The 70,772-nt window shown below is 48.8% G+C and overlaps 3 protein-coding genes and 1 pseudogene across 3 annotated transcripts; 3 read left to right on the top strand and 1 right to left on the bottom strand.

Moving 5' to 3' along the window:
- Positions 1-8,251: 8,251 nt before the first annotated feature.
- Positions 8,252-10,465, top strand: LOC141478495 (mast cell protease 1A-like). The gene is made up of 5 exons (XM_074167540.1): positions 8,252-8,309; positions 8,715-8,868; positions 9,259-9,400; positions 9,518-9,775; positions 10,286-10,465. Exons 1-5 carry the CDS (start codon positions 8,252-8,254, stop codon positions 10,463-10,465), a joined length of 792 nt encoding a protein of 263 aa, XP_074023641.1.
- A 20,286-nt stretch (positions 10,466-30,751) lies between these two features.
- Positions 30,752-31,324, top strand: LOC141478469 (olfactory receptor 14J1-like). Its single transcript, XM_074167513.1, has one exon. It carries the CDS (start codon positions 30,752-30,754, stop codon positions 31,322-31,324), a length of 573 nt encoding a protein of 190 aa, XP_074023614.1.
- Positions 31,325-34,383: 3,059 nt separating this feature from the next.
- On the bottom strand, positions 34,384-39,568 carry LOC141478488 (olfactory receptor 14J1-like; annotated as a pseudogene).
- A 28,319-nt stretch (positions 39,569-67,887) lies between these two features.
- On the top strand, positions 67,888-70,160 carry LOC141478487 (olfactory receptor 14J1-like). Its single transcript, XM_074167530.1, has 2 exons — positions 67,888-68,470; positions 70,135-70,160. The coding sequence occupies exons 1-2, from the start codon at positions 67,888-67,890 to the stop codon at positions 70,158-70,160; spliced, it is 609 nt and encodes a 202-aa protein (XP_074023631.1).
- The last annotated feature ends 612 nt before the right edge of the window (positions 70,161-70,772 follow it).

Below are 70,772 nucleotides of genomic sequence, written 5' to 3'. Positions count from 1 at the left end.
TTCAGGGACAGCCTGCTCCTGCGCTTTTAAGACTTCCTCCTTGAAAAATGTCCAGCCTTCCTGGACTCCTTTGCTCTTCAGGGCTGCCTCCCAAGGGACTCTGTCAAGCAGACTTTTGAAAAGACCAAAGTCTGCCCTCCGGAAGTCCATGATGGCAGTCCTGCTGGTTCCCCTTCTCGCTTCCCTGAGAATCAGAAACTCTATCATTTCATGATCACTGTACCCCAGACGGCCTCCAACTGTTACATTTCCCACAAGTTCCTCTCTGTTTACAAACAGCAGATCAAGTAGTGCTCCTTCCCTAGTTGGCTCACTCACCAGCTGTGTCAGGAAGTTATCCCCGACACACTCCAGGAATCTCCTAGACTGTTCCCTCTCAGCTGTATGGAGTGCCCAGCTGATATCTGGTAGGTTGAAGTCACCCACCAGGACAAGTGCAAGTGATCTCGAGACACCTGCTAGCTGCTTATAGAACATTTCATCAACCTCTGCATTCTGGTTGGGTGGTCTGTAATAGACTCCCACCACAATATCAGCCTTGCTGGTCCTCCCCTTGATTCATACCCACAGGCACTCAACTCTACTATTACCCTCATTTATCTCCACACATTCATATTCCTCCCTAACATACAGGGCCACTCCTCCTCCTCTCCTTCCTTGCCTGTCCCTTCTGAAGAGCTTGTAGCCATCCATTGCAGCACTCCAGTCATTCGATTCATCCCACCACGTTTCCGTGATGGCAACTACATCATAGCTTTCATGCCGTACAATGGCTTCCAGCTCCTCCTGTTTGTTGCCCATACTACGTGCATTTGTGTAAATGCACTTTAGCTGGGCTAGTTTTCTTGCCATTTTTATGGGGGGGTGAGGCCCAACACCTCCCTGACCATGCTCAGACCCTTCTGTGGTTGCCAGCCTATCACTGTCCCTCATGTCATTACCACATGGGTTACGATCCTCCACCTCTGCTGAGGCAACAGGCCACAAGACCTTGCTAGCACTTTTACCCATCGGCACTGGTAATCTGCTCCCAGGCTCCTCTTTAGTAATCCTGCTTTCATCCCCATCCCCCTTCAACCCTAGTTTAAAGCCCTTTCAATGAGCCCTGCTAATTCTTGTCATAGTATTCCTCTTTCCCTTTGGGTAAGGCTTGCCCTACCAGTTGCCACCAGGTCTAATGTCCTATAGATCATCCCATGATGAAAGAAACCAAAGTTCTGACGGTGACACCAGCCTTGGAGCCAAGAGTTAATCTGCTGGCTCTTCCTGTTTATACCCTCATCAAGTATGCAAGTAATGGGATGGAGGAGAATACAATTTGTGCTCCTGATCCCTTAACCAGCTGTCCAAGGGCCCTAAAGTCTTTCTCCAGGGCCCTTGGACTACTGTTAGCTACCTGATCCCTGCCTACTTGAAATACCAATAATGGATAGTAATCTGAGGGGCGGACCAGGGTAGGGAGATTTTTCTTTATATCCTTAATCCTGGCCCCAGGGAGGCAGCAGACTTCTCTGTGGGAAGGATCCGGTCTGCAAATGGGGCCTTCTGTTCCCCGCAAAAGAGAGTCACCCACCACAATTACCTTCCTCTTTTTTTTTGTTGCTGAAGTCCGAAGGCGTGGGGGTGGCTGGCTGACTCTGGGTAGTTCACTGTCTAAATCCTTGTCCCTATCCTCATATGCCTGGCCCTCGATTTCCAAAGCACCGTACCTATTTTGTAAGTGCAACTGGGAAGGTGAGGGGGGCTGGCAGGAGTTTTGCTTGCCCTTCCGAGGAGGGACCTGCCTCCATTCCTCACTGTCCCTTAGGTTCCTTTCTTCTGCCTGGTGACAAGCAGAAGGGAGATCATCCACATCCTGCAGAGCCTCTGCCCCACTCCTACGCCTCAGTGTACGGCTCCACCAATCTATTTCGCTTTCACTGTCTCTAATACTTCTAAGTCTATCCACCTCTTCCTTCAGTTCAACCACCTGCCTGAGCAGGTGGTTTATTTGATCACACCGCGCACATGTGGTGTCTCTGGCTCCATTAGGAACACATGCCAGGCTGAGGCATTCACTGCAGCCGGAGACCTGCACAGACACGTGTTTTTGAGGGAGCTCCATCTGAGTTTCCACATTCTTCCTTGTGGGGTATTTTGCACGTGTTGGGGCCATGTTCTTGTCTACAGCCACGAGGGGATCGACAACTGATGGCTGCTCCCACCCGCTGTGCGCTCGTGCGCTAATATACTCGCCCTTGCTCTCACGCCCACCCGGCACGCGCTCTGACCCTGCTGCGGCTAGCTGCCGCTGTCGCTGTCCACGTGGTCTGGGCGAAGCTCGCGCTATGGCCGCTTTTAAATTTGCCGCGGCTCGCCCGGCCCGCCCCCAGGCACGTCAGCCTCTCGCTCCCTCTCGCGATTCCCGAGTCCTTTCGGGCCTCTCCACCTTCCCTCGGCCTCTCTGTCTCCGGGAAGCCCCCTCTAGCTCGAGTTTAAAGCTGCAGCACTCACCGCTGTCGCTGTCCGCATGGTCTGAAAGAAACACTCTGTGAATGATGATGGCACCAGCAGCCTTATCCTGTTCACCTCTGGCTGATCAGGATTAGGGTCTGTCAATGGGGCATACATACATGTGTAAACATACATACATGTACAAATACAAAACAGGTCTCCAAGCGATTGCCTTAGACACTCAGTGTGTGCAGTGCCTGCCCCTACGTCCCCAGTTTCTGGCACCTGGGCATGTGAGCCGTGAGGTCCAACACCACTATGACATCTAGTACAGACCCTCTTGGTTCACACACAACAACCTACCACCCTTACAGTTGCTGATACCTGTGTAGGCAAGCCCCTCAGACCCCCAACCCTACTCCAGCTGTTGGGACACAGACCCACTTGCACACACAAACATATGCACAGACACATTATCCGTGATGTATCCCCCAGTAACCAGTCTTGGACACTCCGTAGCTGGCCCTTGGATCCCCCCATCTCCACTTACCTCTCGCACACAGCCACACACATGCAAACGGGTCTCCCTGGTGATGTCCAGACCTCATGGCCTCTGCAGTGTTTGACTTGGTCCTGCTGGTCCCTCCAGTAGCCAGCTCTTGGACCTTGGAATAGGTCTGGTACCCAGCCCAAACTTATGGCCATTTCAGTACGTGGTTTACAAGTCTCTTGCCCTACTCAGGCAGGCTGGCTGGCCTCTCCGGCTCCTGGCACACAAGTCACATGGAAATGAAGTTGGAAATGGAAAGTCACTAGGAAATCAAGTTGTCAAACAACGCTTGTGTTTCCCTTAGAAGCAGCCCTAGATTGTAGGAACAGTGACACAAGTCTAAACTAAGGGAAAAGGAGTTTCTCCCACCCTCTGCAGGTTGATCCAGCCCTTCCATGTCTTTTTTATCCTTTCAACCTGCTTTTGGTTCATCAGTAGATTCTTCCCCTTGTGCCCTGTAGGAAGGATCATGCTTCAGGTTTCACACTAAATTTGTGTCTCCTTGGTTTCACACCCAGGCGGGAAACACACAAACTTTAAAATCAACATAAAGCTTGATCTCCCACTTTGGGTACAAACACCAACGGAATGTGAACACCTGCAGAACCATAGCAAATCCTGAAAAGAAGAGGGCGACAGGAAAAGTAAGTACGTCTGAGGTAAGGATGGTGACTGTCTGAATGAGCCTTGCAGCCTAGGGCTGGGGGAGGGAGGGGTGGAAGCAAGTCTCACGCACCGTGTACGTGTGCTCTGTCAGTTCCCACAGCCCTGAGACAGAAGAACGGTTCCTGCTCTTCTCATGGGCTTGGGACTTAAGAGAACACATTCTCAAAATCATTACAGAGGTGGAGTTTCATGAGAAGACAAGATGACACTGTGGTGATCACCAATGAGCTGCCGGGTTATAACCAAGCAGCCACTTTTATCCCCTCATTTCCCCTTTCCCACACACATAACACCTGGGAGGCCACCTGGCTGAGCTTTCACATTTTAGGGGGAATGAGAGCCAAACACATTGGTCCTGATTTTCCAGCTCCTATGATTTCCTTCAATTAAGGTATCACTGCAGCTCCTTGACTATGAAGTTTGAATCCAATGCTTCGGTGAGGGGCCTCCTTTAGGCACGACTGGACGCACGTCTCAGTAGGGGAGCCAGACCCCTTGCAGTCCCTGGAAAGGCAGACACCTGCACTACTATCCCTTCTGATCGCAACCAGGGGAGGAAGGCTCTGCCCCTGCTGTGGATCAGCTGCAGTGCTTTAAAGGGGTCTTGTCCTCAGTCAGTACTTCTAATGACCTTTCAATTCATCTGCCGCAGTGGAAGGATGTGTCTGGATTGACTTTGCTGAAGTTCAGACTTTGAAAGGCCATTTACTTCTGGTGCACTCTACTCTGCTCGTGGCAAGGGACAGATGATGTGTCTTCACTTTCATGACAGTTAACCTCCAGTTCGTGGCAAGGGACAGATGATGTGTATTCACTTTCATGACAGTTAACCTCCAGTTCGTGCCCAGGTTCTGGTCTGCTGAGCACACCCAAAGCATGTCTGTACACTCAGCTTGTGCTTTACGGCAAATCAACCAGGTACCTCCAAGCTGAGCTTTCCCAGTGAGACTCAGAGCCTCAAGGCGGAGTTCCAGGGATGCCTTCAGCTGGTTGGTGTGAATGGGAAGGCTCGGGTTTGTCTCTGCTTTTCACAATTCTTTGTGATTGCCTGAGTGGGTCTTGAGGCCTTAATCACTTCCCACATATCTCCTGACACATCCCAAGAGAGGCAGTACACGTTCTCAGTGCTCACCTACAAAAACATTGCTCTGGGAAGCGGCAACACAAGCAGGTCCACTCTGACTTTTGCGCTATTTTGAACAGAAAAATATATGGGTGCACAGAACAAGAATTCTATAATGGCATCATCAAGCAGGGCCCGGACGTGCCCCCATCCCACATACTCAATAGTGCGGCACAGGGCCGTCCAAGAGGTCACAAGCCCCTTGCAGCGTGTCCTCTCACTTGGGAAGACACAGTTGTTCGGGCCACATGACCTGGCCAGGAGGAGAGTTAGAAACCAGTTCCAGAGCCAGCCCAGCCAGTCCCCACCTGGGCAGGGACCTACTGGTGCCCCCGGGAATCTATGCATTGGTGGGGCCATGCAGAACATTTGGAAGATCGATTAAGACTGATTTTAGAAACCTTCTGAGCATGTCGCAGGAGCAAGCCAAACTTGATCAGAAATAAGATTATATTGCTTTAAGAACAAGATTGTTTCGAGGTGGCCAGACAGGAGAGAAAACCATTGTGTGTGTCTGTGAAGGTCAGGCTGGAAAACTGCCTGGAGGAGTGTGTGTAGAGAGATGTGGCTGAAGACAGTCACACACCGTGAGAATGAGAGTGCTCACCCTGCTTGGCAAAACAGGTCAGAAACTAGCTCTATATATAGAACTTTGTGTACGTGAATAAAGTGGGGTGCTGCTTGTGCTCCTTGTGGTGCTGGTGTTTGTGTGGTGCTCGTGCTTCTGCTTTTGCTGCTTCTGCCTCTGCTTCTGCGTCTGCTTACTGCATACAATTGCATCCTGACCAACCACCGCAGCACCCAGTCTCTTTAGAGTTGCTTGTGTTACCAGACAGGAGAGGAATTGTTGAGAACACCAGCACTTTGCTGGACACATCAGAATACTGGAGAGGGCTGTGGCTTTGCTCAAGCGTTTATTATCATTCAGTGACGCAGCTTGGTGTGGTCAGAAATGTCTCCTCAGCTTGTGTCTGTGCTCCCCCAGTAACAAAATCTCACACATCACAGAAAGCTATGTGGTTTGCAGTTTTCTGCTTTATCTCTTGGTGGGATAGAAATTGTGTGGTTAAAAAGCTTCCAGGAAGCAGATTAACTCTGATTAGATGTCGTGCTGGCAGGCTCTAGAAGAATGAAAAGGTGAAAGGTGAAAGCTAGCAATCAGAAGAAGGAGACATTTTCTAGGAAATCTGGAAAACTCACGGAGCAAATCCTCGCATGATGAAGGAGAGGAAAGAGGTTGGAACAGTCCGCATGCATTTACCAAGGGTAGAACAGGCCTCATCTACGTGACTGCCTTCTCTAATTATAGTATTATGCATGGGGGTGATCAGTGAGTGTCTTGACCTCAACTTTAGCAAGGCTTTTGACCTTGTCTCCAAGGATAGTCTTCTGTCTAGGTGAGGATGATCTGAGTGAGCAGACAACTGGATGGAAATAACAAATTGGATGATCAGACTCAGAGAGTGGTGGTGGTGCTTAATAGCTCGTACTCTACCTGGAGACCTGTAACAGGCAGAGTACCATAGTTGTCTACAATGAGAAGAAGTTGAGGGAACTGGACTACTTCAAGCAGGAGAAGAGGAGGGCTTGGGGACGGCTAAGAGCAGCTTTCCAATACCTGCAAGGAACCACCAGGAAGATGGAACCAGGCTTGTCACAGCAGCAGCTGGTGGGAGCATGAGAGATAAAGATAATGATTAGACATTCATAAATACAGAATGAAATAAAAGAGGTTCAGGCTATGTGTAAGAAAAGACCTTTTCACCCTGAGAACGACAAAGCTGTTCTGGAGTCACAGCCCGGAGTTGCTCCATTCTCAGTGTCAGCGCCTTAAGTGCCTTCCTGGACCTGGAGGTTTGTCTCGCTAAGCTCATGGCCAAATTAGGGCCGGGGCAACTGATGGCTGTGTCCCTTCCCTCTAGTAACACAGGAGCCAGTGCTCCCAGGGAGGACTTCAGAGAGGCCTCAGTCAGGGATGCTCCCCTTCTCATGGGAGCTGCTTTGAAGAGGACACTGACTCTTGTCCCCACCTGAGCTCCAGCTGTTCCTCAGCCAAGCTTGTGCCTGGACATGTAACCTGATGATGATGGCCTGGGACTGTGGACTGACTTCCCAGCTTGACCTCAGACTTTCCTCATCATTATGGACTTGTCTGACCATCTAGAACACTAGTGCTTGACGTGTTGACTGTCCGGTAAGTCCTGGGCCTTAGCTGCTCTGCCAGGTGATTTCTGATACCTCAAGCCTGGTAATCCCAGGGACAAATACAGGTTGGGCGGAGAATGGTGGAGAGCAGCCCTGAGGAGAAGGACTTGGGGGTGTTGGTGGATGAGAAGCTTAACATGAGCCAGCAATGCGCACTGGCAGCCCAGAAAGCCAACTGCATCCTGGGCTACATCAAGAGAAGTGTGGCCAGCAGGTCAAGGGAGGTGATTCTACCCCTCTACTCTGCGCTTGTGAGACCCCACCTGAAGTACTGTGTCCAGCTTTGGAGTCCTCAACACAGGAAGGACACGGACCTGTTGGAACAGGTCCAGCGGAGGGCCACAAAGATGATCAGAGGGATGGAGCACCTCCCATATGAAGACAGGCTGAGAGAGCTGGGGTTGTTCAGCAGGGAGAAGAGAAGGCTCCGGGGAGACCTCATAGCAGCCTTCCAATATCTGAAGGGTGCCTACAGGAGAGCCGGAGAGGGACTCTTTGTCAGGAAGTGTAGTGACAGGACAAGGGGTAATGGTTTTAAATTGGAAGAGGGAAGATTTAGATTAGATATTAGGAGGAAATTCTTTCCTGTGAGGGTGGTGAAGCACTGGAACAGGTTGCCCAGAGAAGTTGTGGCTGCCCCATCCCTGGAAGTGTTTAAGGCCGGGCTGGATGCGGCTTTGAGCGACCTGCTCTAGTGGAGGTGTCCCTGCCCATGGCAGGGGGGTTGGAACTCGATGATCTTTAAGGTCCCTTCCAACTCTAACCGTTCTATGATTCTATGATTCTAAGGGCACCTCTGATGGCAGTCTGCCCCTCTGATAAGAACCAGGACCTCTGTCTGGCCCGGTTCAGCTCTCAGTGTCCCTATCAGGGGTCAGGGAAAAAAAGGAGAAAAAAAAAAAAAAAACAACAAAACCATATCTAGGAGCCAAGGAAGCTCTCGCCAAGGGTCTCCAATGAGGTATGCACTCAAATGGAGATACCCCACTCCTCTCACTGCTGCCTGAGTACTGGGAACTCTGGGTACTCTGAACAAGCTCAGATCTCTCCCACCTTTTTAGGAGATGGTGATAAAACCCAGAGATTGTGACATGAACCCCTCACCAAACCACAGATCAGGGTTTGTAAGAACAAAGGCAGCAAACAACATAAGCTGAAAGCGGGCTGAGGTTTCCTGTTCCAGCTCCAAACTTCAGATATATAGGTGGCCATTCTGTACTTGTCTCCTGCCTGGCCGTAACAACTTGTTTGGCTCTTCAGGACAGTGGCAGAAGATGCTGCTTCTCCTTCTGCTCACAAGTGCTTTTCCCCTTGTCCCATGGGCTGGGGCTGGTGAGTACAGAGAGATGGGGTTTAGGGGAGGAAATGCAGGGGCAGAAATGGCCACTGAGTAGGAAATCTGTCTGGTACCTCCCTTGTCTTTTCTCATCTCTACTCTCTACACATACCTCTCAGAGGAGACTGTGCCTGAAGCCAATGATGCATTACAGGTGCTGGTGTAGTGCCCTTTGATAGCATTTTAGACATTCAGAGTCAGGTGTGGTCAGTCACCCCCAGAAAGTGTTGTTTTATTTTTCTCTCCATTGTGCACAAGCAATGCTTTGGACAGCCCCAGGAAGGAGAGTTACTGGCATCACTGGCATGACCTCAGAGGATGACCCTCTCCCCTCATCCACCTCTGAACTTGATGGGAAGTGGAGGCGTACATGATATTAACACTTCTCATCTCTCTTCCAGGAAGGATCATTGGTGGGTCGGAAGTTAAGCCCCACTCCTGGCCCTACATGGCTCATTTATCAATTCAAAATAAGTCAAATCATTTTACATGTGGAGGATTCCTGATTCGCTCAGATGCAGTGCTCTCAGCAGCTCACTGTGTGGCTGGAAAAAAGTAAGGCCCATTCTTACTTGTATGTGGAATTTTTTCAAGTCTCTCACAATCATGAAGAGCTGCAGTCCTGCTCTGGGGTGAAAGAGCACTCTGTGTCTCCTCAGGCACAGCAGGACTCTCTCTGTGAGCCAAGACAGTCCCTGTGAGTAGCAGGAACTGTCTGCCAGGGGCTGTGTACCCCTGGGAACAGGAGACCTTGGCAGTTGTCTCCTGGTTCATGCTTCCAACCATGTCCCAGAGCTACTTTTGGAGAAGAGAGATCAGCGTGTCCCATTCCCTGCTTCCCTTTTTTCTTCAGAATGGGACACCTCAGTCCTATGTCAGCATGGAGTAAGGGACCCCATGTGGCTGTGGTCAGTGCAGCTGGAACATGTTGCTGTTTTCTGGCAGAAACGTGACTGTCACTGTGACCCTGGGAGCTCACAATGTAGAAAAGAGGGAGCCGAGCCAGCAGAAGTTGCGTGTTCGCCACTGGGTGATCCACCCCAAGTATTCAAAAGATACCTCAGAAAATGACATCATGCTGCTGAAGGTAAGCCATCACACATCCTGGCTGACCAAGGAATATCCCCCTGCTCATTTCCCCAACTCCTTAAACTTTTTCCCCTTCCTTTGCCTGCTCTAACCCCATGTTCTTTCTGCTTGACAGCTGGAGCCAAAGGCCAAGCAGACGAATGAAGTCTCTTATATCTCCATGTCAAGTCAAAATGAGCGTGTGAAACCAGGAACTAAATGCAACGTGGCTGGCTGGGGCAGAACATCGATAACAGGGAGTGGGAGTAGTGTGCTGATGGAGGTGGACCTGGAAGTGCAGAGTGACGAAGTGTGTGAAGATCTTTTCAAAGACTACCTGAATGAGTCTATGATCTGCCTTGGTGACAAGAAACTCAGAAAAGCAGCTTTCCAAGTAAGTGTTGTTTTGGGCTCCAAGCTGGGGATGAGCTTGGGACTAGACAGTCAGGTTAGTGATGAAGGGGATCAAAATTAAATAGTTTCTTCAGGATGATGTGTGGAGGCTTCTCTCAGAGTTCAGAAGCCCAACTGTCAGCAGCGTGTGCCTTCTTACATGCCTGGGGATATTCTATCCAGCACAGCCACTGCTCCACCAGGCTGCAGATCTCGTGTAAATCCTTTGCTATATCCTCTTGACACACTGGGATGGCTCGGATATTTCCACATGTCTAAAGTAGGACTAGATTCTTCTTTCCAGGGATGTGAAGGCAGTTTTTCAGTCGCAGACAGAGATCATCTTAGAGGAGTAGGCAGCTACAATGGCCTACAGTGCTGGTTCTGGAGGGAAATGGCCAAACGAGAAGGTTCTTCATACAGGGCGAGGCAAGAAGGCCAGTTTCTTCCTCAGGGCAGGGGTAGCTGTGCTGTTACATGTCTGACTCCTCCCACTCCTTTTACCTCACAGGGTGATTCTGGCGGCCCATTAGTCTGCAATGGGAAGGCTCACGGCATTGTTTCTTATGGACCCCAAAATTCCATCTTCCCTGAAGTATTTACCAGAGTCTCCTATTTTGTACCATGGATACGTGAAGAGCTGAGGAAGTTTGCACTCCAAGACCTACCTGACCCTCCCTCCTCTGACTAAAATGCTCAGTGCCCTGTTTCCACAATGCATCAAGCATCTGCTGATGCTCAGTGGCTTCCAGGGGCAGATGAAATGGAGTCAGAGATGCTCTCGTGGCCTATGTACAGGCTTCTGCTCTGAGGAATATCTCCGTGGCAAGGTAAAAATGCAGGTCCCAAGTACACACAGTTCTCCATTACTCCCTTCCTCTCACTGCTGCCCAACAGTGCTACCTCCTGCTCTGCTTTGTGGCCACCAATAAAAGTATGCTGAAACTTGCCTGTGTGTGCAGCCTTCTTGGGAACAGCATTGAACACCTGAGGTCGAGAATACAGAGGCTATGGTAGAGATGGGTAACGAGCTGATACCAACAGGATATTGTGATCTTATTGTACAGGATGCCAAACAAAAGAAAGCTATTCTGTGTTATTTCTCTTAGCTGCTGTTTATGGCATAAAGCATGATTAGTAAATTTGAGGGCAAAAGTCCACTGGAAGTTACTGAACAATTAATTTCTCAAATTCTATAAGAGTTTTCTAAACTTCCTTTTGTATCATGGCAGAGATACAGACATTTCTGACATCCTGTTGGCAATTCTATGGCATGAATCCTTTCTTGCTAAGCAGACTATCTTTCAGAAGAAAATTCCCTGAGTGTGTTTACTTCTGTTACTCAAAAAGTAACTGGTGGATGACTTGTTTGAAGAGTATGTGGCAATAAGGTACCTGGGCAACTGGTACCTTTTTAGATGTCCCAGGTTATTCCATTTGTCTACAGTTGCTGCTCCAGAAGGTATATGGTACATGGGTTGGGTGGTATGTAACCCAAACCATGATAATTACTCTGACACCCTGAAACACTTCGATTTAAGTCATTTTTGAAACTCAGAAGGGCAATTCCATTCAGATGTTCCAGTACGTTCAGGTTGCCTTGCAGCTCCTACTGTAGAGGATCTGAATCTTGTGCCCCTGCACCGTATCTACTAGCCCTGTTCATGTTGTAGTCCAGAGCATCTGAAGTTGCACAAGATGCCAGTAAAAGAGAGCTCTTCACTTGGAAGTCAGAATGCCTTTCCTGTCCCCTAGGTGTTCCAGCACTAAAATTAAGGAACAGACATCAGGTCTCTCAACCATGAAGGTGTCAGACGCAAGTATGGTTATGACAGCAACATGTTTCTTCTCCTGTTCCAAAATCCATTGATCAGGAGCAGTGTTGTTTGACAGATGTACAGAACAGGCACTATCACATGAGTTGTGTCACCTGATAATCTTTTCCCCTCCCAGGTTCTTCCCCTTTATCACTGGCTGCCACTCTCAAATAAAATTCCCACCTTTGCTTACCCTTTCCTCATCAGCCTTGGTTTTTCTACATTTAAAGACTTCTTTGATATTTATGACATGGTTGCTCTGGTAATTTCTACGTTGTTGATTAGTTCTGTTAAGTTCATACTCCCATTTGTTACCAATTCCCATGTTGCTGTTTTGTTAGCGATGCCCTGAGTCAGGCCAGGCTATATACACATTATACCCCTTTTTGCTGTCTGCAATGACTTCTAATTACTCTTGTTCTTGTCTTCTTAGTGTAAGCCAGGAATGGCCATCTGTACACATATCCTAACATCTATTTTCAGATGTCTATACTGGTACTGAATCAGGTGCTGAATCCAATCACTGATGTCAGATAAGATTATTTCAATCCCAGTTTCCTAAAGCTTAAATAAGATGGGTTCCAGCAAGCATGACATGAATTGCTAAAACCTACAAATGTCACAAATTGGACACTAGTTCCCTCATTTCTTTATCGGGGAAAAAAAAAAAAAACAAACCAAAACCAAAACCATCTTATTTCAGAAAATGTCTAGCATTCTTCCCATCTTCACTTTCTGGATTATAGGAGTACCCTATGTATAACCAATACATTTTATCCATTGAGGCTTTTATGCATATGGCAGAGATTGATCTATCACACACTATGTATCACTGAGACTCGTGAGGATCATAGGATCATAGAATGGTTAGAGTTGGAAGGGACCTTAAAGATTATCGAGTTCCAAGCCAAGTTCCAAGTTCGATGAACAGGGACATCTCCCACTAGAACAGGTTGCTCAAAGCCTGGCCTTGAACCCCTCCAGGGATGGGGCATCCACAACTTCTCTGGGCAACGTGTTCCAGTGTCTCACCACCCTCACAGCAAAGAATTTCTTCCCCAGATCTCATCTCAATCTCCCCTCATCCAATTTAAAACCATTACCCCTTGTCCTGTTTCTCCACTCCCTGATCAAAAGTCCCTCCTCATCTCTCCTGTAGGCATCCTTTAGGTATTGGTTGGCCCTTATAAGGTCTTCCCAGAGCCTTCTCTTCTCCAGGCTGAACAACCTCAACTCTCTCAGCCTGTCTTCACAGAAGAGGTGCTCCAGCCCCCTGATCATCTACGTGGCCTCTTCTAGACCTGTTCCAACAGGTCCATGTCTTTCCTGTGTTGAGGACTCCAAAGCTGGACACAGTATTCCAGGTGAGGTCTCACGAGAGCAGAGTAGAGGGGCAGAATCACCTCCCTTGACCTGCTGACCATGCTACTTTTGATGCAGCCCAAGATTCAGTTGGCTTTCTGGGCTGGCAGCGCACATTGCAGGCTCATGTTGAGCTTCTCATCCACCAACACCCCCCAAGTCCTCCTCAGGGCTGCTCTCCAGCCATTCTCCGCCCAACCTGCATTTGTGCCTGGGATTTCCCTGACCCAGGTGCAGGACTCCGGTTGAACTTCATGCGTTTTGCATGGGCCCACCTCTTCAGCCTGTCCTGTCAGGCCCTGTCACCAAATCTGTCAGGAATGACTTGCGCTTGGTAAAGCCATGTTGGCTGTCACCAATCACATCCTTTTTCCTATGTGCCTTAACAGAGTTTCCAGGAGGAAATGACCCCTATTGTAACATCACCTGCCCCTACATTCCCTTTAATCTTGACCCATAAGCTCTCCATTGGCTCTTCATCCATGCCCATGTGGAGCTCCACGCACTCCAGCTGTTCATTGACATAGAGGGCAACACCCCTCCTCGTCTCCCCTGTCTGTCCTTCCTGAAGAGTCTGTATCCATCCATACCAACACTCCAGTCATAAGAGCCATCCTACCACGTATCTGTGATGCCAATAAGATCATAGCAGTGGAGGTATGCACATGTTTCTGTGAGGGATGGAAGGCTGAGGCATTTATTCACAGATAGCTGATGACATTTTTCCCTCTGTCCCATACCTTTCCATCCTCTCTGATTCTATTCCATTGAAGGAAAGAACAGGTTTGTGTGTACAGGTGGCTCCTTAAATAGTGACAAACATATATACAAACATATATACAAACATAGTGATGTTTGTATAAAGCCCTTTGTACTTCCCGTGGACTTGGACTACCCAGTAAGAGAGTGATTTGTGAACTAGCCACCACTATCCAAAATCATTCACCATGGAAAAAAACAAAATCAGAAAGCTTGTGGGAAGAAAAAGAGAGGAGAAAGAGCATAAAGTATAATTTATGTTTCAGTAATTTACAATATTATTGACAATTGTTTGAAGATGGATTGATGAATGGATGAATAGGTGGATGGATGTGTCGGAATAGATATCTGGATGGATGGATGCATGCATGCATGCATGTTTAAGGAGAGACAGGAATGTTATTTGTTTTCTTTCCCCTTCTTGATTCATACAAGAATTCATAGATTCAACATCACCTCAAATTTCTGAGTGTTTAGAAATAATTATACTCAATTTGATGCTTTCCCTAAGGACTCCTGAAACTGTGTTCCTCAAGCTATAGATGAATGGATCAAGCAGAGGACATACCGAAGTGTTCAAGATGGACACCACTTTGATAAGGTCCAGTCTGTTGGTCTAGGTGGGTGTGATGTACACGAAGATACTCCTGTCATATGCCATAGGCACCACAATAGACAGCAGGTGGCAGGTGGAAAAGGCTTTCTGTCGGCCAGCCAAAGGGGGAATTTTGACCACAGCAGTAATGGTGTTGATGTAGGATACAGCTGTAAAAGCTAGGCTACCCCGTAGGCTGAACACTGCCGAGATTAATTTTGTGCACTCTAGGACCTTGGTTTTTCCACATTTGAGTTAAATCTTTGGTGTGCTATCACAGACAAAAAAATGATAAATGATGTTTCAACCACAGAATGACATTTGGAAATATACCACTGATGGAGAAAGAACAAGGACAGCCCCACCAATCCAGGCAGTAATCACTAGCAGGCTGCAGAGTTCTGAATTCATAATGGCCACATAGTATCGAGGTTTGCAGATGGCCACAAACCTGTCAAAGAACATTACAGCTAAACACGATAAACTCAGTGGTACTTAGCATGAAGTAGAGAAAAGTTTGAGTGAGACAGACCCTTAAAGAATTTGGGGGTTTTTTTTGCCTGAAGCCAGGGTGGCTAATGCTTTGGGGATGACAGTAGTGGTGAAGCCAATGTCTAAGATGGAGAAGTTCCTGAGAAAAAAGTACATGGAAGTCTGAAGATGACGGTTTATCAGAATAATGGAGATGATGAGAATTTTACCTGTTAAATTCAAGATGTAGGTGACTAACAGGATGGTAAAGGGCACATATTGGAGTTGATCATCATCATTAACACCCAAGAGGATTAACTTCATCACTGTTGTTTGATTCTCCCTCTGTAGCTCCACTAGCAAGGTTAAACTAAACCTCCCAATAATACTCCTGACCCTTGATGTCAGATTCTTAGTTAAATTCATCTTACACTACTATACTTTCCTTAAAATAAGGTGCTAAATCTAAGTAGGCTATCATACTACTAGTATCTAGCACTTTCAGGAAGGAGTTTGTCCCCTGATGAAATGAACATGTTGATTAACCTCTGTATTTGCTGAGGAGTGATTCAAAGAACAGAGGAGTCTATCTCCAGAAACAGAGAGAAGATAGGAGTCTGATCATCCACCTTCAAGCGTCTTTCCTAGCTACATGACCAAATAATCTATGAACCTTTTTTGAACAACGGGTATAAAAGGCATTTGTAGGACTTGATTCATCTCATGTTAAGGTAGATTACATAATTGGTTTCCTGCATTGTCTGTAACTATCCCTTAACAAAAAAAAAGACAAATGTAGATTTCAGTTTAAGTGAGAAGCCCACTTATGGTAAGTAACTTACACTTGGACAAATGGGTTGGACCTCAGCTGCTTAAACATAGATGTCTAATAATATCTTAGGCACCATTGAATATCCAGGACATTGATACAGTACTGGCAGATTGTACATGTATTTATAGTTTTCTGCAACCTGGAGATTAAATGGGACATCATAAGACATACAAAATGACACTGAGTTATTCTACTGAATTTTAAACATTGACAGGAGGATCCACTTGAATTCCTAGACCAATGAGACATCTACAGAGGAGTGGCAGATGCTGTGGAGGACCATTTTCCCTAGGGGACACAATGGGAAGCTGGTCAGGTAACCCTGAGACATTTCAAACGGAACTAGACACCTGCATGTATACAACTGAATCAGATATTTAATGATGTCAAATGCCCCAAATGAGGTGCCTAATATATGTGCAAGTTTTGAGCTAGTCACAGCAGGTTTTTCTAATTAGTTGATAACAATAAGCATTGGCAGGGATAACTCATCTCCATCATAAGCAGGTAGTGAAGATAAGTCTGAAAATTGCCTTCTGGACCTCTCTTGCTCTCTCCACTCACAATACACTGAGCTGAAAGTACTTCCTCAGATTTGGATGCCTGACTTGTAGAAATGAATAGTCTCTGGACTCTTGTGCAATGATTTTAATTAAAATACTTTAATTCATGCCTATTACAATGAAAGAAATCTGAAGTGCTACTAAAAGTTAGCAAGAATCCTGACATGAATCTATCACCAAATCTTCAGTTATAGCAGAGATAATAGCAATAGGAGTATTAACATAGAATATTTAAATTTATAAAGTGACTATTTCTAATAAATTAATTGGACAGTACATTTAGAGAATATTTCAAGGGTTAGAAAACCTCTTCTTTTGGGGAGAAGACAATGCGCATTGTCTTAATGGACAGGTTTTCATACCCTTCAGGGAGTTGGATCATCCTTCAGATCATTTTTGTTATGGTACTGTTACAAAGAAAGAGAGAAGTACTCACCATGCAGACTGAGAAAATCAAATATTCCTGGGATGAAGACCTTTTGCTTTATGAACCCTTAGAAATATCTTTCAGATCACATTAGCTAGTTATTGTTCTGTCACCTAATCGCTTGACATTGTGTTTTAGCCAAAGAGCACTCCTCCTCCCTCTGAGATGCCGTCTCTTCTGAGGACACTTTCTTACGCACGGATGTCAGTGTCCTGTCTTGTAAGTGATGAAATCACATCTTATTTTGTGACATTTCAAGTATGTATCTTTTTCTTAAAATAACCTGTATCCAGGAAAAAAATCTTTTACATGTATGCTGGTTAAACGCATGCATAACCTACTCTTCCAAGTTCAGTACATATTCCTAAAAGGTTCAACACTAAATGCCTAGAAAAAGAAAATCCTTAATTCAATGCCATTAACATTGCTTCCATTTTGCAATTACTTTCAGGGATACCAGCCTAGCAGCCTAGCTTCTTCTCAGAGCTTTTAAGTCATTACATCAGTGCTATTAAATTTGGTTTGTTCTTGTTTTCTCCCTTTCCAAGATGACACATGATGATCACCCTAGAGAGGTCGATCCTTTGTGGTCTTCTGGGAGAGTAATTGTTTGTCACAGACATGAGACATGACTTCTTTCTTGTCTTATTCAATTGACTGGGTTTATGATTCATTCCAAGAGGGAAAAACTTTAGACAGCAGGGGATATGTTTCATCTTACCTGTCTTTAATATCAATACTGCAGAGCTTTGATTCAGTTCCCCACACAAAGATATATAATGGCTATTTATACATTAGGGTACCCAGGCTTGTTTTGTGGTTTCAGAAGGGTTCAAGAATGTCAGCCAAAGTCCCGAGGTATCTTCCATGTTGTCAAATCCAACACCTGCATGAACTGCAAAGGTTATGATTAAGGATAGATTCATCTCAGGTGACAGTCTAAATCCAAGATAGTGGTTCAAGGACTGACTTTATTCAAGCAAGGAATCTCTCCAAAGGGTGATTTATACAATATTTTTAGCCATCAGTGTTAAGAATAATAAATCACATTACATAGATCCATTTTGGCCATGCATGAAGCAAACAACTGAAACTTAGAAATAAAAGTGAGAGGTCACAAAAACTTAGGAAGATTTATGCCACTTCTTTTCTTGGCTCCATCTTAAGCACCTTCTTTTTTGAAAAGGATGCTGGCTTGCAATGATCAGCCAGTGGGGGTGACAGGGACATGAAACACTGATGTAAGTCATGCTAAGTTGCAGAGGGAGGAATCAGCTGCAAATGCAGACTTCCGCATTTAGTACAGTGAAGCTTTGAGTCTGTGAGGCAGGTGTCTCACCACCTGATACAGTCACTACAGATCCACTTAGCAAATTAATCTGATCAAATGCATGTCTCCTCTAAAGTGATCGGAACACTCTCTCAGCCTCACTGGCTGTGTTGACTAGCTCTCCCCTAATAGTTAAGGAATCTGAAGATCAGAACTTGGGCACTCCACAAACATGGGGACACCGACAGGGAAGACACCAGAAGTGGGAGGAGTCCAGTGGCTGAATACTGATGTGTGAATACTGACATCTAGAGACATCTTTGCACATTCAGAGACTCCACCTGCTCTCCAAATGATGTTTCAGGGGGTGAGAATCTGAGACCATCCCACAAGTCCTGTGTCAGAACCACTGGAAAGTGGAATCTCAAATACCACTAGACACCTGTGTTAAGGCAATTTAACCCTATGCTTGGAGCGTGTCTATGCTGCCAGCTTGGGTAGCAACTTTTCAGTCCGGGGTTCTGTTTCTCTGCCACATCACTTTGCAGGAAAATTAGATGATTCCCAGGATCTCTGCTGCAGAAAAACTTCAAGGCAACTCTCAAGATGAAGTCTCAGAGAGTTTTAGTAGCTTGATCAGACAAAAGACAGCTCAGAGAGGTCGAATGAATGAGACCACTCCAAGGTTCTCCAGGGTTTCCTTTATACATCGATTTTAAAAGTTTTTCAGCTCTCTCAAAGCCAAGAAAGGCCACAGAGGACCAAGAGGTAAGTTGGGCCATGCTGATAGTAACCCTGAAGCTAATCTCAGAAAATTCATACCTTCTGAAAGTTCTTGGTACTCCAGGTATATGACAGGGACCTTTATGGTGCATAACTAGCCACAGTGCTGAGCAATGCCTTTGAATGAACATCAGTAGTCTCCAAAGTGGGGTGCAAAAGACAATCCACTGGGCCATAGGAACAAACTATTTTATTGCCATTAATATTTTTAAAATAATTTTTAAAACGTGTTTATTTCATCTTCATCTAATCCTCTTTTTAATTTGTATTTTTATGTATTTTCATAATGTGTTAGTAAAGTAGAATGTGTATATAATTTATAAATAAATAAATATACATACATTGGGAGGTGTGCTCAAAAATGGAGTGTGCAGTCAAAGAAGTTTGGAGAGCACTGAACTAGATGGTGCTGTGGCCTATTATCACCATGAGCTACCAAACCTCATGGCAATCAGCCATGAGTCTCTGGATAACCCCTTTCCAATGCTTGATTGCTTTTCAAGGTGAAAGAAGTTTTCCTTTAAATACAATATGTTTTAAATTTAAGCCTCGTTTCCCATCTTCCCACCATGCACAACTATGAAGAGCCTGGCTCCTTCCTTTCATAACATTCATAACGTACTGAAGGGCTTGCTGTAAGGTTCCTCTGAAACCTTCCTTTCCCAGGATCAACAAACTGTCTTTTCTGAGCTGTTCCTCACATGACATATGCTAAGGTCACCAACCACCTTAGCGTCCTGAAATTGCTGCAGTTCATTTGCTTCTGTATCCTAAACCAGGGGGCCCAAAACTTGATGCAGTAGCCTACATGTTGTCTAATATGGAAACGCTCACTTCCCTTGACCTAGTGACTATGCTCCTGTTAATGCAGCCCAGCACACTGTTGATTTTCTTTGCTGCCAGGGCATACTGCTTGTTTTATGTTGAACTTGCTGCTCACAGCAACTCTCTGAGTACTGCAAAGCTACTATTATGCTTCTCTCCAGGCTAAACAATCCCAGCTCCCTCAATTTCTCCCCATAGCATATGTGCTCGAGCTCCCTCATCTTCTTGGTGAGACTCTGCTCAACTCAGTCTAGTTTCATGATGTCTTTACTGATTTTGGTACCCAAAACTGGATGCATTAGTCTAGAATTGGACTAATGAATGCCAACTAGAGAGAGACAATCTCTTCCTTTCATCTACTGACTATGCTCCTGTCAACACAACCCCGAATGCTTTTCACTTTCTTTGCTGCCAGAACACACTTCTGATTCATATTGAGCTTGCTGTCTGCAAGGTCTCCAGGTGCTTTTCTGCAGAGTTGCTCCCACTCCAAGACAACCAGTACCTAGTGCGTAATTTTGCGAAGGGTTATTCCTTGTTACATACTGTGCAGATTCTGTTCTCCCTATTCCTTCTGCTTTGCAAAACCATACTGAATGGCAGCCTGAGCTTCAAGGCTATAAAATGGTCTCCCTAGCTTTGTGTCATCTGCAAACTTTCCAGAAAAGTGTTCTGCAACAGGGCAACAGGGCAGATGAGGCCCTCTGTAGACAGGAGCAGCATCGCAGACTTTGGCCTCTTGAGGGACCTGCTTGGCAGGGTAACATGGGCAAAAGTACTGGAGGGGAGAGGGGCCAAAGAAAGCTGGTTAGTATTCAAGGATCACCTCCTCCAAGCTCAGGAGAGGTGCATCCCAAGAAAGAAGAATTCAGTCTAAAAAGACAGGAAGCCTACATGGATGAACAAGGAGCTGTTGTACAAAGCCAAAAGCAAAACAGAGACATACAGACGGTGGAAGCAAGGATTGTGTCCCGGTTTGAAGCAAAACCGAACCAATTTTCTGTTCTGTAACTTTACATCCTAGCTAGGCCTCCTCTAACTCTCTGAAATTAACGGCATATTGTGGAGAAAACTGCTCGTTCTCAGAATGATAAGACCAATGTTTGTGCTCCATGCCAAGGAACGGTGTGCAGGGAGGCCCTTGCTTATACTTACTGCTATAACAACCAAGGTCAGCCAATTTCATTATTTGCCCCCTTAGAGGGTCGGAAACGGAAAAAACGTAGAGGGGTCACATCGGTGGGGAGGAGCGGACAGGACAGGTGACCCAAACCTGACCAACTGGGGTATTCCATCCCATCTGCCCCACGCTCAGTATAAAGGCTGAGGGATCAAAGAGTCAGCCCCTTTCCTGCGACGGCCGACGTCCAGAGAGGACTCTGTCTGTTCATCTGCCTTTGATCCCGATCCGTGTGTTCCTGACTCCAGAGCTGGAATCCAGTTCCCATTCGTCACTGAGTCCAGTCGGGGACTTCCCCAGTGCCTGCCAGTGACGTGACTGTCATCCTGGGAGCTTGATACGGTTTTGTATATATTGTATCTATTTCATTATATTTCTTCTTTATTTTTATTTTAATATTAATTCTTCATTAAAGTAGTTTAGTTCATTCTAAACCTCTGAATCTCCTTTATCTCTTTCTCCTCCTCTCTCCTCTTTTAGAGGGGGGGAAGGCAGGGGAAGGGCCATCTGTCGGTCCGGTTTTGGTAAATTCGGCCGAAACCACGACAGATTTAGTGGCGCCCAATGTGGGGCTCGACGACTGTGGTCTGTTAAGATTGCCTGAATAGTTTGAATTCCAGTTTGCTCAGGGAGAACCGATAGCTTTCACCATGTTGTACCTACAGGATATGGTATATGATATTTTTAGAGACTTTTGTATGAAGTTGATTGATTTAGTGGTGCTTAACTGGTTGGACATATTGACTTGTTGTATTGAGATAGGTTTATATTTGTTCTGTGTTTGGATGCGGTGGTATAGGCGTGCTTTGTTGGTGTGGGCTGGTGCTCAGGTGTATAATCTGAGATTTGCAATTGGTAGGGTATCTTCATGTTTCGGGCATCGTATAATAGATCCTGCCGCTAATTACACTTTTGATTTTACCTGGGGAAAGTTTACTTTGCCTGTTCATGATTATTTAAAAATGTTACCAATTGAACTAAGGGGTGGAAAACCTACGGGCTGGACAGAGAATGGTTGTTATGATTGTCTCTGTCATGTGGGCCTGATTTTGATACTTATGACACTGAATGTGCTGCAGGCATTAGATATTATTAGATTTGAGGAGTATCATGAGCATTGTGTGATAGGCAACCTTGCTACTCAAACAACGGAGACACAAACAGTTGCTCCCCCAGCCCCAGCGACAATCGTAGCAGGGACACAAACAGTTGCTCCCCCAGCCCCAGCGACAGTCACAGCAGGGACGCAAACAGTTACTTCCCCAGCCCCAGCGACAGTCACAGCAGGGACGCAAACAGTTGCTGCCCCAGCCCCAGCGAGAGTCTCAGTGCAGACATGAACAGAACCAGCCCCAGCCCCGGCCCCGGCCCAAGCCAAGCCAGCGGCACCGGCCAAGGCCACACCGACACCGGTGCCAACAGCATCGGCTGCTCCCCCACAGCCACCGGCACAAGCCGAGGCTCCGGCCCCGGCGAAAGCCACGCCCCTGGCCCCGCCGACACCGGCCCCAGCGGCAGCGGTCGCCCCCCCACCGGCTCCGGCACCGGCTTCGGCACAAGCCGCGCCCCGGCCCGTCCCGGCCCCGGTCACTCCGCAGCCGGCGGTAAAAGTGGCTCCGCCGCCCGCACCCCCCGCATCTCCGTCGCCAGCCCCTCCCCCGCCCGCAGCTGCACCGGCTGCTCCGGCCCCGGCAGCCAGCGCTGTCACTGCTCCAGCTCCCAACCCGAGCACTGCCGCTCCCCCAGCGCCAGCAGAACCGGCACAAGTTGCTCCGGTGACGAGGAAGCAGAAAAAGAGGTCGGCTCGGTCCCCTGCCCCTTACGACAAGGACGTGCCCAAGCTAGAGAGCTCGGGAGAGAGTTCTTCTGATGAAGATGCAGGACAGGGTCCGTCTGGTGTAGATAAAGGAAAGCACCCTCTTACAACACAGTCAACAGCTCCTTCTCAGGTAGATAGGGGAGAGGGTCCTTCTCAGCCAGCCTCAATACAGGATGATGCCTCAGATGTAGACGTAATTATTAACTCTTTGTCCTTAAAGGATTTGCGAAATCTGAGGAAGGATTTTACTCGTCATGATGGGGAGCCACTTCTCTCTTGGTTGCTCCGATGCTGGGACAGTGGAGCTAATTCCATAGACTTAGATGGTAGAGAAGCCAGCCAGCTGGGAAATCTGGCCAAAGAGGGAGGTATTGATAAAGCGATTGGGAATAAGGCAGAGGTTCTCAGTCTCTGGAGGCGACTGTTATCAGCTGTAAAGAGCAGATATCCCTTTAAGGATGATATCCAAAGCCGTCCAAGGCAATGGACCAGCATGGAGAAAGGTATTAAATACCTGAGAGAACTGGCTATTCGAGAAGTGATTTATGGTGATTGGCAAGTGACTATAAATCCTGATGAAATGCCATGTCAACGACCTTTGTTGAAAAAGGTTTGTGCAGAGTGCACCATCAGTGTATTCCCACACTTTGTCAACAATGGTCTGGGGAGCATCTGATACTGATACACCAACTGTAAATGAGTTTGCTGATAGGGTGCGACAGTATGAAGATAGTCTCTCTCGTCCCATCGGTGTTGCAGCAATAGAAAACCTGACTAAGAAAGTAGCTGAACAAACTGAGAAGATGGCTGAACAAAATAAAACACAGACTGAGGCCATAGAGAATATGAATAAGACACAAACTGAAACAATGGAGAATATAGCTAAGACACAGAATGAGACAATAGAGAAAATGACCAAGGCAATAGTTGAGCAAAACGAGACAATTTTTCACAAACTGCTTGAAAAACTTGCTGAGATTGGGAGAGAATCTTACTCTTCTCCAGCTCAGGCTCAAGTTGCAGCTCAGGCTCAAGTTCCTGCTCAGATCCAAGTTGCAGCTCAGACTGAGGTGCCTGCTCAGACCCAAGCTGCAGTTAAGACCAGAGTTGCAGCCATTAAGAAAAAAACGCCCTCCTATGAGACCAACCAAAGGGAAACAGGACTCGCTTCGACGTTTCCTGTGGCTTTGCCTCTGCAATTATGGAGAGGACATGAGGAGATGGGATAAAAAACCTACTTCAGCCCTACAGTCACGAATGCTTGAGTTGCAAGGTAAAGCAAACAGAAGAAAGGATGGTTACATGAATATGGCTGCTCCAGTTCAGAATATGCACTGCCCCTGTCCAGACAGGAACTCACCTTGGAATTGGAGATGCTGTCCTCAGCATTAGGGTTGCCCTGCCTCCAGCCAGGAGGAGGAGAGGGATAACCGAGTTTATTGGACTGTGTGGATTAGATGGCCTGGCACATTAGAGCCACGAAAGTATAGAGCCCTGGTGGACACTGGTGCACAGTGTACCCTAATGCCATGGAATCATAGAGGGACAGAATCAGTCACTATTGCAGGAGTGACAGGAGGATCTCAAGAACTGACTGTACTGGAGGCCGAAGTGAGCTTGAACAAGAATAAATGGGAAAAGCATCCTATTGTGACTGGCCCAGATGCTCCGTGCATCCTTGGCATAGACTACCTCAAGAGAGGGTATTTCAAAGACCCGAAAGGGTATCGGTGGGCTTTTGGTATAGCAGCTGTAGAGACTGAGGGTGTTACACAGCTGTCTACCTTACCTGGCCTTTCAGACGACCCTTCTGTGGTAGGATTGCTGAAGGTTGAAGAACAGCAGGTACCACTTGCTACTTCCATGGTGCATCGACGACAGTATCGCACTAACCGTGATTCTTTGATTCCCATTCAGAACCTGATTCGTCGGCTGGAGACTCAAGGAGTGATCAGCAAGACTCGCTCACCCTTTAACAGCCCGATATGGCCAGTGCGCAAGTCTGATGGTGACTGGCGTCTAACAGTAGACTATCGTGGCCTGAATGAAGTCACACCCCCACTGAGTGCTGCTGTGCCAGACATGCTAGAACTGCAATATGAACTGGAGTCAAAGGCAGCCAAGTGGTATGCTACAATTGACATTGCTAATGCCTTTTTCTCTATTCCTTTAGCAGCAGAGTGCAGGCCACAGTTTGCTTTCACCTGGAGGGGTGTCCAGTACACCTGGAATCGACTGCCCCAGGGGTGGAAACACAGCCCTACTATTTGCCATGGACTGATCCAGACTGCACTGGAGAAGGGTGGAGCTCCAGAACACCTGCAATACATTGATGACATCATTGTGTGGGGTAATACAGCAGAATATATAATACAGCAAAAGATGTTTTCAAGGAAGGTAAGAAAGTAATTGAGATTCTTCTGAAAGCAGGTTTTGCTGTGAAAAGAGGTAAGGTCAAGGGACCTGCACGAAACATCCAATTCTTGGGACTTAAATGACAAGATGGTCGTCGCCAGATCCCAATGGAGGTGATTAACAAAATAACAGCTATGTCCCCACCTACTAACAAAAAGGAAACACAAGCCTTCTTAGGTGTTGTGAGATTCTGGAGAATGCATTTATGTGGGGTCCTGAGCAACGACAAGCCTTTGAACAAATTAAACAAGAGATTGTGCATGCAGTAGCACTTGGACCAGTCCGAAGAGGACAGGACATTAAAAATGTGCTGTATACTGCAGCTGGAGATAATGGCCCTACCTGGAGCCTATGGCAGAAAGGACCAGGGGAGACTCGATGTCGACCCCTGGGATTTTGGAGTCGAGGCTATAAAGGCTCCGAGGCCAACTATACTCCAACTGAGAAAGATATCTTGGCAGCGTATGGAGTTAGAGCTGCTTCAGAAGTAATTGGTACTGAAGTACAGCTCCTCCTGGCGCCCCGATTGCCAGTGGTAGGTTGGATGTTCAAAGGTAAAGTTCCTTCTACTCATCATGCCACCGATACTTACCTGGAGTAAGTGGATTGCCTTAATCACACAGTGAGCTCGAATAGGAAATCCAAATCGTCCAGGAATTGTAGAAGTGATCACAAACTGGCCCGAAGGCGGAGATTTCACAATGCCACCAGAGGAGGTGGTAACACGTGCTGAGGAAGCCCCACCATATAATGAACTCTCAGATAATGAGAAACAGTATGTTTTGTTCACTGATGGATCTTGTCGTATTGTAGGAAAGCATCGAAGATGGAAAGCTGCTGTATGGAGTCCTACACGACGAGTTGCAGAAGCTACTGAAGGAGAACGTGGATCAAGTCAATTTGCAGAGGTAAAAGCTATCCAGCTGGCCCTAGACATTGCTGAGCGAGAAAAGTGGCCAATACTCTATCTTTATACTGACTCATGGATGGTGGCAAATGCTCTGTGGGGATGGTTAAAACAATGGAAGCAGAGCAACTGGCAGCGCAAGGGTAAACCCGTTTGGGCTGCTGAATTATGGCAAGATATCGCTGACCGGCTAGAGAAACTAGTCGTGAAAGTACGCCATGTAGATGCCCACGTACCTATGAGTCGAGCCACTGAGGAACATCGAAACAATCAGCAAGTGGACCGAGCAGCTAAGATTTTCCAGACAGATTTAGACTGGGAACATAAAGGTGAATTGTTCTTAGCTCGATGGGCCCATGACACTTCAGGTCATCAAGGAAGAGATGCAACGTACAAATGGGCTCGTGACCGAGGGGTGGATTTAACCATGGACGCTATTGCGCAGGTTATCCACGACTGTGAAACATGCGCCGAAATCAAGCAAGCTAAAAGGTTAAAACCTTTGTGGCATGGAGGTCGGTGGTTGAAATACAAGTATGGGGAGGCTTGGCAAATCGACTATATCACACTCCCTCAAACCAGGGTAAGCGTTACGTGCTTACAATGGTGGAAGGAAGCACCGGATGGTTGGAAACCTATGCCGTGCCACATGCCACTGCCCGGAATACCATCCTGGGCCTTGAAAAGCAAGTCTTGTGGCGACATGGTACTCCAGAAAGAATTGAATCTGACAATGGAACTCATTTCAAAAACAATCTTATAAGTAGCTGGGCAAAAGAACATGGTATTGAGTGGATATATCGTATTCCCTATCATGCACCAGCTTCTGGAAAAATTGAACGATACAATGGATTGTTAAAAACTACCCTAAAAGCGATGGGTGGTGGATCCTTTAAAAATTGGGACAAGCACTTAGCGCAAGCTACTTGGTTAGTTAATACCAGGGGATCCATCAATCGAGGTGGTCCTGCTCAATCAGACCTTTTACATATTGTAGAAGGGGATAAAGTCCTTGTGGTGCATGAAAGGAATATACTAGGGAAAACTGTATGGGTTTTTCCTGCCTCGGGCAAAGGCAAACCCATTCGTGGGACTGTTTTTGCTCAAGGACCTGGATGTACTTGGTGGGTGATGCTGAAGAATGGAGAAGTTCCATGTGTACCTCAAGGGAATTTGACCCTGGGTGAGAATACTTAATTCCGAGTATGATGTTAGTTGTTTACAATACTAACAGTGTTCTATAAGTGTTTTTCAGGATGACACTGCAATGATGAAACCTAGCCGGATTGATCAAGTGGCGTCTAGTAAAACTTCTCTGAGATGGACATGTTACCCATGGGCACGAACCACAATGAATTTCACACTGTCTTTCCTACCCTGAGAACCTGATCTGCTGTGAAATGGACTTAAGCTTTTGTATATAGAGATAAATTATAACTGAGTGATTTACATATATCTATCTATATATGTATGTATGTATAGATTTTATAGATGATAGTAGTTGTAATCTAAGCATGATGCAAATGGTATGGAATAAGGGGTGGAATGTCCCGGTTTGAAGTAAAACCGAACCAATTTTCTGTTCTGTAACTTTACATCCTAGCTAGGCCTCCTCTAACTCTCTGAAATTAACGGCATATTGTGGAGAAAACTGCTCGTTCTCAGAGTGATAAGACCAATGTTTGTGCTCCATGCCAAGGAATGGTATGCAGGGAGGCCCTTGCTTATACTTATTGCTATAACAACCAAGGTCAGCCAATTTCGTTATTTGCCCCCTTAGAGGGTCGGAAACGGAAAAAACGTAGAGGGGTCACATCGGTGGGGAGGAGCGGACAGGACAGGTGACCCAAACCTGACCAACTGGGGTATTCCATCCCATCTGCCCCATGCTCAGTATAAAGGCTGAGGGATCAAAGGGTCAGCCCCCTTCCTGCGATGGCCGACGTCCAGAGAGGACTCTGTCTGTTCATCTGCCTTTGATCCCGATCCGTGTGTTCCTGACTCCAGAGCTGGAATCCAGTTCCCATTTGTCACTGAGTCTAGTCTGGGACTTCCCCAGTGCCTGCCGGTGATGTAACTGACATCCTGGGAGCTTGATACGGTTTTGTATATATTGTATCTATTTCATTATTTTCTTCTTTATTTTTATTTTAATATTAATTCTTCATTAAAGTAGTTTAGTTCATTCTAAACTTCTGAATCTCCTTATCTCTTTCTCTTCCTCTCTCCTCTTTTGGGGGGGGAAAGGGGGGGGGAAGGGCCATCTGCCGGTCCGGTTTTGGTAAATTCAGCCAAAACCACGACAACAGCCCATGGGATCTGTCAGGAGGACTCTCAGTTTCCCCCGCGTAGAACAAGGACGTGCTTTGGAGCACGGCTTCCCTGCTGCACCCTCAGCCGGCCAGGGCATGTCGGCTGCCTTCCCCTGGGGGAGGCTGCAGAGTGTGAAGCCGGGTGTGCAGCCAGGAGTACTCAGGGCTGTCCTTCAGAGCAGGGTCTCTGCACCGCAGGGGGCTGTGTGCCAGCGCAGGGACTTTGTCTCTTGCCAGGGTCAACACTCAGTCTGCCCAGGTTGTTCCCACAGCGGTGTGGGGAGAAGCTCTGGGGAGAAGCAGGAGAGGGTCCTTCTGCTGTCAAGACGGTGTTGAGTTGGTCAGGGCTGCTCACAGCTCCAGATCACCCCTACACGCTTCCAAGGGAACTATTTCCTCAGGTTGTGTTTCCAGTTTCTTATCCGGGGGGTGCGGGGAGAGAGGTGGAAAAAGGGATGAATGTGTAAGGATCTCTCGAGTTTGCAGAAGTCACTGTGATTCCTGAGCTGCAACTTTGAGGCATCAGTTGGTCTAAAAGAAGCCTTCTGAGGGGCCTTCAGCCGCTCCTCTGCCCATGGAGAGCACCAGCATCACCTCTGCTGGACCATCAGGGTTGCTCTGACCTGCCCTTTTGCACCTGCGAACAGGAACATGAACCCAGCCCCTGCCCTGCAAACAGGCAGGTGTCTGTAGGGCCAAGGTGAGTGCACAGAGGTTGGGATGGGCTCTGTGAGTGCTGACAGGATAAGACACGGCACAGGGAAACACTTCCCAGGAGGAAAATCTCCTGGCAGCAGGGATATGACATGGGAACGAGAGGAAACTTAAACCAGAAATGTTGTGGGAGGGAGAATTCCGCAAACTCCGTACGATCCCCTCCAATGCAGACCCCTTCCCCTGAGCAAGCCCCCCCGTGCCTCCTCTCCCACCAAAGCCTCTGCCCTCAGGGCTGTGGGGTCCAAGGCATGAACCACCTCCTCTGCAGCCGGAGCTCCAGCAGAGCCGTGGTGCAGCTCTCCAGCCACCTGCCCCGTTCTCCCTGCAGAGCAGCGGGGCTGAGAGCGACTGCCCGGCAGTGTCGGTGTCTGGGAGGTGACAGGCACGGCTGGGTACGGGTGATGCTGTCCCGAGCGCCCGGCTGCCTCTGCCCTGGCCTCCTTCAGCCAGACCCTCGCTGCAGTTTCCCTTGTTTCTCCACTTGTCTGTGTTATTGCTGCTCTTTTCTTGTTCTCACTCTCAGGCTCTCTGGGGATGGGAGTTTCAGCTGCAGAGTCACACTTTGATCTTGTGCGTCCTCCCATGCACGTGTGTCCATGGGAACAAGGGTCCCAGCTTTCCTCTCGCCTGTGCGGCTGTGGACAATGCAGCCTGTGGGGCTGGGGAATCAGCTGGTTTTCCCTTCGTGAGATAACATCGTGAAAAAACTGATGTATCTCCTTGAGGTGTCCTTCCAAGCTGTGAGCTGCCCTCCAGGATGCAAATCTGTCCCATAGCATCTTTGTGTTACCTGAAAGCCCCATGGAGAAGCGCAGAGACGCTATGACCAAGGAAATGCTGTTGGGTTGGTGAAATGAGCCCTGTGTGTCCTGGGCTGGAAGTGGTTGCTGAGACGTTGAGAAAGGGCGAGACATTTAGTTGTCTGCAGTGGATCCCTCTGCTCTCAGCAGGTTCTGCTGACTTCTCAGGGAAACATTGAGGGCGTGTGATCGCCCTCCATCTCAGAAAGGCGCAAGCCCAGTGTGTCAGGGGCTGAGGGACAGCCCAGCTCCCCTCGCTCTGTACTAAGCCACAGGCAATCCTCTTGCCTTGCAGGATTCACTCTGCTCTCCCTGAGTGCAGCAGGAATACTGAGGGTTTCTGACATCCCACAATGGGACGGAGGGAATTTTTTTTTCAAAAAAGCTCTCAGTTGGCCTCTGCCTCCCTCACTCCTTCGAAGAGGGAGTGCAGGTACTGGCACACCCTTGTGCATTGGGCATGGTTTTATCTGACAAAGTCAAACACCAGGACTGGCCCCTGCTTCCAGCGTTCCCGTGAACTCTCTGCTGCAGAGCAGGGCTGACTCCTCGGCACCAGTGGGCAGAGGCCCAGCTCCTCATGGCACGTTCAACCAGCACGATAGCAGAGCTTCAGCCATGGAGCTGAGGGAAGCTCTCCTAGAAAAGGAATACAGGGGGTAAGGCGTGTAGCAGGGAAGGGTCTGTAGGAAAAGGCTTTGGTTTTGCTGCTAAAAGTCTCCCATAACTTGTCAATGACTTTTCCTCCTTGCAGGGGTCTCCATGCCCAGAGGCAGCAAATGTCCAACAGCAGCTCCATCACCCAGTTCCTCCTCCTGGCATTCGCAGACACACGGGAGCTGCAGCTCTTGCACTTCGGGCTCTTCCTGGGCATCTACCTGGCTGCCCTCCTGGGAAACGCACTCATCATCACCGCCATCGCCTGTGACCACCGCCTCCACACCCCCATGTACTTCTTCCTCCTCAACCTCTCCGTTCTTGACCTGGGCTCCATCTCCACCCCTGTCCCCAAAGCCATGGCCAATTCCCTGTTTGACACTAGGACCATCTCCTACTCAGGATGTGCTGCGCAGCTCTTCTTCTTTCTCTTTTTATCACAGCAGAGTATTGTCTTCTCACTGTCATGTCCTACGACCGCTACATTGCCATCTGCCAACCCCTGCACTACGGGACCCTCCTGGGCAGCAGAGCTTGTGTCCACATGGCAGCAGCTGCCTGGGGCAGTGGGTTTCTCAATGCTCTCCTGCACACGGCCAATACATTTTCCCTACCCCTCTGCCAGGGCAATGTCCTGGACCAGTTCTTCTGTGAAATGCCCCAGATCCTCAAGCTCTCCTGCTCACACTCCTACCTCAGGGAACTTGGGCTTCTTGTGGTCAGTGCCTGTTCAGGCTTTGGCTGTTTTGTTTTCATTGTGGTGTCCTATGTACAGATCTTCAGGGCCGTGCTGAGGATCCCCTCTGAGCAGGGACGGCACAAAGACTTTTCCATGTGCATCCCTCAACTGGCCGTGGTCTCCCTCTTTGTCAGCACTTCATTTTTTGCCTACCTGAAGCCCCCCTCCATCTCCTGCCTTGTTCTAGACCTTGTGGTGGCTCTTCTGTACTTGGTGGTGCCTCCTGCTGTGAACCCCCTCATCTACAGCATGAGGAACAAGGAGCTCAAAGGTGCAGTGTGGAAACTGATGACCAGATGATTTTCTGAAACAATAAGCTGTCTTCTTCTACAAATCACTGTTAACGTAACTCATTATATGTCAAGCTCATGTACTGTAGTTTATGTTAGTTTTAATTCTGTGTTTAGGCCTTTGTTTGGCTTTTGTTGTTTTTTTCTTTTTTGCTTTACTTTGTATAATGTTTTGTACCAAAAAAACCAACTTGTTTTGCTGTTTCGAATTATGCATTTTTCCAAATTTGTGAAATCTACATACTGTATAAATGAGGACCTGCTCTCTCTGTGTTTTAAAATAAAATATAGAACCATCCAGCGACCTGTTGCTCAAAATCCTTCCTCTCAGGCTTTCTCCGGAGCTGCAGGGCAATGCCTGTGAGCAGAGGTGGAGGGGAAAGAGTCCGAGCACAGCAGCTCTGTCAGCGAGCACCAACCTTGGTCTTTTCCAATTTGGTCTCTTTCCACACCCACACTTGCCTTCTGAGCCCTTGCCTTGCTATGGAGCCCGAGTGCTCTGGCAGCTCATCCTCCTGCTGTGGGGCAGCCCTGGACCACAGGTCAGGACAGGCACTGGGCAATTCCCTTCCAGAGCTGAACTCCCTAACAGCACCTCCATCATATCAGAGACTCCTCAGGGCAGGGCATGAAGTCATAGTTCTTTTTATAAAGTTGGCATTTCCTTTTCCCAGGAAAGTGCCCCACAGTTGAAAACACAAGTGCAGAGCTTAACTGTGTGAGTGTGCAAGGCATGGGCACACAACAGAGTCCTTGCACAGCCAGGCATCCTAGGAAAGACAGGAAGGACCAGCAGAGCAGGTTCTTCTCTGGTCCTGTGAGTGCTGGACACCCCAAGGAAGCTTCCCCAGGATAATTGTCACACACCCTGCCAGTAACATCCCCTGGGAAAGCCGCTGGATGCAGCACAGGGATGGGCTTCCTTGGACCGAGGTCCCTGCGTCCATTCCTCAGCCGTGGGGCATCTCAGAGAGGTGCAGAGCAGGAGACAGCCCGCAGGGCCGAGGGGCTGCAGCCTCTGGGGGTGGCCACCGGAGGCCAGGGAGTCTGCTGCAGGGCCTCTGCCTGTGCCAGGGAAGGACTCGTTTCTCTGAACAGCCCTGTCAGAGCCCTGACATTGCTGTGTGTGATGCCAGGAACAGCCCCCACCATCCCAAGGAGATTTCTCTCACTTGCCCTCTCTCACCTCTCCTGTGCCCCCCGGGGGAGTGGAGACTCGCCTGGCTCTGAGGGGATGCGGATCAGGAGGGAGCCCTGTGGAGGCAGGACAGCCCTGCTTTTGGTCAGCAAAGACAAGAAGATAACAGGAACCGTTGCAGGTCTTTGCTTCTTCAAAGGGCCATCGTGTCCAATGAGTGACCTTTGCCTCATTGCCTGTGAAATGCATATTAAAGTTGACCCCCCTGCATACGCTAATGAGGATTATAGACATCACACGAAACATATATGACCGTAGCACTTGTCTCTGCACCCAAATCATACAACCTGGGGGAGGGAAACCTCATAATTTTGGAAATAAAAAGACGGAGAAAATGACTGCTAAATTTGGAGAGAAGAACCTCGACACCTGAGGGACCGGTCGAGGGGCTGCGTTCTCTCCCTCCACCCCAGGCAGGGACGCCTTCCTGGGTCAGCACTGCGCCTTTCACCCTCTGGTGAATGTTACCCTGAGCTGTTGTATTATTACTATTTTTACCAGCAATATTAACCTCCATTAGTAGCGCTATTGTAGTTAGTGAATTTATCAACGCCAATCTCAAATCTGTTCTGAGGTTCTCAATAAAATAAATCATTTTCATTTTTTTGTGAATCTGACTCACTGCAAGTCCTTTGCTGGGACTCTGACAGACAAATCAGTGAAGGTCCTGGGACTCTGACAGACAAAACTAAAACTACATTCCTTTTGACACGACAGGCACAAACAGGACAACCAGGCGATCAGGCCAAGTCAGCATGGGCTTGTGAAAGGCAGGTCCTGCTTGACAAACCTGATCTCCTTCTATAACGAGGTGACCCACTTGGTGGATGAGGGAAAGGCTGTGGATGTTGTGTCCCTGGACTTTAGTGAAGCCTTTGACAACATTTCCCACAGCATTCTCCTGGAGAAACTGGCTGCCCATGACTTGGATGGGAGTACTCTTCGCTTGGTAAAAAACTGGCTGGGGGCTGGGCCCCGAGAGCAGTGGTGAATGGAGTTCAATCCAGTTGGCGGCCAATCACCAGTGGTGTTCCCCAGGGCTCAGTATCAGGGCCTGTTCTCTTTCATAACTTTATCAATGATCTGGACGAGGTGATGGAGTGCACCCTCAGTAAGTTCACAGAGGACACCAATTTGGGTGGGAGTGTTGATCTGCTGGAGGGTAGGATTGGTCCCCAGAGGGATCTGGATGGGCTGGATCGATGGGCTGAGGCCAACAGTGTGAAGTTCAACAAGGCCAAGTGCCGGGTCCTGCCCTTGGGTCACACCAACCCCATGAGCTCTACAGGCTGGGGGAAGAGTGGCTGGAGCTGCCCGGCAGAAAAGGACCTGGGGGTGTTGGTCAACTGTCAGCTGAATATGAGCCAGCAGCGTGCCCAGGTGGCCAAGACTCCCTCAGCATTTCCCCTTGGATTATGGGGGCTTCATTCTTCTCCCCACCCCTATCTACTATCGCAGGGGTCTGGGTACTCAGGGAACAACTGGTCCTACTACTATAGGCTGAGGTAATTAAGGCATTAAGTACCGTAGACTTTTCCTCATCCTTGGTCACTATCTTACCGCCCCCATCTAATAAAGGATGAAGAGTCTCCTTAGTCCTCCTTTTCTTGCTAATGTATTTGTAAAAACTCTTTTTATTGTGCTTAACGTCCAAACAGTCCTGGTTGTTTATGCTCACACGACTGATTTCTGACCAGAAAGGTGCACGGTGTTATTTTTTATTTATTTTTTACATTTGAAAAAAATGTACCAGCACATTTTCATCATCTGAATCATCGGAGCACGTTTAAGAAATGGCCGAGTTTCCCACCATGACAGAATTCTACTAATGGCAGAAGAAATACTGATCTTCCCCTGTATTTGTATTACCACTACATCACTGTAGTGTAGTAGTAGTACCACTACATACACCACTACATTAATTACTTCATCGACCTCGTTACTCAGGTGTTTCCACCTCTCCTGGTTCAATGGCCATGTCTAGGGACATCTTTTCAGCAGACTACCTGGACGCCTGCCCTTCCCATTGCTCTCGGGTTTCTCCTCCGCTTGCTCTTTGGTCAGTCAGATGCCTCTCCACTCTCTGCTTTCTGCTTTGAGGTTCAGGGAGTTAGAAACCTGCCCCATCGTTCAGAAGTCTCTTTAACTCTTTAGTCAACACCTTCCTTGTGTTTATATCTATTCTTTCTTATTCCTCTGTCTAAAAATGTTCTTGTCTGGAAACCCCTTGTGAAAGCTGGATGACAGGAGCTGCTGCTTAGACTTTGCCTATATGTGAGGAGAGAGTTCTATAGTTTATTAAATTACATCAAGTTTAACTTTTCTTTGTCGGCAATGCAGAGAAACCTTTCTGTGCCGTTGTGCAGCCCGGTCTCTAAGGAAAGCAGGTGGGAGCTGGTGGAAAGGAGCTGTACCATCCAGCTGCAGAGTGCGGTGGAGAAGTCTGATGCGAGGAAAAGGGATGCAAGTGCGAAGTGGCCGAGGAGGGAACTGGTGGGCTTGAGGAGGTGAGGAGTGAGGTTGTCCATACAGCGTTGGACCTAAAGGGACTGCTTCTCCTGCCTGTACAGGTGTCTCCAGGAGACCCGCTGGATCAATACCCATTGGAGAATGCCGTTCTCACTTCTTCTATAAACTAAAACAAGATAGAAAATACCCTTGAAAGAAAGAATCCTCCTTTATGAGATCTTCACGTAAAGCTTCATATTAGGTACCCAACTGAAACCTCTCCAATTAGTTGTACAAGTCCTAAGGCCTTAAAGAAAATTACAGGCAGAGACATAGCTCATTAGGGCTTTCTGTATCTTAATGAGCCCCATGGCATATTTGGTGCTGAGTCCATGAACCTCAGATGCCAAGAGGAGATTGAAGAAACCTCTCAAGAAATCAAAGTCAGAAGCAAACCCCAAAGTACCTTGAAGTATAAACAGGCCCCTGCGAGGGCCATTCCTGACAAAGCCTCCCCAGGGACTCGTTAGAGCAGATCACAGGAGGCCATGATGGCAGGAAGGCAAAGGTGCTGTGCAGGCAGCTCAGGTGCTGAGAAACCCCTGGCTTTGTTTGATGAAGCAGAAAGGCCAAGCCCTGACCCCCAGACCCTGGGAAGGCAGATCCTGACCCTTTTGTGTGGGTTAAGGTTCTTCCTGGGGACGTGGGGAGTGCAATGCCAAAGACAGGACAATGGTACGACACCTCCCGGCCTCCCTGGGAGGGTTGCAAGGAGGCAACGATGCCCCATTGCCATGAGGATGATGTGTGTCTTCTTAGGCCTTTGTGGCCGGGCCATCAGCCATAGCCAAGGGGGCAAAGACCTGGGTTCTGCCAGGGCCTTTCAGCCCTGACAGCGCCCCTGGCCATCTGCACCACAGGCTGTCCTACACTGTCCCATGCCTGTGCCTGTTTCCCTGCAGGCTGCAGACACCCAATGTACTTCCCCATCTTGTTCTCACGCCAGCATGTCCCTATCTGTACCGGTGTCTCTCCTTCCTCACCAGATGTTCTTTGAAACACAAAGCCATGGGCTGGTCCAGACTCCCTCTCAGGGACTTTTTGCACCACAGCACCACCCTCAGAATGACATTTCTTCACCCTCAGTGCACTTTGGACGTCCAAAGCTGCAGTGTCTGATGATTTTCCTTTGCCATCCTGTTTCCCACTGTCAAAAATGGTGCCATCTTCTTGAAATGTTCAAACTGTCTTGAGCTACTGCTATTCTTCCCTCAGCCTCCACTTCACTGGGCTAAGTAGCCCAGGTCTCCCAGCCCCTCCACACATGGCCCCTAACCCCATCCTGGCAGATGTGACCATTCCTTCCAATTCCTCCAGAACAGGGAGTCAAATCCCTGGGGAACACCACTCCCAATGCGGCCACACTCTTGCTGAGTCAGGATGGACAATAAGTCTCCTTTTCTGGGAGGCCATATTCCTCCAATGTGCTCATGGCCATATTCTTGTTGAGCCGCACTGGCTGCTCTGGCCGACCTTGGGATGCCCAAACCTTTCTCCTTGAGGTTGCTCCTCAACCAGTCCTGTCCGAGCTTGCCTTGATGTACGGGTGTTGTGGTATAACCTTGGTAGACAGCTCAGTCCCACACAGCCACTCACTCACTTATGACGTCATATGGTATGGAATATGCCCATTTAGGTCAGCTGTCCCAGCGATGTCCCCTCTGAACTTCCCATGTACCCCCTGCCTACTTTTTGCTGGGGCACCATCAGAAGCCCAAATGGCCTCGATGCTGTGCAAGCTTCGCTCAGCAGTAACTACAACATGGATGTGTTACCAGGTGGGTAACACACGGAGTGACTCCACACTGCCTTGGGTGCCTGGAACCATTGCAGTGACCAGGGGGAGAGCCCTGTCTGGCTGGGCACTGGGGCTGGTACGAGGCAATGGGGTCTGGAAGGAGGTTCTTGGGACAGTTTCCCCTGTCTGTCCATGCAGCAACAAGCCAGGCTGGATCTTTGGAGTGAGGGACTCTTCTTGAGGGCTCCCATGGGCATGGGGATGGTCTACAGTTTCCCAAGTCTCTGTATGCTGCCTTTTCTGCTGGGGGACCACAGAAGCTGCGACACCAGCAGAGGACCCAGGAGAAGTCTTCCTGTGGTCACAGCTGGACCCCAGTCCTCCAGCTCAGCCCCTGCTGAGGAACCTTGTCTAAGGGTGACTTTTGAGGTAAGTGCTGACACCCAGGGTGGGGAAGGTTGCCTGAAGAACATGTTCTGGGCACAAGGACTGAAGGATGGCAGCAAAGTGATGTGGCTTCCTTCAGTGCAAGCCCTGATACAGGGCCCCAGCCTTCCTTTCCATGACACCCTTCAGGAAGGATGATGGCACCAAGAGATGGCAAGTGGTGGACACCAGTCCTTCTCCAGCCACTTCCCAGGCCTGATGGAGCACCAGCACAGCAAGGACTCTGCACCGTGAGCGTCCTTTAGGGTACCCAAACTCCAGGTATTATCTTGGAGCAGCTGAACACATTCATTTTTCTCTCCAAGGCTATTTCTAGCCATGCTCGGCTCCTCTGATCTCTCCCCACCCCTCCTCCGGTCCAGCCTGGTGGCGCTGTGCTCCTCACAGGGCCCCACGCTGGCAGTGATGCTCCACAGAGCAAGTGGGCTGTGGGCCCTTGGAGTGACTCCACACTGGCTGTGCTGGTCAGGGAGGGAAGCAGAATCAGCTGGAGGGGCCGCACTGCCACTGAGCTCCTTCCCAGGGGTCTACAGCTGTGGAATGGGCTCAGAGCTTTTTTCATGACTCAGGATGTTTTCCCACGTGCACATTGACCCATCCATGGGCTTTTACTGAAGGACACACGAATCACTCTCCAGTCTCCTTTTGGAGGGTCCCACCGGCCTCCCCTGGGATGGCAGAGCCCTTGTTTGCTTGTGGATACTGTTACGGTTTGAGAAAACCCATAACAATTTATGGTCATTTAGACAATTATTCTCTCACCCAATGACCCTTCCCCACCCAGAAAGGGGAATCGGGGAACAAAAAGAAACACGAGGATTGAAATATAAATAGATTTAATAGGATAAGACTAAATAATTAACAATAATACTAAAGAACCAGTATCAATCCCGATACTAATCTAAGATATACAAGAATTATTCTCAGCCCATTCCATCAGCAGGAAGGTGTGCACTCCCAGCAGGAACAGCAAAGGTTGGACACTGGGGGTGGCTGAGGCTTTGGGGGGAAGGGAAGGGCTCAGGGGTCCAGAACCGGGGCCCAGAACTGAGGCAAGGAGTTCTCTGGACCATGACCATCAAGGGAGAGAGAAACTACACAGCAAACTTTTCTAATTTATATTGAATGTGACGATCATGGTATGAAATAATCCTGTTGGCCAGCCCAGGCCAAATGCCCAGGCCTTGCTCCTCCTTGTGCCTGCACCTGGCAAGGCTCAAAAACACCGAGACCTTGAATCCCACAGAGTCTGGCTGGCTATAAAGTACATATTTTCATGAATTCAGACACTAGAGACTTCTAAAAGTGCAGTTTTCCCCAGCACTGTAAGAGAAGTTACCCCTGTGACACCCAACCCAGGACAGATACTTAAAATTAGTGAGACCTGGGTCCAGCCCTCTCTCCCCAGAATGTCTCCCAGTGCCCTCTCCCCATAAACCCTCCGAGAACCAAGCTCAGCAGCAGCCATGGCGAGTGCAGTTCCTGGAGCCTGCTCCTGCCTTCAGCAGGAAGAAGAGCCCAGGCTTCAGGAGCTGCCCTTGGGAGAGGTGCCCTTTGATTACAGAGATCCTCAGGAAGCCAGCTCTGACACCATGATGGCACATTTACCAAAGGCCTCTGTATTGTTCAGCACAGTAGGATCATGCTTCTGGAGATGTGGAGCAAATACAGACATTCCTGTATGAACACGATGACCACAGATGAAAAAGAAATGAAGCACAAACCACCCTGAGAAAAGCTAAGAAGAGTCTGTGAGGAGAGATGGGCAGCTCTACCGCTGCTGGAGGTGAACCCATTGAATGAGTTTCTTCAAAGCTTCTTTGAGCTCCTGGTTCCTCATGCTGTAGATGAGGGGGTTCACAGCTGGAGGCACCACTGAGTACACAACAGCCACCATCAGATCCAGGGATGGGGAGGAGATGGAGGGGGGCTTCAGGTAGGCAAGTGTGCCAGTGGTGACAAACAGGGAGACCACGGCCAGGTGAGGGAGGCACGTGGAAAAGGCTTTGTGCCGTCCCTGCTCAGAGGGGATTCTCAGCACGGCCCTGAAGATCTGCACGTAGGACACCACAATGAACACAAAACAGCCAAATGATAAACAGACACTGACCACAATAAGAACAACTTCCCTGAGGTAGGAGTGTGAGCAGGAGAGCTTGAAGATCTGGGGCATTTCACAGAAGAACTGGTCCAGGACATTGCCCTGGCCAGAGGGGTAGGGAAAATGTATTGGCCGTGTGCAGGAGAGCATTGAGAAACCCACTGCCCCAGGCAGCTGCTGCCATGTGGACACAAGCTCTGCTGCCCAGGAGGGTCCCGTAGTGCAGGGGTTGGCAGATGGCAACATAGCGGTCGTAGGACATGACAGTGAGAAGACAAAACTCTGCTGTGATAAAGAAGAAAAAGAACAAGAGCTGGGCCACACATCCCCAGTAGGAGATGGCCCTGGAATCCCAGAGGGAAACTGCAAGAGATTTGGGGACAGTGGTGGAGATGGATGCCAGGTCAAGAATGGAGAGGTTGAGGAGGAAGAAGTACATGGGGGTGTGGAGGCGGTGGTCACAGGCGATGGCAGTGATGATGAGTGCGTTTCCCAGGAGGGCAGCCAGGTAGATGCCCAGGAAGAGCCAGAAGTGCAAGAGCTGCAGGTCCCGTGTGTCTGCGAATGCCAGGAGGAGGAACTGGGTGATGGAGCTCCTGTTGGGCATCTGCTTCCTCTGGGCATGGGGCACTGTTCTTGGAGGAAAAGAAAGCAACAATTTAGGACAGGCTTGTTTGAGGAAAAGCTACGCCATTTCCTGTAGACTGTCCCTCTGCAACCTTCTTTCAGATCCCTGACTTGAGCTTCATTTTGTGCTGGCTGCCAGTGCTGTGAACAGCCAGGCCTCTGCATTTGGCCTCTTCAGGAGTCATCCCTGCCCTGCTGCAGTGGGTACATTGGAATGTGGCAGAGGGGCTCGGGAGGATATTTGGAATTTGTGAGACTAAACCATTCCTAATGCAGAAGGGCTTGTTAGCATCTGCACTTCCAGTTTGAAACAACGTGGGTGGTAGAACTGAGTTCAGGGAATTTTCTTCCTACCCACACATCATGACTGGTTCTCCAAAGCCAGAAATCCCCCACATTTCTCCTGCGCTCAGAGTTAGCAACTGTAAGACCTAAGAGGCAAAAGGATTCGCTGTGGCTTAGGGCAAGCTCAGGGGGGGCTGGACGGGCTTGTTCCCAACTCTCCTGCACTTGCACCTTTGGGTATTAGAGGGCAATCACGCTCTCCTCCCTTGAAAATTGGCTTCTTTTCTGCTGAGAGCAGAGCGATCACTAAATGTCTTACCCTTTCTTAAGGTATCTGAGCAAGGGCTCGGCACCCCACTTCTCACCAAGGACACACAGAGTTGATTTCACAAACCCAGCAGCATTTCCTCCATTGTAGCATCTCTGTGCTTCTCCATGGGGCACTGAGAGAACACAAAGATGCTGTAGGAAAGATTTGCATCCTGGAGGGCAGCTCAGAGCTTGGAAGGACACCCCAAGGAGATACCCACGTGTCCTGTTGAAGATATCTCAGTAAGGGAGGCTCAGCTCATTCCCCAGCCACATCGACTCCTTTGCCCACAGCCCCACAGGTCAGAGGAGAGCTTGGGCACTTCATTCCCATGGACACACCTGCCTGGGAGGAATGACAAGAGCCGTGCCTGACTTGGCTGCTGCAGCTCCCATCCCCAGAGAGCCTGACTGAGAGAACAAGACAACAACAATATCACAGACAAGTAGAGAAACAAGGAAAAATGCAGTGAGGTTCTGGTTGAGGGAGGCAAGTGGAGAGACAGCCAGGCACTCAGGAAAATGCTACCCTCACCCAGCCGTTCATGCCACCTCCCAGATATCAACATTGCCCTCCTTCCCACAGCATTACTGGTTTTAGTTTCCTCTCATTCCCTGATCATGTCTCTGCTGCCTGGACATTTTCCTCCTGGGAAGTGTTTCCCTGTGCCGTGTCTTATCCTGTCAGCACTCACAGAGCCCATCCCAACCTCTGTGCACTCACCTTGGCCCTACAGACACCTGCCTGTTTGCAGGGCAGGGACTGGGTTCATGTTCCTGTTCGCAGGTGCAAAAGGGCAGGTCAGAGCAACCCTGATGGTCCAGCAGAGGTGATGCTGGTGCTCTCCATGGGCAGAGGAGTGGCTGAAGGCACCCTAAGAGCTTCAAGGCAGACCTACTGATCTTTCAAAGTTACAGCTCAGGAGTCCCAGTGACTTCTTCCAACTTGAGAACTCCTTAAACATTTATCCTGCTCCCCGGGTAGGCTGAGATCTGACCCTGACTGGCGGCAGAGTCCCTGCCCCAGCACACAGTTCCCTGGGACACAGGGACCCTGTTCTGAAGGACAGCCCTGGGCACCCCTTGTGAACACCTGGCTTCACACTCCGGGTGTGAAGCCATCCCTGGGAGAAGGCAGCTGATGTGCCCTGTCCCTTTGAAAGAGCCTTAGGTAAGCTGGGCTCCAAAGCAAGTCCTTTTCTCTACTCTGAAGAAACTGTGAGAGACCTCCTCATAGATGCCATAGCCTGTGGGATGTGCCAGCTTTAGGAGATCATTCCAGGAACCGCAGCTGCATTGCCCTGCAGCCAGAGACTTACCCTGTCAAGGGCTGTGAAGATTTCTCCTCCAGTGCGCTCTCAGTCATCCTCCCAGTCCTGACCACCTTTAAGCTCTCTCTCTGCCTGTCCTGGGAGAGCCCCCAGCCCTGCTGCGCTTGGCAGAGGAGCTGCTCCTGGGCAGAGCTGTCTCTCTGCCGCGCTGCCCCATGGCCAGGAGCTCCCTCCATCCCAGGAGCCCGGCCCAGCTCAGCAGCAGAGCAACAGCCCAAGGCAGCACTTTCTCTGCCCCATCTGGGCTCCCTGGAGGGGTCCCTGGGGCTCCAGGGGAACCGGCTGTGAAACAGGCTGAAGTCATCCCCGGTGTTCCCTCTCTCAGCTGGATAGAGACACTTCTTTCCAGAACTGAAAATTCTCCTCTCAAAGTTACTTCTAAATGTCACTATTTTTGGTATTATTATATAGTAAGACAGGACATCCAGACAGCGACAGGCAGGGATCTCCGTTACCCCTGCTGAGGGAAGGGATTCAGCTGAGTCCATGGAACATCTCATCCTGTGTTTCTGTTGCTGGCGTTTGAAGGAGACTCTCCTCCCTCCTATGCTTGCCACAAACCCACTGGAGGTGGGATTCCTCTTGCCTCAGGGGTTCAGGTGTGCACAACAATAGGCTCCTGCATGTGAGCTCCTTGTCTCCAGCTCCCACGTTCATCCATGGCGATGGAGGGCAGGATTGGGCTGTTCAGACAACGCCTGGCCACATTGAAGGTGTCAGGGGTGGTCAAAGATATGAGCAGGGAACTGCAAGCTCTAATGGGGCAGTTCTTAGAGACAGGGCAACATCTCAGGGATCATATATGAGCCTGGTGGGAAATCCTTTGGCCAACTGAAATGGCAACTGATTCCCCCCAAAAAGGCCAAGGGAATGTTTTATCTACTCACTATGTTCATGTCAGTTTTTAGAGGTATTCATTTGAACGACTGCACTCCTGTGCCATAGGGAGAGCAAGGCCTCTCTCTTTTCCATCAGCTGAATTTACCAGAGCTCAAGTGACTACAGGGGCATTTGTCCCAGGTTCAGTTCCCTGTGGCCGGACAGAATTCAGGGCAGCTACTCAATGCAATGTTCAAATCCAGGGCCACAGAGTAACATGAGATTCCAAGGCTGGCCTGGAGCACACGGGACCTGCAGGGAAGCAGTTCCCATTCAGGGTGGATGTGTCACAGATGCCCCAGACGGCATCGCAGAGAGTGCGATTGGGCGCCCGTTCCCTCGACTGATGCCTTCTGTCAGAGGCACCAGTCATCAGGTGGCATCAGAGAGGCAAGGTCTGTCCCCTCTCTCTTCTTCATGGACATGAAACACATCACACAGGGATCTTTACTCAATCCCTTGACGATACAATCAATGAAAAGACCAGTTTTCACTGTGTGCCTGGATACATCTTGTCCTCAAGGATAGCATTCTCCTGGCTCAGCAATGGCCCCTATCAAAACTCAATTGAAACTTGAAAAGGAATTCCAGGGCACCAAGATGAGCTTTTGGTAATTCAGGAACAGTTAAAGCAGAAGAAGAGATAACATGGGGCCACTGCTGAATTTAGTAGGAGACGGTGTAGATAGATCTGAGATGCTCTATGTCCTCTTTCCCCGAGTTGCCACCAGCGAGGTCTCCCAGCCCTTTTTGCTTTGAGGCAGGACTCTGGAGGAGAAGAACGAGCAGTGGACGGGGACCAAGCCAGGGGCTACCTGAGCAAACTACACCCTTACCAGTCCATGGGACCTGAGTGTTGGCATCCAAGGTTGTTGAAAGAGTGGTTATAACCAGGAGGTGCTGGTCTGTGATGATCCCAGTAAGAAAAGCACTCAGACTCCGCAAGGTATCTTTTAAAATGCTCTTCATGAGGGGAGCGCTGTAAGGGGAGCATCACAGAGGCAAGCGATTAATCCAATAGTCTGGGTGGCGGAAGGAAATCGGGGAGGATTGGACATACCCCCTCTAAAAGTAGAATTAAAGAAGCAGAGTCAACCTGTGCGTATGAAGCAATACCCTATATCCCTGGAGGGGAGGAAGGGGCTTCAACCTGTGATTGAGGGATTGTTGAAAGATGGTCTTTTGGAGCCACGCATCTCTTCTTATAATACACCTATTTTACCGGTCCGGAAGTCAGATGGGGGTTGGAGACTAGTGCAAGATTTGAGGGAACTAAACAAAATTGTTCAGATGCATTATCCAGTTTTACCCAACCCTTATACATTGTTAAGCAAAATACCTCGTGAACACAAGTGGTTCAGTGTAGTAGCAGAAAGTGGCAGCAGAAAGTCGAGACATGTTTGCCTTTGAATGGGAGGACCTAGTAACAGGGAGGAAGCAGCAATTTTGGTGGACTGTGTTACCACAGGGGTTTACTGAATCACCCAACCTTTTTGGGCGGGTATTGGAACAAATTCTTGAGGAAATTTCCTTTTCTCCAGAGATCAAGCTGCTTCAGAATGTAGATGATTTCACAGAATCACAGAATATTTTTGGTTGGATGGGACCTTTGAGATCATCGAGTCCAACCAACAAAAAAAAAAAAAAAATAATCCCAGAACACCAAACACCAAAACCAAACCAAAACAAACGCCCACAACCACACAGCACCCCACAAACAGACAGAAACCAACAATCTCGGGCACTAGAGCATGCTCTGAAGTGCCATGTCTACACGTTCCTTAAATACCTCCAGGGATAGTGACTCCACAACCTCCCTGGGCAGGCTGTTCCAGGGCCTGACCACTCTCTCAGTAAAGTAATTCTTCCTAATATCTAATCTAAACCTCCCCCGCCCCAACTTCAGACCATTCCCTCCGGTCCTGTCTTTATTCCCTTGGGAGAAGAGGCCAACACCCACCTCTCTACACCCTCCTTTCAGGGAGTTGTAGAGGGCAATGAGGTCTCCCCTCAGCCTCCTCTTCTCCAAACTAAACATGCCCAGTTCCCTCAGCCTCTCCTCGTATGACTTGTTCTCCAGATCCCTCACCAGCTTGGTGGCTCTCCTCTGGACACGCTCCAGCAGCTCAATGTCCTTCCTGAAGTGAGGGGCCCAAAACTGAACACAGCCCTCGAGGTGAGGCCTCACCAGGGCCCAGTACAGAGGCACCATCACTGCCCTGCTCCTGCTGGCCACGCTGTTCCTGATACAGGCCAGGATGCCGTTGGCCTTCTTGGCCACCTGGGCACGCTGCTGGCTCATGTTAAGCCGGCTGTCCACCAACACCCCCAGGTCCTTTTCTGCTGGGCAGCTTTCCAGCCACTCTTCCCTGAGCTTGTAGCGTTGCCTGGGGTTGTTGTGACCAAAATGCAGGACCCGGCACTTGGCCTTATTAAACCTCATCTCACTGGCCTTGGCCCAATGATCCAACCTGTCCAGGTCCCTCTGTAGAGCCTGCTGACCCTCAAGCAGATCAACACTCCCACCTGGTTTGGTGTCATCTGCAAACTTACTGAGGGTGCACTCAATCCCCTTATCCAGATCATCAATAAAGATATTAAACAAGACTGGCCCCAAAACTGAGCCCTGAGGGACACCACTGGTGACCGGCTGCCAACTGGATTCCACCCCATTAATCACAACTCTCTGGGCACGGCCATCCAGCCAGGTTTTTACCCAGTGAAGAGGACACTTGTTTATGCCATGATTCGCCAGCTTCTCCAGGAGAACGCTGTGGGGGACGGTGTCAAAGGCCTCACCAAAGTCCAGGCAGACAACGTCCACAGCCTTCCCTGCATGGAGAAGACGGGTCCCATGGTCATAGAAAGAGATCAAGTTGGTTAAGCAGGACCTCCCTTTCATAAATGCATATTTATTAATATCTGGGGAAGAGGAGGTGGAAGTTCAATCTGCCACCATAAAATTACTAAACTTCTTGGCAGAAAAAGGACTCTGAGTCTCAGAAGGTAAGTTGCAATTTGTACAGAGGGAAGTGTAGTACTTGGGGCATTTGATCAGTGAAGGGAAAAGGAGAATAAACCCAGAACGAATTTCTAGTATTGTGGCAACCCCAACTCCAAGAAGCAAAAAGAAATAAGAAAGTTTCTGGGCCTTCTTAGATACTGCAGACTATGGATTGATAATTTTAGCCAACATATTAAATTCTTATATGAAAAATTGCAAGAAGAGACAGAAAATCCTGAGTGGACACCAGAGGAGCGACAGCGGTTTGAAGAATTGAAGCAAAAACTAATACAGGCACCTGTATTGTCTCTTCCCTCCCTAGAAAAGCCATTTCACCTCTATGTAAATGTGGAGGGTGGGATAGCCTACGGAGCGTTAGCTCAAGCCTGGGGAGGGCAGAAACAACCAGTAGCCTATTTATCCAAAGCATTAGATCCAGTGTCATGAGGGCGGCCAACCTGCGTGCAAGCGGTGGCGGCAACAGCCTTACTGGTGGAGGAAAGCAGGAAATTGACCTCTGGGAGAACATTGATAGTATCCACTGATTCAGAATGAATGGTTAAAGGTTGTTAGTACAATCCAGTACAACTGGATTTAGTACAGCCTGGCAAAGAACAGAGCTCGGAGCCCAGCATTCCAAGATAAAGAAATGGCCTTGTGTATAAGATAGCGGGAACAGCCTGCATGTTAAGGAGGAACCTAACTGTCTGGGTAAAGTGTCCATCTTGTCGGGACCAGTTTTGCGGTTTGGGGGTCAGCCAACCCAGCATTCTAGGACAAAGGTAAAGGTACACGGTGAAGAAGACTGCGAGCCTTCCTCCAGAAGACCCCGGCCCACGACCACCAGGCAACAGTATGCATGCGGCAAGGGGAGGAGACTTATGATAATGAGTTCCTAGAAATAATTAGAATAGTAACGCCTTTTCTTAGAATCAATTATGATAACCCAGCCCACCTGAATGAATATGTATGCTTTTCATCATAAATAGACGCTTGTTTTACAAACCGGTGTGCAAGTTTGGAGGAGCGATCCCCCTTGCACCCGGTGCCGCAATAAACATACCTGCTTTATAACTCTCTGCGAGTTGTAAGGTTTGTTTCCGCGCATCAATTTGGCACCCCAGATGGGACCCCCTCTGTCCGGCTGCGGGACCTGCTGAGGACGGGACTTCTTTGGGTACCCCTAAGATTTCTCGGAAGGACTCCCCTACTCATCCTGATCACCGCGGGGACAGACAAGGACCATCTATTGCGGACCAGGTATGTTTAGGGTTTCTTAAGGGGGGGACATGTAAGTCGTGAGGAGACATCCTACGCGTGGTAAAGAGTCGGCGTACTCGCCCCGGGGTATGCTCAAGCTTGGGCTAATGGTTGGTGTGGGATCCCTCGGTTAGTATGTGGAATTGTAATACTGTTGGTTACTTGTTGTATTTGTCATAAGGTACCACTATTGTGTTATTGTCTGATATAAGGTGGAAATTGTTGTATGAGTGAAATGAGTGATTGAGACGCGGCACTGCTGCGGAGCGAGTGCGGAGTTCCGATCCGCGGTTCCGTGTTCTCTGCGAGGAGAGTGGCCGGAGACGAACGAAGCGTATGACAGACTGTAAAGAAACATTGTGTGAACCTAATATTGAGAATATTAAGTGGCAGTGTCTTGGACATTCGGATAACGTTTGTGATCCTATTTTTATCGTAAAGTGCTTTGCTTGTAATACGGAGGTTTGGGTAGATCAGGAGGACGATTTTTGGTGTTCACAGTGTGGTAGCTGGACTGAGTGGGAAAAGATCGAGCGGGTGGGAGAGTTGAAACAAGTAATCTGTGGAGACATAGCCTACCCCTGGAGATAAAGGTAGCGACAGGGATATAGCTGTATTATTTCCCGGGAGGGAAACAGGAATAACACCCAGGTGACACAAGGAGATCAGGGTCACCTCTGAACTAAGGGGGTAAGGAGGAACATAAAATGGGCAATAATCAAGGAGGTGAGATACTGAAAAAGAGTCCCCTAGGGTGTATTTTAGCACACTGGAAGGAGATCGGGGGCTCACCAGGTGGCAGCGTGGACAAGAAAACCTTAATTAAATATTGTAATCAGTGGTGGCCCCTTTACAAGTTAGATGATCAAGAGAAATGGCCCTTTAACGGGACCCTTAATTACAATACTATATTACAATTAATGCTATTCCTTAGAAGGGAAGGAAAGTGGGATGAAGTCACATATGCGGACATGTTTTTCACCCTTCGGAACCACCCAGAGTACCAACGGGACTGCGGGCTATTACCTCCACAAGACCCGATGGTATTAGCCTTAGAGAAAGAAAAAAGGAAAGAAATGAAAGCAAATATAAAAAGATGTTGTTCGGCCTGTAGCATAGGGCGGAGATGCACAAAGCCTGAAAAGATTCGGGGTTTTAAAGAAGAGGATTTACTTGAAACTTACTTACCACCGGTTAAGGTAATGGGAGACGAAAATATTTCCCAAGGAGACAGAGAAACTGATTCCAGAACCCCACCTGATAGCCCGGTATCGTCCCGTACCCGAAAGGGAACAGGGCGAGCATTGATTCAGGCACCCTTAAGGGAAGCCGTGGGTCCGGAAGGACCTGTATTGATAAAAGTCCCTTTTTTCCTCATTTGATTTAGAAACCTGGAAAAACGTGGCGAAGAATTATCGGAATGATCCCGTAGGGGTCACTAAACATTTTCAGTTTCTGGTAAAGCAGCACAATCCTGACTGGGGTGATATTCAGTTATAATTAGATCACCTGACAGAAACTGAAAAACAACTGGTTTTGAAAGCTGCTCAAGATATAGCCACGGACCACCTGAGAAATTCAGGAAGAGACATTAAAAACTATTTCCCCTTGCAGGACCCTCGTTGGGACCCAAATAGGAGCATTCACTTGGAAGCACTACACGGTTATAGAGATTGGGTTATAAGAGGGATGGAGAGAGCTATCCCGAAAGCTATTAACTGGTCAGTGCTATATGCTGTAAGACAAGGGCCGAAGGAGACTCCCTCGGAGTTCTTGGATAAATTACGAGATGCAATGAGACGCTACACCCCCTTGGACCCTGGATCAGAGATAGGAATCCAGCAGTTAGTGTCTCTCTTTATAGGGCAGTCCGCTAGTGATATCCGGAGGAAGCTGCAAAAGCTAAGAACAACTGAAAGCAGAAATCTAGAGACTCTGCTAGATGAGGCATGGAGAGTATTTAGCAACCGAGAAGAAGAGGATAGGAGAAAGGACAAATGGGCACTGGTAGCAGCACTACAAGGTGGGGGTGGAATAAGAAATAGGAACTTTAGGAAACCATTAGAGATCAATGTGCAGGGTGTAAGCAGAAAGGACACTGGAAGAATGAGTGTCCAAAGAGACGAAAAGAAAAATTCAGGCCCATTTTAAAGGAGATTGACAGGACCTGGGGAATCCTAACTAAATTGGTACCTGAATTGGCATGGTTTACCGTCTTGGACCTAAAGGATGTTTTTTCTGCTTGCCTCTGAGCCCAGAGAGCCAACTTTTATTTGCATTTGAATGGGAAAACCCAGAATCTGGAAGGAAAACACAGCTTACATGGACTGTGCTACCACAGGGCTTTAAAAATAGTCCAACACTTTTTGGAAATCAGCTAGCCAAAGATTTAGAACAGTGGAAACGCCCGCCTGGGTCAGGAGTGGTATTGCAGTATGTGGATGATATGTTACTCGCCACTGACACCAGAGAAACATGCCTAGAATGGACTGTGAGCCTGCTAAATTTTCTTGGACTTAATGGCTATAAAGTTTCTCCACAGAAGGCACAGATAGCCCAGCAGCAAGTGACCTATCTGGGATATGAAATAACCGCAGGCCAACGGACACTAGGGAAGGAGAGGAAGGAAGCCATCTGCCAGACACCTCGACCACAGATGCCTAAGGAACTTCGGACCTTTCTAGGAATGACAGGATGGTGTCGTCTCTGGATATATAACTACGGACTCTTGGTAAAGCCGCTATATGAGTTATTAGAATCTAACTCAAAGAATATTGTGTGGAATAAGGAAGCAGACAGAGCCTTCCATCAGTTAAAAAAGAGGTTAATGGAAGCACCTGCCCTGGGATTACCTGATACTACTAAACCTTTCTGGTTGTTTTCCTATGAAAAGCAAGGAATGGCCTTAGGAGTCCTAGCTCAGAATCTGGGACCCTATCGAAGGGCGGTGGCATACTTCTCTAAACAGCTTGATGAAGTAAGTAAAGGGTGGCCTAGCTGTCTCCGAGCAGTGGCAGCAGTGGTAATAAACATCCAAGAGGCCCGTAAGTTCACCCTAGGCCAGAAAATCACAGTTATGGTTTCACACACCGTCTCAGCAGTACTGGAAGTAAAAGGGGGGAATTGGCTTTCACCTCAGAGGTTTCTTAAGTACCAGGCTATCCTGATAGAGCAAGATGATGTAGAAATAACGGTAACTAATATTGTCAATCCAGCCTCTTTCCTCAGCGGAACCGAAGGAGAATCAGTGACCCATGACTGCTTGGAAACAATCGAGGCGGTGTACTCCAGTCGACCAGACCTGAAAGAAGAACCATTGGAAGATGCAGAGGATTCCTGGTTCACCGACGGGAGCAGCTTCATTCAACAGGGGATACGCAAAGCTGGCTATGCGGTAACCACCACAGAGAAGGTAATAGAGTCCAAAGCCCTGGCCCCAAATACATCAGCCCAAAAGGCTGAGATAATAGCACTAACCTGAGCGCTGGAACTAGCCAAAGGAAAACGGATAAATATCTGGACAGACTCTAAATATGCTTTTGGGGTGGTGCATGCTCACAGGGCGGTCTGGAGAGAAAGAGGACTCTTATCTACACAAGGGAAACACATAAAACATGCTGAAGAAGTTCTCAAGCTCTTAGATGCAGTATTACTGCCTACCAAAGTGGCTATCATGCACTGCAAAGCTCACCAAAAAGGGAACACCGCTATGGAACTGGGCAACACACTGGCGGACCGAGAAGCCAAAAGAGCAGCAGAGATGGGTAATGCAGAGGTACAATCCTTGGTCCCAGATGGTAAGATACAAATTGACAACGAACCTAGATATTCTAGGGACGATCACAAATTGATCAAAGACTTCAATGGGAAAATTGAAGGGAAATGGGCCAGAACCCCACAGGGAAAAATAATAGTGCCTTTCTCGTTACGATGGGCTGTAGTCATGGCAGAACATAAGAAATCCCATTGGGGAACAGAGGCACTTTACAGATACCTGAGTAGGCTAATGTGTGCTCGGAATCTATATGCCACTGTCAAACAAGTCACTCAGCAGTGTGAGGTATGTTTACAGAACAACCCTAGGACAGGTCCCAGAGTCCAGTTTGGCCAGATAGGGAAGGGAAACTATCCAGGACAACAATGGCAAATTGATTTTTCAGAACTTCCAAGAAAAGGGGGGTTTCGATACCTATTGGTATTAACTGATCCCGCAGTAATTTCCTCGGACCGAGGATCTCATTTCACTGCAAAGGTTGTTTCAAAAGTAAGCAGATTATTGGGTATAGATTGGCAACTTCACACCCCATACAACCCACGATCGAGTGGTCAGGTAGAAAAGATGAATCACTTGATCAAAACGCAGATTGTGAAACTAGGCCAGGAAGCTAACTTGGCCTGGCCTCAGTCATTACCATTAGCCCTTCTCAGGATAAGAACAAAACCCAGAACCAAAGAAGGTTTGAGCCCCTTTGAAATACTGTATGGGAGACCATATAGTATACAAGACGGGATATCCACAGAGTTGGGGAATGAAATATTGACAGATTACACGATAAATTTACAAAAACAGCTCCGAGGGGTAGAAAAACTGGTTCTGGGAACAAGAGCTCGTGGGCTGGATGGACCAGTACACGAGATCGAACCTGGGGATTATGTATATGTTAAGTCTTTTACAGATTCACCACTGAAGCCAAAGTGGGAAGGTCCCTTCCAGGTACTGCTGACCACTCATATGGCCATAAAGATTAAGGAACAAGCCGCTTGGATCCATTGGACTCGAGTCAAGAGAGCTCCAGAACCCCAATGGACATCAACGCAGGCCGGACCCCTGAAACTTTGCCTCCAACGAAAAGATGGACATTAATGACATTAATAGTCGTCAACATGCCAGGACTTTGTATTTCAGGGGGAGGGACATGGGATATGAATACATATTCACAAAATCTGGAAACATTGGTAAGGGCTACTAATCTGTCAGATTGTTGGGTATGCACTAACCTACCCAAAGGAGAAATAAAATTGCCTCTATATGGGGTGGCAGCAAGCGACTGGAACAGTGCCAATGGGACCTGGCCCAAATTTTGGGCAAGAGGGGGAAATGAGTTGAACGGGTATTGTGAGTACGATGATAATATCTACCCCTTAGGACCCAGATTTGATTTACAAGTGTTGAAAGAAGAGCTTGTTGTATTAATTAGCAGTAACAATTGTACCTGGGAACCTCATGGTTACCTAACTTGGCTTGGCTTAAACAACTGTTTATCTTTCTAGTAGCAATACTTGTGTTAGGAATTTTAGTGTGTGCATTAACTAGATGCCTTCTGTGTTGTACCGGGGGGGGGGGCAAAGACGAATACATTCAATGGAAGAAGCATCAGCTCCGTGAACGAGTGGAGTCAGGGAAGTATTTTAGAAATCAGATGGAGAAGGAAAGGGTGTTATAGGCAATTGTAAAAGAATTTACAAAGGTGGAAGAAAAGGGGGGACTTGATTCAGAAAATGAATGGTTAAAGGTTGTTAGTGTGGATTTAGTACAGCCTGGCAAAGAACAGAGCTCGGAGCCCAGCATTCCAAGATAAAGAAATGGCCTTGTGTATAAGATAGCGGGAACAGCCTGCATGCTAAGGAGGAACCTAACTGTCTGGGTAAAGTGTCCATCTGGTCGGGACCAGTTTTGCAGTTTGGGGGCCAGCCAACCCAGCATTCTAGGACAAAGGTAAAGGTACACGGTGAAGAAGACTGCGAGCCTTCCTCCAGAAGACCCCGGCCCACGACCACCAGGCAACAGTATGCATGCGGCAAGGGGAGGAGACTTATGATAATGAGTTCCTAGAAATAATTAGAATAGTAACGCCTTTTCTTAGAATCAATTATGATAACCCAGCCCACCTGAATGAATATGTATGCTTTTCATCATAAATAGACGCTTGTTTTACAAACCGGTGTGCAAGTTTGGAGGAGCGATCCCCCTTGCACCCGGTGCCGCAATAAACATACCTGCTTTATAACTCTCTGCGAGTTGTAAGGTTTGTTTCCGCGCGTCACCACCCCTCACATAGTAAGAACAATGTTAAGCCAGAAGTCCGGAAGGTGGCTGACTGGTTCTAGGATTAACACAAGCTTTATGAGACCAATGTTTGAGAACTTACGGTTGTCTGGGCATCTATGTTGTGGCCAAACAGATAGGAGATCACTGCTTAATTTGCCAGAAAGTAAATAAGAAAGTGATGAGAAAAGCCCCTAATGGAGGGCGAAAGTTAGCCCTCAGACCATTCCAGAGTATCCAAGTGGATTACACAGAGCTCCCTAAGGTGCAAAGGTGGGAATACCTGTTAGTGATAGTAGATCATCTCATGCACTGGGTGGAGGCCTTCCCCACTACTACTGGCTTCCAACATTGCCAAAATGTTACCAGAGCAAGTTATTCCCCGATATGGAATAATCGAAAGAATAGATTCTGACAGAGGAACCCATTTCACTTCCAGAGTATTGCAGATGATATGTGCAGCCCTGGAGATACAATGGGACTTCCACACCCCCTGGCATCCCCAGAGCTCTGGCAGGGTTGAGAGGATGAATGCAATTCTCAAAACACATATCACCAAGTTGGTAATAGAGACTAAGCTACCCTGGACTAAATGCCTGCCCTTAGCTTTGCTGACAATTAGGACTGCTCCGAGGAAAGATTTGAGAGTATCTCCATATGTCATGCTATTTGGTCTTCCATATTTGGGAAGGGAAGAAGGTGTACCCATTCCTGAAATTAATGATGTTTATCTTAAAAATTACCTGGGGGGGATAGCCCAATATCTTACAGATTTGAGACAACGCAGATTGCTGCCCCAGACAGCTCCGCTGGACTTCAGACTACACCAGACACAGCCTGGAGACTGGGTTCTAGTAAAGTCCCGGTGAGAGGATACTCTGACCCCAGCGTGGGAAGGACCTTTCCTGGTACTCCTGACAACAGAAGCAGCCATAAGAACTAAAGAAAAGGGGTGGACACGTGCTGCTGGGGTAAAAGGAGCAGTAACTCCACCTTCTGGAGAGTGGACAGTAACCCAGGGAAGTGACCAATTAAAATTGACTCTTAAGAAACAGAATTTGTAAATTTGAGGGTAATGAAATAAAAGTGGAATATCTGGGAGGGTTACCAGCCAAGGTTCTACACTAAAAACAAAAGCCAAGGGCAAGACTGGGTTGGCCTCTTCACTCCTCTTCTGTGAATGAACTCCGCTGCTGGCAGTAACCCAGCAGGCATTGAGAGATGGGAGGGAGGGCCGCGCCAGACCTTGGCAGGTTTTATGTTATCATAATAATGAACCTCGTGACCATCCCTCTGTGTTACAATCAAATGGAAGATAACCAATTTGTGACATTAGGGAAGGAAATAGCAAAAAGCTTTAATTTGAGTAGTTGTTGGGTACGCGGAAGCCCGAGAGCATCTGAAGAATGGCCATGGGTAGCCCGGCCTGTCCAGCCTAAATGGTTAGTGAGTAGCTTAAGTACAGTACGTCATGGGACTAAGTTCTGGACTGAAGAGGGAGTTGCGTGGAAAATATTGTACCCGGGGAAGGGGAACTATTGCCTGAATAGAACCAGACCGGGAGGGAAATATTTAGGGAAAAGCGAATGTGAGTGGACATTGTCACCAGGAATGGATTGTTACAGTTCACTGTGTACTCCTTATAATTGTCAAAGGTACCAAGGAAGATGGAACCAAACACATGTTAAGCTTAGAGATGGTACGTGGGTAAGGTGTTCCTTCCACGAACCTTGGCATGCTGGATGCAGGGCAGCAGGGAGAGAGATTGGCCAAAAAGGGGGGTTTAAAGATTCTCTGTTCCTGGCTTGTCAGTGGGACAATACTACTAGCAAAAACCATGGAATAAGAGTTTATCAATGAGCTTCGAAAAATTCAAATGGGACTAGGACATATTTCACAAAGTTTTGGTCAGCTACAAATCGAAGAAAAAAAGAGAGAGGATGTAACTGTAAATGGCATCTGGATGCAGAGGCCTTTGAATGTGATTATTGCGACTCCCATGGGGATCTAAGTATATCAGGAGGACCGTTGGGCTCAGAAGATCCGCTATATTGTGAGGTACCACAAGATGATGAAACATGGGATGGTCCATGTCGCGACGGAGGGAAGACAGGGCCACTCAATATGAGTGATCAGCAAGCTTCGTTTATTGATTCACACAGTGCCCTTTTATGTTCTAACATAATTAGCTCATACATATTACAAAAGTTAAGCTCATGATTGGTTAGTTCTTAGAAAGATCAACTCCACCCTTGGTTCCTTCTTTACAGTTACTTTCATCCTCTTTTCCCATGCCTGAGCAGCTGCAACCTCCCTGTTATCATACAACAATTATAGTCAAGGACAAGGTGTCTTTACCAGCCCAGCAGTTACGGGGGCTGAATCCGATGTTTCTCAAGCTTTTGCTCGGCCAGCTGGATCATGTCTACGTGACCCTTCTCAGCTAGCCATTCTCCCACAATTCCCCCGTTTTTATTTTGAATGACACAGGCTTGGTTAAACATCCGTAACACAAGGGTTTTCATACAAGACAACATACAACTCACACAAAGCAACGCTATTAGTACAATGATTAAGATTAACAGTCCTGTCTGTAAAAGGTTTCTCAGCCATCCGGACAGACCCAACCAGTCTCCAAGAGCACCCCTATAAGGCACGTAATAAATGGGGAGCGGGGTGTTGCTAGGCTTGCACAAAAGCTGGTCGTGTTGAGTGACCGAGCTAAAGTTATCCACACATTTTCTCGTGGGTCAAACATCTCGCTATATGGGATGGCTCTTATGCTTACAACTAAGGCAACTACTATAAAGCTTTCTATACCTAAATTAACCATTTTCTCTGTTTCAACTTCTAAGCAAATAGCATGCACATAATACCTAGGGGTTACAGACCCCACAGACTGTACAATTAATTTCTGTCTTTGTGACCTCGTGGTTCACACTCAGGCGCAGCGGTCTCAGTCCGTTGGTTTACGGTGATTAGTCGGGTCACCTTCAGCGGCGACTTCAGGGTGGTCGATGGCAGGCCTTACCCAACGGCTGGGAACCCAGATGGTACCTTGTCCCCTATGGTCCATCGTAGAAGGGGTGATTTGCGAGCAAGGGTCAATCCTCCTACTCCCGCGACTGTGGTGCTGCTCGCGTAGGTCGGCCATTGAGCCGGCCACTTATGCGTGCTGATTATGGAAATGTCAGCGCCAGTGTCTAGAAGAGCAACAAGTGATATAGTTAGGTTGGCGTATTGCACAGCAACCGGGCGTTGTGGCCTTTGGCGCAAGCCGACAGTTAGTAGGGCCATTTGTCCTGTAGATCCAAAGGCTCCTTGCCCTCGTGGCTGCTCTTGCAGCGGTGGAAGGGCTCCCGCAAGATGTGGTAGGGGAATTAATTGCGCCACCTTGGTGCCTTTAGCGATGAAGAGCGGTGGAAATAACGTGTGGGCCATGATCTGGATCTCACCGTGGTAATCTTTATCAATCAGTCCCACCAACACATTAAGTCCCAGCATGGTGGCTGATGAACGGCCTATAAGTAGTGCTCCGACAGCTTGTCCATTGATACAGATTGGTCCTTGAGTGCTAGTGGTAATCCGGACAGGCTTTGAGTCCAACAGGGTACAATCTACTGCTCTTGCCAGGTCCAAGCCGAGGCTTCCGCTTGTGGCTGGTCTGAGCTGAAGGGATTGAGTGCTGCCGGATATGCAGCCGCTTTTTGTGTCGGCGCGGGGCGGCTCTTCCCGCTGAATCGTCCGTTTCCCAGTTTGGAAGCGCGACATGCAGTCTCATTGTGGTTGTCCGACCGGCAGTTTCTGCACCATACTGAGCCGGCGTTGCAGTTCCGTCTGATGTGTCCAGCAGCGCCGCAACGGTAGCATCGTGGGCGAGGTGATCCAGTAGCATTTAATCGATGAACGGAGGCTTGCAAAGGAGCAAGGGCTGCAAGAACTTGACTCTGCGTAGCCTGCGCGTGTTCCTTTAAACTATTCCCTAGTTCCTTTACTGCCTCAACTAACATTGCCTGTGGCCCTACCGGTACCTGAGCCATCCTTTCTAGTCCTTCCTCGATAGTCCATGTCCCTGGCAATGTAGCCAAGATGTTGCGTGTGGCCGGATTACTATTTTGTATAGCACACTGCTTTAGTATAGTGCCTCTGAGATAATCGGGCACCCCGGCCGCCTGTATGGCGTCTGCTACTCGATCGATAAACAGGCCAAATGGTTCCTCTCTTCCTTGCTTAATACCCATATATGAAGGGATTCCTTTTTTTTTTTTTTTTTTTTTTTTTTTTTTTTTTTTTTTTTTTTCAGCTCGGTGTTGCAACGGGGCGTTAGCGACTGCCCGCCACGGCTTTATCGACTTTTTGGCTGATTTATTATCGCATATAACTTCGTCAAACAATTTATCCTCATATTTACGCCATTCCTCGTGTTCAAAAACCGTATCTGGATTATCAAAGCAAGCTCTCGCTACTCCATACGCTGATAACCCAGGCAACTTCCTTTTACAATCTATACCCTGAACGCTCCGCTTTTCTAAAAAGCATTTGAGCAAATCGTACACCGCTTGTCTATTCATACCTTCGTTATCTATACCCTAAATGCTCCGCTTTTCTAAAAAGCATTTGAGCAAATCATACGCCGCTTGTCTATTCATACCTTCGTCAGCGCGCTGTTGCAGCCTTTCAGACTTCGGCGGCGCGTAGCCGGCAGGACACTCTCTATAGGTGCTCCAGGGCGCGGGGACCTTTTCCTTTAATCCCTTTCGCTCTCGGGCGCGGGGACCTTTTCCTTTAATCCCTTTCGCCTCCTGCGCTGCTTACAGGACCAGCACTGAGACTCCGTTGACCGTGGCTCGCAGGTTCAGCCCTCTGTAGGGTCCCTGTTTCGGGCGCCATTTGTCGCGACGGAGGGAAGACAGGGCCACTCAATATGAGTGATCAGCAAGCTTCGTTTATTGATTCACACAGTGCCCTTTTATGTTCTAACATAATTAGCTCATACATATTACAAAAGTTAAGCTCATGATTGGTTAGTTCTTAGAAAGATCAACTCCACCCTTGGTTCCTTCTTTACAGTTACTTTCATCCTCTTTTCCCATGCCTGAGCAGCTGCAACCTCCCTGTTATCATACAACAATTATAGTCAAGGACAAGGTGTCTTTACCAGCCCAGCAGTTACGGGGGCAGAATCCGATGTTTCTCAAGCTTTTGCTCGGCCAGCTGGATCATGTCTACGTGACCCTTCTCAGCTAGCCATTCTCCCACAGGTCCATTTGCTAACGGGGCTTGGGCTTTAGAAGGCCATTATTGGAATTGTAGGCAACGTGCTTATTGAATGTTACCTCCAAATTGGTCAGGAATATGTTGTGTTGGATACATAATGCCTTCCTTTCTTTTTCTTGCTGTCTGATGCACAGGCCGCTGGGCTGGGAGTCCAATGATATGATGAACTAAGGAGAGAGAAACGGTCAGATATCCAGATAGGAGGGGCTCAAAAATGGGGACAGGATGAACGGCCCCCTCAACGCATTATAGAAACTTACGGACCAGCAACATGGGCACAAGATGGTAGCTGGGGATATTGAACACCTGTTTATATGCTCGATAGAATAATTAGGTTGCAAGCCGTACTCGAAGTAATTACCAATCAGACCGCCTCAGCATTAGAATTAATAGCGGCCCAACAAACACAGGTGCGAACTGCAATATACCAGAATAGATTGGCATTAGGCTACCTACTAGCAGAAGAAGGGGGGGTATGCGGCAAGTTTAACACTTCAGAATGTTGTCTTCAAATTGATGATAACGGGCAAGCTGTGAGAGATATAGCAACGAACATCAGAAGACTAGCACGTGTCCCGGTGCAAAAATGGAAGTCTATGATAGAGGCCAACTGGTGGGATAACTTTTTTGGAGTATCTTGGTGGAAAAAGGTGGGCTTCATTTCGTTATGTGCTACTACTGGACTGCTGTTCATGCCTTGCTTTATTCCTTGTGCAGTGAGATGGATTTCTAGTGTGGTAGAAGGAATGCAAGTGACCAGTCTACCAGATGCGAAGGCCTCGAATCAAGATGTTACACCACAGAGAATTATGGTCCTAAGGAAAAGGGACCACCAGAAGGAAGAACAAAATGAGAGGTTACAGTTATTATTAAATAAATGGGAAGAAGGTTATGAGCTTCAGCAAAAACGTAATGAATGAAAAGGGGGTGCATTGTGAGAAACGGGTTAAGTTTTGCTTCAGCAAATGGATATATGTTTGTTAGCGTGCCTGCACTAACAAAGGAGGCTTAGTGATAGTAGAATCTAATCAATCGCACCCAACTAATCCTTAGAACTGCCCTGGGTCTGTCAAGGGATCCTTGTTTACAGAATGTTATCCAGGTAAAGAGAAACAGACTGGAATGTGGCCTTCAATACAGGAACCCAGAAGATAGGGGAGTATCGATAAGGCCAAAGAAACCAGGCCTGGACAGTAAAACTGCTGAGGGGGCTGTGAAGACCGCTGAGTGGACTAAGGTCATCTAGAGGGCAGCTGATGAAGAGGAGGATACGACCACCTGATGAAGTAAACGACCACCAGAGTGCTTGTAATTACTAACACTGGACAGTAGATGGTAGCAAAGACTGTGAAAAAACTTGTAGCGTAATCAACTAATCAAAGGCGTGTTTAGGATAATGATTTCGTAGGGGAGGTGTGTGTATGCCCTGTAAGGTGAAAAGGTGTGAACTCAACCTGTAACGGGTCAGGCGGTTGGGAAGAATGTGAGCTCCAACTTCTCAACCAACGAGAAGAGAGACAGAAACTCCGGCGGCCGGGATAGGGTATAAATACCTAAAAGCTGAAAGATGAGGAGTGCCTCTGCTTTGAGATGCACCACATTCAGCACTGTTTCGTATAATAAATTTGTAATTTTTTTATCTTTGCTTCGGCGACTTTGTTCTCTATCAAATTCTAATCGTGAGCTGGTGTTTCTCACAAATCTCATGTCTGTTTCGATGGTGAGAACCCCAGGAGGTGTAGCATTGAATGGGCCTTCGACCCAAATGCAGCAAACCGTGCAGACAACCATGCAGACCCCCTCCATAGGAGACAGTCTCCTCTTTTGGTCATTCAAACCACTCCAGGATTTTCTTACAAGGAAACAACACTATTCGTCATCTCGACAGTCAAACAGACAGGACGTTTCCATGAGAACTTCCTGCAGCAGTGCCGGGTACAGGGAGGGCCACGCGGGAGGCAAAATGTCTGGTACAGACTGGGACCTTTCTGCAGGCTCCTGTGTGACAATGTGCTGCTGAGGTTGTCCTGTGGCCAAGGCATCTGTGCAGCACAGCCCAGGGGTGAAGGCCACTCTGTACGTACAGCCCAGCCCAGCACGAACTGCTCGATGTACAATGGTTCTTCTGGGCAGGATCACAGCTCAGGTTTCCCCGTGAGAAGTCAGCTGAGGTGCTGTGGCCCAAATATGCACTGCCAGGAGGAGTCCCATATCTACTCACAGAACTGGGATGGTTTGGGATTGAATGAGATGTGGTGGGACATCTTGCTGAGCTGTGGTGCTGCAATGGAAGGCTACAGGCTCTGCTGGAGGGAGTAGCAGGGAAGAGGACAACCAGCAGAATGCCCCCTGAGTGAAGGAGCAGCTCAGATCTATGGAGCTTCTGTGTGAGATGGGTCAAGGGTTGAGCGAGCTTGTGTGAGTGAGGATGAGAGGAGAAGCCAATAAGGGTGAAAATGTCTTGGCCATTATACTCCACTTGATCGGGCACAGTAGGCAGAATAAGTCTTCTAACAGCAACCTGAAGAAGTCTCCGAGTCAATGAGCAGGTTCCTATGGGGAACAGTAGTTGCCCTGGCATTCACTGGCCAGGCAAAGACACAGGGTGCCAGCAGCCTGTAGGACCTTGGGACAACTTCTTAACACAGCTGCCAGGTGGGCAAACAAGGGTGATGCTCACCTGGACCTGGTCCTGGCAAAAAACAAAAAAAAAAAAAAAAAAGAGTGGTCAGGGAGGTGAAAATCAGTGTCAGCCTTGGCTGCTGTCACCAGGAAATAGTGGGGTCCCAGGTGCCGAAGAGGAGTGAGGAAGGCCAGCAGCAGAGCAAAAACGGGTGGACTCCAGAGAAGACGACTTTGATGTACTTGGGAGACTGATGCGAGTGGTGCCGTGGGAAGCAGCTCTGAAGGCTGAAGGATGATGGAAAATCTGATAGGCCTTACAGGACAGCCTCCCCCAGGCACAAAAATGATCTCTCCAACTCCCCTTGAAAAGAAGCCACCGTCTCAGGAGGCTGCTTGTTGGAACTGACTGAGCTCCAGGACAAAGAGGCAGCACAAAGGAGGTGGAAGCAGGGAAGCTGCAGAGGAGGAATTGAGAAACCTTGTCCCAGGACGTAGGGATGATGTCAAAGCCAAAGCTCCCATGGGCTTGACAGATGAAGGGAAGGACAGCAAAAGCACAACGAGCTGATCCAGGCTTCGAGGGTCATGGGAATGAGTCACCCTCTGCCTGGAGGCCTGTGACAAGTGGGCACTGCAGATATTTGCATCCGGACTGCCTCAGCGTGGGCGATGGGGATCCCCCTGCTGGGGGTGGCTCTGCCAGCCCATCCACATGGGTCTGGATGGTGCAGACTCTACTTGGAGACATTCCTGTAACCCAAATTCCTTGGCGTTAATGCAGAATTGGCAAGTTGAAATCAAGCATTTCATGCACTTGGCCTCTTTGCCTTGACATCTTTTCGCTTTGACTCCACTCCCGAAAGCTCTCTAATTAACCACAGAAGAATTGAAGATGAAGGGAAAATTATGGCCTGGCTTGGCTCCTCAGGGCGTTTTGCATGTTAATGAACCCTCTGGTGCCGAGTTCCTGAACTGCAGATCTCTAAAGGCTGACCAAGTCTCTAGAGAACTAAGAGCCAGCAGCAAACCTCCAGGTTTCTGAGAGTGTTTGCAGGCCCTGCTGAAGCCCATCACTGAAGAAACCATGGAGGGAATGAGCAGACAAGGGTCCTGTCCCTGGGGGCTGGTGAAGCAGGAAGTTGGAGACACTTGGTACAACGGAAAATTTAAATGTAGAGATCACTGTGGAAGCCCTTGATGTGCTCTTCCAAGCAGGAAGGCCACGTCCTTACCCACATCCCCTACAGATGGGGCTCCTTTCCCTCTTGGCATGTTCGGGGCTCTTCCTGGGGGCAATGTGATTGGGAGTGTGTGTTGCCAGGTGCAGGTCAGCAGTAGGGCACCTCCCAGGATTTGTGGGGTGCGGCTGAGGAGGCAACGAAGCACTGGAGCTGTAAGGACCTTGTGTTCTCTCCTGGGTCTCAGTGGAAGAGAAGCCACAGGCAAGAGAACAAGGGTCTCAGATCTGTTGGGGTGTCAACGCCCCACCAAGGCCCTTGGCCATCCCCACCACAGCTACGCTGTCCTGTGCCTGTGCCTGCTTCCTTGTTTCCAACACCAAAATGTGGGTGTCTGAGGATTTGCCACTGCCAGTGAGTTCCCCACATCTCACCTGGTTTCCTCCAAAGCCTTGCTACTGCTCATTTATCCCCAAGATTTCCAAGCTCCAGAATCCTGGAGAATCCGTGCCAGAATCCTCTCTGTAGCTCCACATCCCAGCACTGAACAGCCAACCCCCAATATTTCATTTCTTCTTCCTGCCTTTAGCACACTCACTGCTCCCCCCACACTGCTCTCTCCCTGCACGCCCATGTGTCTCACAAACCCTTCCTCTGCCCCTGCAGTGCTGAGACCTCAGCCCAGGAGGTCTGTGCATCCTCCAGGCTCATGGATGTTTCCTGAAGTCCATCCAAGTGTGGGCAGTGAAGGAGGGGAAAGGAGCAAGTTGTCAGCCCATGGGGCATTCCTAAGAACAGCCACCCCCAGCAGTGGGCATTCCCCATCCGCCAGGCTGAGGCAGGCACACAAGAGATGAATGTCTGTATCACCCCTGGTTTGCAGAGGAAGGGTCTTCCTTCCTGCCATTGTCCCAGGACAAGCCTCTTCCTCAGCCTCTGCCCACAAACATCCACTGCTTCCCACGGCTGGCTTCAGACATGGCTGTAAGGATTGGCTAAAGCCATCAGCCATCCCCTTGCTTCTCGCTGACATTGCTTGACCCTCTCTAACAGACTTACACGTGGCCAATCACCACTGCTCAGGGCCACTCGCCCTTTGGAAGAGCATTTTGGACTTTCCTAGTGCTTTTTATAATCTTCCTCGCTCCCTCCAGAGCACATGGTGGGCTTTCTTGGCCAAACAGGGCCTTTTTCACCATCTCTTAAGAAACAGTCGTCTTTTTATGATCCTCTGTGCAGGAATAGTCATCCCAGAAAAGCACCAAATGTATCCAAATAGCAGTTGAGTGAAGTGCCAGTAAGAACCAGGTGAGCTCCCCCCATGGCCGTGGCTCCCTGGCAAGGAGCCTCTTCTGAGAAGGTGATCCGGCCTCTGCCACTCTCTGGAGAGGGAAACCAGCAGCGTCTGTGCCACACGGGGACACCAGGGGTGACTTTTGCAAGACCACCCTTCATCTGAACCACTTTCAATATGTACTTCAGGATGGGATATCATACCTTATATGGCAAATACTAATTTAATTGCCATTGTCCAGATTTGCTATTATGGAAGTAGACTGTTACTTTAACATTTCTTTTCATCATTATTATTATTTTTTGCCACTCTAAAGGAAATCACAGAATCACTGGAAGGATCACTGATGCTTTATCAACAGAAGACCCGCCAGCTTTGCATCTCAAGAAATAAAAATCTCAAGAAAAAAATCTCAAAAAAGTCACAGGGAATTGGAGGGTGTCTTGACCAACCTCCCATTGAAAACAGGGTCAGACCTGAAGAGTCAGGGCTTTGTTCAAAGATGTCTGGATCCCTTTCCAGGACAGAGCTGTTGCACGCTCTCTGGGAAACAGCTTCCAGTGCTTGACTATCCTCATGCTGGAAAAAGTTCCTCCTTATGTGGCTTGACCGTCCCTTTTCTCAGCCCATTGCCTCTTGTCCTTGTGTCTTCTACCATGGATTTGACTCAGGCTCAGTCTTCCTGGTAACTGTGCAATGCTGCTCCATGTTCCCCCCAAGAGCTCCTCTCCTCCAAGCTGAACAAGCCTGTCTCTCTAAGCCTCTTCTCACAGTACAAGCTCTGTCAACGTTGGTGTCCCTCCAGTGACCTGGCTCCACTTTGCAAGGTCTCTCTGACACGGTGTGGTGTCAAAACCTAGGGAAGTATTCTGGATAAGGTGTAACAAGTGCTGAGCAGACTGGCTGTGCTCCTGCAGCTCAGGAAGCTCTTGGCCACCTTTGCTGATGGCTCATGTTTTACCCAATAGAACCCAAGGGCCACCAGAGCCTTTCCCGCAGAGCTGCTGCCCACCTGGGCAGTCCCTGGTCTCTGTCATGGCATGGGTTTAGTCCACCTCCAGGTCAGGACCTATTGGCTCTCCTGGAGTTCCTATCGGTCCATCCCGCCAGCCTGTCTAGGTCCCTCCGGATGGCAACCTTGCCCTGCAGGGCAGTGTCTGCTCTCTTCCTTGTGAGGTCATCTGCAAATGTTATGAAAAAGGACTCTCTCATACACTAACCCAAAGACAGCCCCCCAGCTTGTAGAAATCAGATCCTGCCCTGTCACCCTCCTGGTGTGCTGCCTCACGATAGGATAAGGAAAGGTGATTCTTAGGATTCTCATGGTTCTCATGCCCAAGTCTTCTCCTGACAGGAGAAATGACACTGCTGGAAATTAATCTCTCCCACAATCTCTCCCATCTCCTGAGAGAACATCAGGGCTGACTTCATCCTGTTTCACAGCTGGTTCCCCTGGAGCCCCAGGGACATCTCCGGGGATCCCAGAGGGGGCAGAAAGGTGATGCCTTGGGCTGTTGCTCTGCTGCTGAGCTGGGCCGGGCTCCTGGGATGGAGGGAGCTCCTGGCCATGGGACAGCGTGGCAGAGAGACAGCTCTGCCCAGGAGCAGCTCCTCTGCCAAGCGCAGCAGGGCTGAGGGCACTGCCTGCAGGCACTGAGAGACAACTTGTGAGGCCAGGAGAGCTGAAAAGCATTCAGGAATGGATGAAAGCTGAGAGCTCACTGGGGGAGAAACCTTCACAGCCTTTTACAAAATAAGTCTCTGGCTGCAGGGCATTGACTCTGCAGTTGCTGGAGGGATCCAGAAGCTGCACAACCCACAGCCCGTGGGATCTGTAAGTACAACTCTCATAGTTTCTCTAGTGTAGAGGAGAAGGAGAACTTGTGGAGCAGGGCTTCCCTGCTGCAGGGGCAGAGGGACAGGGCGTGATGTTTCTCTCTGGTGCAGTATAATGCAGAGAGGCTTCCTGGAGCAGTCTCCTAAAGCTGGCATAGCCCGTGTCTCATGTGATCTGTCAGGAAGGCTCTCAGGGATCTGTTGGTGCTGAGAAGGATTTTCTTGAGAGCAGTGGATACCCACCACATCATCAAAGTGACAGGACGTGTCGGCTGCCTTCTCCCAGGGATGGCCGCAGGGCTGTGAAGGTGGGCGTGCAGCCAGGGGTGCCCAGGGCTGTCCTTCCGAGCAGGGTCCCTGTGTCCCAGTGAACTGTGTGCTGGGGCAGGGACTCTGTCTCCTGCCAGGGTCAGCTCTCAGCCTGCCCGGGGAGCTCCCCATGGCAGTGTGGGGAGAAGCTGTGGAGGGAAGGGGTGACCCCAGTCTGGGCATGGCAGGGTCCTTCTGCAGTCGAGAGGATGCTGCGTGGGTCAGGTTTGCTCACAGCTCCACATCACCCCCAGGACATTTGCAGAGGGTCCTTTTGAAGAAGGACACAGAGGCAGCATTTGCCAAAAGAAATGGAATCTGTGCTTTGAATTTTCCCCTCTTGGTTGGTTAGATGGGCAGTGGGAGATCTGAATTTACATCTCCATTCCCATGAAGGCAATGAGACACCAGTTTTTGTTAGCACTTGTCCGAGCTGCTCCTTTAGCCCGTGCACACCCAGAGATGCCCCTGGGCCATTCCCTGCTGCAGAAGGTGTCTGCAGGGCAGAGCTGAGCCCTCAGCAGCTGGGATGGAGTCTCTGAGCGCTGAAAGGGAGGAGACCTGGGGACAGAGAAACAGCCCCCAGCAGCGACAGTGCAGGCAGCAGAGGCATGGGCAGGGAGTGAGAGGGAGCTGCTACAGGAAGGGTGATGGGAGGGGGGATTCCAGCACCTCCCTGCCATCCCCTGCAGCGCAGATGCCTTCCCTGCAGCAACTCCCTGGTCTCCTCTCCCACACAGTAGACTCCCCAATCGCTTCATATCTTGGGGGCTTAGTCCTGAGTCTCCCTCCCAGCAGCCCAAGCACCAAAGAGGAGAAATGCTCGCGTGTCTGACTGTGTCTCCCTGTCCTGACTCTCTTGGCAGGAGAAATTTGGCGTGTTCCCCTCTTGCCCCTGCTGCCCTTGTTCCTCCCCTTCTTTTGGCTGTGGTGGGGGGTGAGGATTCAGGTGCAGCTGAATGCTGGTGCTGCATCCTGTCATCCAGGTTTATCCATGGAGGAAAAGCATCCAAATTGCTGAATATCTGGGTCTCTGGGGACTGCACCGTGTGGGGCTGAGGGTAAGTCGACCCTCCCATCAAAACTCCTCATCTATAGGACAGTGGACTCTTTCCTTGGAGGGTCCTGTTGGGTGCCACGCTGCCCTCCAGAAGGGCACAGCTTTCCCATGGCATCTCTGTGTTTTCTAGGAACCCCACGGAATAGAGGTGACAGTGGCAAGGCCATGTCAGTCCTGCTGGAGGGCTGAATGTAGGCAGCTGCAATGAGCCCTCTGTGTCCCCGACTGGGAGGGGAGAGCTGAGATCCTTCTCGGGTCCAGTGAGATGGGGTGGGGGGTTGGGAGACCTCCACTCGTAAATTTGGCTCTTCTTCTCTCAGCAGTGTCCATTTCTTCTCAGGGGAACATCTGGTGTGATCAATCTTTCTCCATCTCAAAGTGGTACCAGCCCAGTGTAGCTGAGAGCAATCCCGATGGACAGACGGGCTGTCCTCACTCTGCACGGAGGGACAGTCCCCTTGGCTCTTAGGACACACAAGGTTTTGCTCGGGGCATATCAGAAATGCCAAAGATTTCTGCCTTAAAAACACTCCTCGGGTGTGGTGGGGAAAACTAAAACAGATCAAACAAAAAAAGTCCGACCAGCTCTGCTCTGCCGTCGGGCGAATTGGGAGTGACAAAGCTGAAAAGCCCTTTGATGCCAGGAGTGGATTTAATCAGAGATCGCCCCGAGTTCCTGTTTAACTATTGCTGTAGGGCAGGAGTGAATCCCGCAGCGCTCACAGCTCCCTGATGGATCGTCAGCCAGCACCCACCAGAGTGTGCAAAATGGAAGTACTAAAGGTCTTCTTGAAATGGAAAAGCCAGTTGGGTGGGTCTCTAAGAGAAATTGAAAACTTTTTTTTTCTGAGAATTCTGCCCTATCTTCTCACTCTCTTTCCTTCCATGGACAGGTCTCCAAGCCTGCTGAAAGAAAATGTCCAACAGCAGCTCCATCACCCAGTTCCTCCTCCTGGCATTTGAAAACAAGAAGGAGCTGCAGCGCTTGCACTTCGGGCTCTTCCTGGGCATCTACCTGGCTGCCCTCCTGGGAAACGCACTCATCATCACTGCCATCGCCTGTGACCACCGCCTCCAAACCCCCATGTACTTCTTCCTCCTCAACCTCTCCGTTCTTGACCTGGGCACCATCTCCACCACTGTCCCCAAATCTCTTGCAGTTTCCCTCTGGGAATCCAGGGCCATCTCCTACTGGGGATGTGTGGCCCAGCTCTTGTTCTTTTTCTTCTTTATCACAACAGAGTTTTGTCTTCTCACTGTCATGTCCTACGACCGCTATGTTGCCATCTGCCAACCCCTGCACTACGGGACCCTCCTGGGCAGCAGAGCTTGTGTCCACATGGCAGCAGCTGCCTGGGGCAGTGGGTTTCTCACTGCTCTCCTGCACACGGCCAATACATTTTCCCTACCCGTCTGCCAGGGCAATGTCCTGGACCAGTTCTTCTGTGAAATCCCCCAGATCCTCAAGCTCTCCTGCTCACACTCCTACCTCAGGGAAGTTGGGCTTCTTGTGGTCAGTGTCTGTTTATCATTTGGTTGTTTGGTGTTCATTGTGGTGTCCTATGTGCAGATCTTCAGGGCCGTGCTGAGGATCCCCTCTGAGCAGGGACGGCACAAAGCCTTTTCCACGTGCCTCCCTCACCTGGCCGTGGTCTCCCTGTTTCTCAGCACTGCAGTGTTTGCCCACCTGAAGCCCCCCTCCATCTCCTCTCCATACCTGGATCTGGTGGTGACTGTTCTGTACTCAGTGCTTCCTCCAGCAGTGAACCCCCTCATCTACAGCATGAGAAACAAAGAGCTCAAGGATGCCATTAGGAGGCTGATTTCATGGACCTTCTCCAAGAGTGACAAATTTGCCACCTCTCCCCACCAACGATTCCCACACTATCTGATTACGTCCTTTTTTTTTTTTAATTTTTTATTTTAAAGCATTTTAGTTATCGTGATTGCTATTGTTATTTGTGTTCATGTTTATTTTAGTTCTACAGAAATCTTTGCGTTTCCATCCCTGCACCTGAGACATGTACCTTCTTTGTGTCACCCGGTTCCCTTATAAAAGTGTGTTTAACAGTGGCTCAGAGCTGGCCTCTTACGCAGCATCTCTGTAATAAAAGGGGATCTCCGCAGTGTCCTGCTTTCATACCGGGATCTATCTCCCAACAGGCCTGAGAAGCACACCTCTAGAGATCCTCTTCCTCCATGTGTTCAGGAATGAAAAGCTCTGACATTTTAGAAATGTAAAACTGGGTTTAGAAGTCACCAGTTGGTGTCTGGTGACAGATAAGATGGTGAGTGGATCTGAGGGATGTACTCAGGGCTTTCACACAGGTGACATTAAGGACACCCAGCGTCTTGGAGGGGAATCTGGAGCGGTCTGGAGAGCATGGTGGTTCTCCTGAGTCGAGCGTGTTCCTTGGGTTGTGTTGGGCTTGAAGAGGTCGACAAAGATGGGGTTCGGGGCCTTGAGTACAAGAGAAGTGCAGACCTCCTCTGGGCACTCTCCAGTTCCTCCCCACTTCTCTACAGCAGGAATTCTCACAGAGGGACACACATGTCCATGTGTGGCCACACCACAGCTCACTGGAGGGGGATGAAAACTCCAGACGTCTGGGGTGGCTACGCTCCTCCTAATGAATGCCCCTTTGCAGCTGGCCTTGTTCATGGTGAGCATGAACCACTGGCTCGTATGGTGTCCTTCACAGTGCCCAAGCCATTCTTCTCAGGGTCACTGCTCCCTTGGTGAGGTCCCCTGATATATGGGGTTTTTCTCCCCGCTGATGCAGGACTGGCCACTTCTCCTTGTAAAACTTAAGAGGTGTCTGTTTCATGCAATGGTAAAAATTAGAGGTTGGTTTACCTGCTGGAAAGAAGCTCTGCAGAGAGAGACCTGGGAGTCCTGGTGGACAACAAGTTGCCCATGAGCCAGCCATGTGCCCTTGTGGTCAAGAAGGCCAACGGTCTCCTGTGGTGCATGGCCAGCAGGTCGAGGGAGGTCATCTTCCCCCTCTCCTCTGCCCTGGTGACGCCACATCTGGAGTACTGTGTCCAGGTCTGGGCTCTCCAGTTCAAGAAGGACAGGGAACTACTGGAGAGAGTCCAGCGGAGGCTACAAACATGCTCAAGGGACATGTGCACCTCTTCGGTGAGGAAAGACTGAGGAGATCTCACCAATGCTTACCAGTATCTAAAGGGTGGGTGTCAAGAGGACGGCGCCAGACTCTTTTCAGTGTTGCCCAGGGACAGTACAAGGGGCAATGGACAAAGGCTGGAACACGGGAAATTCCATCTCAACGTGAGGAAAAACTTCTTACTTTGAGGGTTCTAGAGCCCTACAACAGGCTGTCCAGAGACATTTTGGAGTCTCCTTCTCTGGAGATATTCCAAACCTGGATGCATTCCTGTCCAGCCTGCTCTGGGTGACCCTGCATTGGTAGGGAGGTTGACTGGATCATCTCCAAAGGTCCCTTCCAAATGTTTCCATTCTATAATTCTGTTGTCCCAATCCCAGAAGTTTCTAAAGTCCCTCTGGACTGAAGCTCCCTTTTGTCAGTTTTTAATGTTGGCGTACAGACACCTCACCGTGGTTACAGTGATCCACCAACACAAGATAACAGCAAGAGCAGTGTCAGGATACGCTGTCTAATTAAAGGAGTTGCTAGTTTTTTACTGACCAATATTGGAATCAGCACAATAACCCTTTTAAAAACACAATACAAGCACAAAACATGCAAAGGCAGAGCCAGTGGGGAAAGAGCAGAGTTGGGCTGTTTGTGGAGGAATCTCTGAGGACGGTTAAGGAGAAGAACCTGGGAGGGGGAAAGAGACAAAAGGAAAAGCAAAACTTCAGCTCAGGATACGATGACGCCTGTTCAGGCTCACCTGCCAACCAGCCTTGAGTCACTGACCTGAATAGGAAAAAACCGTTGCAGATGAGCGACCCAAACCTATGGCTGCTCACTTCTGTGGTCATGGAGAACCTGAGTGCTCTCCCTGACACCATCAAGAGAAGGAAATGCTTCCATGGTGGAAGGAAATGCACAATCATCACTCATCCTGGAAGGCACCTTAGGAGGTCTCAAACTGCCATTTTTTCCCTTCCCCACCATTTACTCACCCCCTTGATAATACAGCCAAGGAACAGAGAAA

This window comes from Numenius arquata, unplaced genomic scaffold, assembly GCF_964106895.1.
Source record: "Numenius arquata unplaced genomic scaffold, bNumArq3.hap1.1 HAP1_SCAFFOLD_49, whole genome shotgun sequence".
Lineage (NCBI taxonomy): Eukaryota > Metazoa > Chordata > Aves > Charadriiformes > Scolopacidae > Numenius > Numenius arquata.
The sequence above is the reverse complement of the archived record's forward strand: the minus strand, read 5'-3'. Positions and strand labels throughout refer to the sequence as shown.

What these genes read in the sequence shown, in the direction of transcription:
- LOC141478469 (XM_074167513.1), top strand. Translation starts at nt 30,752, where the DNA reads ATGTCCTACGACCGCTACATTGCCATCTGCCAACCCCTGCACTACGGG.
- LOC141478495 (XM_074167540.1), top strand. Translation starts at nt 8,252, where the DNA reads ATGCTGCTTCTCCTTCTGCTCACAAGTGCTTTTCCCCTTGTCCCATGG. An exon ending in CACTGTGTGGCTGGAAAAAA is followed by an intron (nt 8,869 to 9,258) that starts GTAAGGCCCATT and finishes GTTTTCTGGCAG; the next exon opens with AAACGTGACTGTCACTGTGA. An exon ending in ATGACATCATGCTGCTGAAG is followed by an intron (nt 9,401 to 9,517) that starts GTAAGCCATCAC and finishes TCTGCTTGACAG; the next exon opens with CTGGAGCCAAAGGCCAAGCA.
- LOC141478487 (XM_074167530.1), top strand. Translation starts at nt 67,888, where the DNA reads ATGTCCTACGACCGCTATGTTGCCATCTGCCAACCCCTGCACTACGGG. An exon ending in TTCATGGACCTTCTCCAAGA is followed by an intron (nt 68,471 to 70,134) that starts GTGACAAATTTG and finishes TCCCAATCCCAG; the next exon opens with AAGTTTCTAAAGTCCCTCTG.